We start from the raw sequence: 59,921 nt of genomic DNA on the forward strand, positions 1-59,921 counted from the left end.
TTCCAAGGGCTAAAGACAAAGAGAAAATCTGAAAAGCAACAAGAGAAAAGCAGTTACTTATCTACAAGGGAATGCCCATATAACTTTCAGCTGATTTCTCAACAGGAACTATGCAGGCCAAAAGGCGTGGCAAGAAATATTCAAAATGATGAACAGCAAGAAACTACAACCAAGATTACTCTGCCCAGCAAAGCTATCATTTAGAATGGAAGATCAGATAAAGAGCTTCACAGACAAGGAAAAGCTAAAGGAGTTCATCAACACCAAGCTAATATTATATGAAATGTTGAAGGGTATTTTTTTAAGAAGAGGAAGAAGAAGAAAAAGAAAAAGATCAAATATATAAACAATAAAATGGCAACAAATACATACCTGTCAACAATAGAAACTAAAAAACTGAATGAAATGGTGAGTAAAACAGAAACAGAACAGACTGACTATTCTCAGAAGGAAGGGGGGAGGCGGGAAGAAATTAAACAAAGATCTTACATGCATGTATGCATTACCTATGGTCACAGACAATAGTGTGGCAGGGCAGGTGGAGGGGGGGACTGTGGGGAAAAAAGAGGGACATCTGTAATAATCTCAACAATAAAGATTTAAAAAAATAACATAAATGTTAACAGTAGGGGCTAAGTAAAACAAGCTATGAACATCTGTGCATTGAGATATGATAAAGCCATTAGCATGATGTTAAAATATTTGGAGGTTTTAAAGGTAACTACAATATAGTTCTGTTTTTTGTTTTGTTTGTTTGTTTTTTAAAAACACATTTTATTGATTATTTTACAGAGAGGAAGAGAGAGGGATAGAGAGTTAGAAACATCAATAAGAGAGAATCATCGATAAGCTGCCTCCTGCACACCCCCCACTTGGGATGTATCCTCAACCAAGGGTCATATCCTTGACCAGAATCAAACCTGGGACCCTTCAGTCTGCAGGCCAACACTCTATCCACTGAGCCAAACCGGTTTCGGCATATAGTTCTAAGTTTAAAAGTGTGTTCTTTTTTTAAATATACTATCAATACAATGCAAATTTAGCTAAAAATAAATGTACATTTTCACTCAAACAAAAATATCTGGAAGGACATACACTAAATGCTATTAGTGGCTGCTCCTAAGTATTTGAATCATATATAAATTTTATATAGTTTTTATACTTTTACTCTCAAAATCAGCTATAGCGAATGTATATGAAAAATGCTTTATATTTTAACTACATGCTAAAGAAAATACACTTTTTAGGCAGTAGAAGATGAGGGGAGGTAGCTGTTCATTGAATGACAGAGAGTAATTTGGATAATACATCTTAGAAATATAGTCCAATCTTGCCACCTCAAAATAATGATAAATAACAACCACTCTTACACTGAAGCAGTGTCAGATGCTACAGTGGGAATCCAAAGTAATATTAATAGTCCCAAAGTCTTATATCAAGCAAATGCAAAAGTTCCCCAGAGAAAGATGCTGGTAGAATAAATAATCAATTCTATAAGACTGCACATCTGGTAGTTCTCTTTGTAGGTATACATAAACAGGATAAGTTTTAACTGCATTTAAGATATTAATCATTATACTAACTTTTGATGTATGCTGATAAGTATTACCACAATTATGTTCCTAGATTCATATAGCCACCACATGAAGATTGGCTAAAGAAAACACATTTGGAAAATTTTGAGCCACATAAATAACCATATCGGAAAATGTTTTGTATTAAAGTATTTATAAAATAATTATATCTGCAAGTTTATGAACACATCTACCCTTCAAATGTAACTTACTTTCTTTAATTTCTCCCTACCCCAAACTGGCATGCTCCCCAACACACACACACACACACACACACACACACACACACACACACATCCTATTGCCATGATATAAAAAATAATTAGTTGGTCTTTTGGGGTTATTTTGTTGTTGTTGTTGTTGTTGTTGTTGTTTTGCAGTTTTAGCTGATATGTTGTCTGTTTCTGGTTATCCATTTACAATAGTTATAGACAGTGTAACACTGTATCTTTGCACCACACCAGTGAGTAAGGGTTAAGTCACTGACAAATATTTCCTGAAATATGAGAGTTATCATAGAGTAGTGGTGATTACATTTTCTCAATCACTTTGAACAGGTATTCCCAAAGACTTAAATCCACATTAGAAACATAACATTTTTGTTTACAAAATACTTCTGTTGAATATAGTGAGAGGTGGTGGTACAGTAGAGTGGTCAAGACCATGCACTCGGAAGTCAAATGCTTTAGTTGGAATCCTGGTTTGGCCATGTACCAGCTATGTAGCTTGGAAAATTCACTGAAGCTGCCAGTGCCTTCATTCTCTACCCTGTAAAATGTGGATGGTGAAGTTTCCTGTCACAAAGAATTATAGTAAGGAGCAATACATAGAATACTCTTAGAACAACACTGGGCAATATTATGAATGTTAGCTATTTTAGTTGTGAGTTACCATTTCCACATAGTGCTTTGTTATCATGAATTAAAATAATTATTTGAAAGTTACAGACAGATATGGTTTAATTGCATCCAGATGTTAGTGAATACCTTGAAGAAGTTAAACTCTGTAAAATTAGAAGCAAGCAGTTCTGACCGGTATATTCAAGCTTTTTTTTTTCTAAGTGACTTACTGGTAGATAAATTTTCCATTGTACACAGACACCCATTTATAATACCCACCTGCACATGCACACATAAACAAAAATATTCAAACATACACATTGAAAAGAATGTTTCATGGAGCAGCACTCATTATGATATTCCCTACTCTCTTTTATCTATTTATTTGTTTATTAAAAAGTTGGTAGTAATCTTTGATTTCACCATCATTAATGGTTATGACCTAATGTTTGAAAATATACTACATTACTAATCCTTTCAATGAGATAATTACAGTAAGTCCTCACTTAACATTGTCCATAGGTTCTGCATCTTGAAGTGAAATGATATATAATGAACCAACGTTACTACAGGTTAGTCGATATAAAGTTTCTATGGCTTCTCATTAATGTTATAACAAAATACCTTTGAACAAAAACGGCGTTCTTAGAGGATGTACTGTATATGGGGAAAAATACGTGCTTTTCCCATTTCTGGCCACCCTTCAGTGCATTTCTGCCCTGTAGTGTCAGTGTTAAGCTCTCCTTTAGTACAAAAGGAAACAGATACCTTCTCAAAGATTCCCAGCTAGGTCATACTACCCTGATCTCTGGTCCTGAAATCAGCTACGCAGACTTCTCAGCAATTTCCTGGACATGGAGGATGTGTGGAATGAAAGCCTCTGCCTGGGAAAAGAAAGACCTCTCTCTGACCTAAAATTCTTCTGCCCATTGTGGATGTGGAGGCATGCATGAGGTTTAGCAAGAAGGGGTCATCAAACCTCCGGAGAGCTGCGAAGAGCCTCTTTCCATCCCCAGAATAGAAACTACGACCCCTGCCCTTTCATCCAATGTGTAGCTAGAGCAGCATGCAGCACAGCATCTAATTTAATTTTTGCTAATTAAACATAAAATGAGGTTATAGGGATGGAAATTTTGTAGGGACAAGGCCAGATGGAGTATATTTTTAGATAAATGGTGCTTACCTCCTACCACAAATTCACTTGAAATTACGGTCCACTTGCTTTTTCACCTTTTTCTACTCATGCCAACTAACATCACTAAATTCTACTTTTAGTGTGATTCACTTTTATTATAAAGCAGGTCTCCTTGATCTCCACACTTGCAGGTTGAATTAGAGACATGAGGATTCACCACACACACACACACACACACACACACACACACAAGAGTATTAAATGAGAGTTTTGGAGATAAAGCAAGGTGACTGTGGCTGCACAGAGATGTGAGTTGACTTAATGACACAATTTTTACACTAAAAATGATTAAGATGGGCCCTGACAGGTGTGGCTCCATTGCTTGGACATCATCCTGTGCACCAAAAGGTTACCAGTTTGATTCCAGGTCAGGGAACATGTCCAGGCTGCGGGTTCGATCCCTGGGAGAGGGCAAGGCAGTCGATCAATGTTGCACTCTCACATTGATGTTTCTCTCTCTCCCTTCCACTCTCTAAAAATCAACAAAAAATATATATATTCTTGAAATTTTTTAAATAAAAAAGTGGTAAATGTTTATGTGTATTTTATCATAAGTAAAAAATATTTAAAAGTATTAAATAGAAGTTCTTTCCAATTCATATTATACATTTAAGCCACCCTCCTACCTTACCCCCTCATCACCAAAAAAGAATAAACAAGTAAATGTTGCATGTTATGATTTGTTAGTTAGGTAAAATTTACTAAATTCTTTGAATCTAAATTTATTCATCAACACTTACTAATTTATGGCTGTGGGGAACAACCAGAGGAAACAGAAATACCCTCTTAATCTCATATTTACTCAAAAGTTTCCACACATCCAACCACCTCATTACTGAAAAAAGTTCTCCATAATAAACCTGTGTCCATAGATGAGCTAATATTGTTACTGATGGTAGAACTGACCTATTAATCGTTGTGTCAGAAACCTGTTGGCACTCAAACTGAGCTTCAAAGGTAATAAAAAATATTCAAAAAGTCATATTAATATGCTAACCCAGAAAATATGAAAAATGGATGATTTATTCAAAGTTTCTGCTTGGCTACACCTTGAAAACTAAAAGGAAAAAAAGGACATTTTATTTGTGTGCCTTCATTAAATGAAGCCTTGAAGAAAGCCAAGGGAGCGGTTCATTGAACAGGTATTTCTCACTGACCTTGTGAGGCATCGGAACAAAATCTTTAAAATAGAAGGATGCTGTGAATAAGAATCCTCTCTTAACATTGAATTTTAATGGTCCTATAAGCCACTCAAACTTCACCTTTGTGGTTAATGTATCATCAGAATCTGCTTATAGTCATCTGTGAATAGCTTTGTTATCTCTTCTCCGCCTTTTGGCTAAGATCAAGTGTTGAGAATAGCTTTGTTGTAGTTTCCAATTACCATAGTGTGTATGCTTCTTGTTCATGCTCATTACCCAAACCAAACATTCCACTAAGAACAAAGTTACTTCATGTAAGGTTCATTTTTTAAAATCTTTTAACTTTAGGCTTCCCTCGCAGTACTGGAATAATGCATTGAACATTTCAGTCTTAATTCTAGACCGGAAATCTACCTCATTCAAACATAGTAGCTTCACACCACTCTTGTGCCTCACATTATGGCTCCTGATTCCCATAACAGATGATCACTTAGGGAAAACAGTACAACTGAAGGGACCAGGAAACATGAAATTTAAGGCTGGCTATCCAAATACCTGTTTTATAATGAACAGGACTGATTGAGTAGAGCATATTTTGTGTCACTGTCCTAATCTAGAACTAAAAGAAAGTACTATTGTACATAGAAGCACTCAAAGTTGCCAATAAAAAATTTTGTATTTCTGTTCTGTTCTGTAGTATACAACCACGTACTTACTATAAGGAGTTGAAGGGAAATGTTTGAATATACCTAGAATTTCAAGGACAGACGGTACGGATAGCCCTGACTAGATCGTATTTCACACAATTACCAATGACCAAATTATATCAATAGCAAGACATAAAAAAATAAACTTGTCAACAGAGATTTTAAAATTAACATAAGGATCAGAAGATAAATATTTATATGTATGCAACTTGAATTATAATTTAGAGCTTAGAAGTCCTAAATCTATAAATAAGGAACTGTAGCTTACCAAAATGGTGGTAGCATTTTGTTTTGCATTAAACAAAGAGCTATTAAATAGCTATGGGAGGTGAAAGATCCCAAGTGCATTTCAGATATTGTCAATTCACATTATTTTTATCTTTGAAGATTCCTCTTGGAAACTTTTAGGCTCACATCCAGGAAACCTTTCCAAATGGCTCTTATATATCAAACGCTTTAGCATCACAGTCTTCTGCTCATTCTACCGCCTTCCAAAAACTGTTGTTTTTTCTACTCCCAATCCTGATGCTGATTATTACTAATACCTACCATTCAACTCAAGGAAAGAAAAAAAACAAGTAAAAGGAGGGGAATGGGATTAGAAAAGTAAAAAGAGGAAGGAAAAAGATGGGGAAACATGTGAGGAATGAATGGGATATAAAACGAGTAAAATTATTATTACAATAGGGCAAAACATCTTGTCCCATTCTTTCCCTTTTCCCTAACCATGTACTGAAAACTTTTCTAGTCATAACAGTTAATATTCACTAAGAATCTATTTTTTTAAAATATATTTTATTGATTTTACACAGAGAGGAATTGAGAGGGACAGAGAGTTAGAAACGTTGATGAGAGAGAAACACCGACCAGCTGCCTCTTGCACACCCCCCTCTGGGGATGTGCCCGCAACAAAGGTACATGCCCTTGACCGGAATCGAACCCAGGACCTTTCAGTCCACAGGTCGATGCTCTATCCACTGAGCCAAACCAGTCCCGGCACTAAGAACCTATTTTCAGCCAGGCATTGCTCTAAGCTCCTTACAAATATTATCTCATTTAATACTAACAACATTTCAATGAGGTAGGTGCTATTAATATTCCATTTTACACACAAAGAAGCTGAGGCACAGAGAATCTGAGTAACTTGACACAGGTCACACAGCTAGTGAGTAACAGACCTGGGATTCAGCCCAAGCAATCTAGTTCAGAAGGCCAGAGGGTTTGTTGCTTTTCTGCATGAAGAGGACCTGCTAACTGCATTCACCCATGGGTTCCATTATAGTACTGTGCACTCAGGGAGATGTTAGGGCTTAGGATCCATTCCTTCAATGAACATTTATAATGAACATACTGTAGCTTTAGCTATTTGAAATGAACACAAAAAAATGAATCAATTATAGCTCAAACCTTAAATAAACTCAGTCTAGTGGAGGATATATTATTACAACGCAGTAAAAAACAGTGCTTATAGAACTATGTCCAAGTTGTTGTTGGGGACATGAGGGTGAAGTGACTAGCTTCTTGGAGAATGTCAGGAAAATGTCACCAAATAAGTGATAAATAAGCTAAGCTTTTTGAAAGTCAAGTAAAAGTTTCCAGAAAATAGAGATGGTGGGAGTGAGAAGGAAAACCCCTTTTTGTAACAAACTGCTGTTTGGAATTTTCTGCTGCTTTTCTTAGATAAAATGTTGCTTTCTAGTCTGCTTTAGCCTGTTTGAAGAATGATGAAGATAAACTTATCTGTATGACCTTGTAGGCCAGAGACTAGACATGCCCATAATCTCAATGCCATGCCAGGTGCATTTTTTAATTGCATAGAACTGTATTGTTTTCAAGGCCAGCATCGAGATAACCACTAAGTGCACATAGGGCTGGCTCTTTAATAAAAAGGGAAGTTCTGCTTGTAGCCTTGCTTAGAATTTAAATTCATTTTCTCTAAGCCCTTCGCGTGATGAATAAAGTAAGTCTCTCCAAACTCTCCTCCTGCATTGTTTGATTGTTCGAGAACTCTATAACAGAAGAAGTAGGTATTCATGTTTTAGACAACAATGAAGATTCATTTGTTAATAAACAAAATTGGTGCACATATACACAAGGGTTTGTGCTAGGCCCATGAAAGACACACAAATAAATATAATACAATTAGAGGCCTGATGCACGAAATTCATTCATGGGTAGGGTCCCTAGGCCTGACTGGTGACGAGCTGCCGGCCGAGGCCTTCCTTCATCCCACACTGCCCTCTGGTGGTCAGCGTAAGCCATAGTGATGGTCACACTCCCAAGAGGGCAATTTGCATATTAGCCTTTTATTGTATAGGATTCCTTCTTTGAACAAATATATAATCTAGGGGGGAGATAGCACACAAATGAATATTACAAGTCTTCTGAAATATGCCTTTAGGTGATCTCAGAGCTTCTTAGAAATAATCCAAAGAACTCTGGGGAAATGACATGTAGTTTACATACAGCTGGATCAGGAGTCTGAGGGTAATGGATGAAGACTGCATGTACTACCACAATCATATTTGCATTATATATAATGCTGAGCTTGATGAGGTCTACCTGGACCAAATGAGGAGTATCTGCACATATCCAGACTGAATAGCATTATGCAGAACCTGTGGCATGGAAAGGGCTTGTTACACTTCTAGGAAGACTTGCAATCCGCACTCAAAACTATGGAATCCCTGGTTCGATGGGGCAGTAAGAAGCTTGCTGTACTGGAGGATCATGCTAATCTTATTTTCACTTTTCTAACTACACTTTATACTATACTCTTAACATACGTAAGATGTGATTGGTTTACTCAAAGGGTATCTATGTCTTATCTGTCAATCCAAGCCTGCGAAGAAAACTTTCCAGTGTGGCAGTGGACAAGGAGTTGAACAAATTATATAAGAGTTCAGAAAAAGAGGCTACTGTTGATTAAATAATCAAAGAGGTCTTGGAGGAAGGGGCATTGAAATGATAACTAATTAAATTTATCATCAATCAAAATTTCAGATTGATTAAGCCCCTTACTGATTGATACATTCACTCATTAGATAAGTTAATATGTTCAAAAGATTAAAGTCTAGTCACAGGCTAATGCTCTAATCCACTGAGGCAAACCGGCTAGGGCCCATACTAATTTTAACAGTGCTTTTTGAAAGGAGTTTTGGGAGTAAATTAGAAATTTTTAGGGGGAAATAAGCAGATTTAGAAAAATTTTAGAAATTAAGGGGCCCCAAGGGAAACACACAGGGCTACAGAGCTGGGAGAGGGTACATTTTCATAACACAAGGGAGACTGGGAGAAATTACATTTCCATAAGACAAGGGAGAGGCAGCAGTTATATTTCCATAAGATAGGAAACTGGGAGTAACAAAAAGGTCTATATTTACAAAATAAAGAAGGAGGAAGAAAGTCCAGAGGGGATGGCAGAACAATAAGTGAGTAGAGCCTCACTAGTCCCATATAAAGTTTGACCTTTGAGCTCAGGAGTTACTATAGTAACCAATTCAAAGGGAATAGCGATCAATCAGGGGACATCAAGGCACCATGAACTGCAGCCTTTATAAAAGGTGGAAATGAACTGTGTGGGACTGTTGCCCTCTCCCCACATGGATTCAATAAATTTCCACCTTTGCTATACCATCTTCCACCTGTGGATTCATTCTTCAACTCTGACAGACAAAGAATCCAAGGAACCATCCTGCCCAGGGAACACCGCATGCTTCAGTCCAAAAATCCTGTATCACTTTGAGCAAATGAACCAGGTAAATGGGTTTGAGAATGGGGGATGGAAGCTGCAGGGTATGTCTGTATGTTGGGGGGGAGGGGTGGTGGTGGGGGGTGGGGAACGCGCGGAGGCAGCGCATAGGTAGATCCATTGGAAATTCAGAATGAGTCTTAAAGAAAAACTGGTACAAATAGAAAGGAAAAATTTGTATGAAAAATGCTGAGAAAGAAGAATGAACGGCACTTAGCAACCAATTGGCTGTGTGGGACAGTTGGGGCAAGATAACTGTCCCAAGTCCAGGGCCTGGGTGACTGCAAGAGTGATAAGACCAGTGATAAAATCTGAAACTGGGGCAAGCCCTGTTTTAAGGTATGAGAGCTCATCTGTATACAAAGTATCTGGTAAACAAGGGTAGAAATAGCTGCCAATCATGGAGGAAAGATGTGGGATTGTTCAACAGGACTGACAGTTAACACAACTCACTTGGGCAGGCCTTCACAGACCAAGAGACAGTAGGGGAAAGATCAGTGAATCCAGATATTGACAAATGCTTAAGAGTATAAAATTGGTAGAAATGAGACAGACTAGGAAGTGCAGACAAGCGCAATGGGGAAACTGAGACAGTTAAACAGCAACTTTCAACCACCTAAAATCCAGTCTTCCCTAAACCAAGGACACTTAAGAGTAAATGGTTTACACTTCTCCTCCCCAACCAGGGAGTAAGTAGCTTAAATCACCCTATTCAGGGAGACAGATAATAAAATTGCAATTAGTGCCATTTGCCAACCACACCCAAGAACAGTTGAAATTTTAAGAGAATAAATGTCATTTTGGTACATTAGCATAAAGCTGATGATTATTCTATTGAAAACCGCCCCAAATGGCCAAGCCTTTAAAACCCCTTAAAAGAAAGGTCTATTGTATGCTCTCCTCACAGGAGCAGGCCCCTATCTTCCCTCCTCCACCCTCCACCTACCTTCTTCCCCCACAGACAAACATCTCCTAAACTCTAAGGGACCCCAGGAGCTTGCAACCAGGGCAGCAGTGGTCAGTGGCAGTTCATCCCAGGCAAACCCCCTGAGCCTCTCCCCGAAGCCCCTTTTCTCTGACCTCTTAGTGAGCCAAAGCATATGGCAATATGTAAGTTATTTGTTAATATACTAAAACAACTTTGATAATGGAGCTAATTACTATCATACCAATATAGTAATTAGCAAGAATATAATTTTTTTTATTTTTTTATTTTTAAAAAATATTTTCTATTGATTTTATACAGAGAGGAAGGGAGAGAGATAGAGAGTTAGAAACATCAATGAGAGAGAGTCATCGATCAGCTGCCTCTTGCACACCCCCTACTGGGGATATGCCCACAACCAAGGTACATGCCCTTGACCGGAATCGAACCCGGGACCCTTCAGTCCCCAAGCCGACGCTCTATCCATTGAGCCAAACCGGTCCCGGCGAGAATATAATTTTTAAAAAACTGCAATGTGTAAGGAAATACACACACATCAATGATTTCTACCGCAATAGAATCACGGTATATATTAATGCAATGTAGCACTCCTGGGCTCCATGGTTTGAAGCCAACACTCATAATTGAAGGGGGGAAAAAATCCCAAGTTTAAGTTGAATAAAAATAAGAAATTTTTGCTATGAACTTGCAATCACAGACTCCCGGTTAAGCACCTCAGATTGTCCCTTTTGTAAATAGCACAAATACAACTGATGCTCACCCACTGTGATTGTTAACTAAATAAGCACGAGCTTTTTACCTTCTGGAACTATTAAAGCTTTATTGAGTGATCAGAGAGCACAACATATAGCTATGACTACAGCTGGCAAGGGAAAGATGGAAGTCCAGGGATCCCGAGAATCTCTGATGCACTCTGAGAAATCTACTTCCCCACCAGCCTGGCTCCCAGACAGGCCCTGCAGAAGGATGAGCACAGTGAGGCACCTTCAGCCATCCTCGCCCAACATGATTTGCTCTCTGTGTCCTGAAAACCTATAATGTGCAAGTGACAATCTTAAGTGTCTGTGTCATGTTGCTAAGTATGTATCTCTCTGTAATATTTGGATTAAAATTCTACCGGAAGAAAGACTTGGTTCACCAAAATTTTAAATTAATGAAATTATGGTCATTGGAATTTTATAATAATACACATGAAATACTTAGGTAAAAAGCCAAACCACAGACATACAGATTTCTGTGGTCTGTGTTACAGACCAAGTGGTTATTTGGTGATACATGAGACAGGAAACAACCATAAAGAAGGCAATAATGAGAACTGTGTAAGGACCTTCAGAGCATTACTCAAGCCTGAATATATTATTTGCCCTCCTAAAACCAACTGTATTAGTTCCCTAGGACTTCTATACAAGATTACCACAAAACGTGTGGCTTAGAAAAACAAACATTTATTCTTTCATAGTTCTCCAGGCCAAAGTCCCAAGTGAAGAAGTTGGCAGGGTTGGTTCTCCCTGCAGGCTCTGAGGGAGAATCTGTTCCTTGCCTCTCTCCCAACTCATGGTGGCTGCCAGCAACCTTGGCATTACTTGGCTTAGGACTGCATAACCCAGTGTCTGTCTGCTCTTGGCCTTCTCTCTGTGTCTGTGTCTCAAATCTCTCTCCTTTCTCTTACAAGAACATGAGTTATTGGACAGGATGATCTCATCTCAAGATCCATAACTAATTACACCTTTCAAATACTCTGTTTACAAATAAGGTCACATTCACAGGTACTGGGGACAAATATTGGGATATATCTTTTGCGGGGAGGGTACAATTCAATCTACTGCACCAGAGAATCCTAAAATTCCACACACTCTAGTCATGGAGGCTTTTGGTAAAAGATGGTCAGAGTGATGCAAAGGCTAAAGCATTTTTTTTTTTACACTATTAGTAGATACTTCTGTGTTTTTAAAATTTGCACATTATAAATTACTAACATTTGCAGATCTGTGCAATAAACACCAGGAATATATGTAGCTATGGAATTGAAATAGAGTTGGTACAGCCTGTGTAATAGATGTAGAAAGTTATTTTAGAGACTTCACTTTGAGAAATTATAGACACAGACCAGGAATTCCCAGCCATCATTTCTGAAATAAGTTGTGCCCAGGCCAGCTCCAGAGGGTGTGGGCCATTCTGAGATGTAAAAACAGAATGAAGACATAGTCACTGCTGCCTCAGGGTGTGCCCGTGTCTTCAGTGAAATAGGCTGAGTATCCTCCAACCCATGCTGGAGCTATTACTGAAGTAAGGTACACTGTCTATATTTTTTTATGAGTTTTAAGTCATTTTATTTCAACTAGTGGTATGTAGCCAACTCTTCTAATGCTTTTATGTTTACTAGTACATGAAGTTCTGAAAGAGTGGATCAAAAAGGCTCTTCATGCAGTACAAAGACAAATGGCATTTATCTGACCTGGGCAGACCAACTGATGCTTGCGGTTCAGAAAGGGGAGACTGCCTGATGCCCAAATACGGGTATTCTTGTTTGGGTGCAACACCCTTTACATATCCTAAGATTTTGAGAGCTAGGTGCCAACTTATGGTGATGTGGCCTTTATCCACATACCTAATTCATAGTTATTTTCCATGTCTTCAAAATAGAAAGCATATTATCAAGTAAATATTATAAGTATGCATGCAAAGGTGTATCAATCTATTTATTCATTTTATTTAATGATATCATGCAGTTCTTTGTACATGTATAGTTCTTCTTTGCTAGAAGGATCCTGTCTTATTCTTCTGTAGTATCTCTCACACTGCCCAGCACAGCTCCTCATATACAGTGAATCCATGCTCAGTTGTAGCTCAATTTCCTAATGCAGTCTAGTAAATGCATTACCAAATGGTTGTTCCTTTTTGTGGAAAGTACCACCTACACATGTGCTGATATGAAAGATTCACCTTGAATTGACAATGCTCAATCATTTTCTCACTGAAGCAACAAGGAACTCTGAGTTTCGGGAGCACCTAATTGTACTGGTATACTCTGTGCAATTTGTAAAATGGGGTTACAATTGTACCTGTGTCAGGGTTGTTGTGCGGTTGAAATAAGTCAATATATGAGAAGTGTTCAGAAGATTGTCTGGCACATAAAAGTTCCATGTAAGAATGTTTATTAGTAGCATGTTGGTATTATTGTTATTCACTGGCCTTCCAGAAATATGTTTGTCTGAAGGAGTGAATATAGCAATGCATCTTTTATTCTGCACTGCTGGTGAATAACATCTTCCAAATTATTGAAGTCACTACCTTTAAATAATCAGTATTGAGCTCCTATTGAGTGCCATGCGCTGTCCTCTTGTAGTACAGTAATACAGAATTAAAACAAGACAGTCCCTGCCCTCATGAAGCTTACACTCCAATGGGAAAAGGAATATATAAACATATCAATTTATAAAAAGCTACTTTCCTATAATATGTACCATGAAGAAAACAAAATCGTGTTATATCGATATGACTTACAGTGACTGCCTGAGAGGTAGGAGAGATCATTTGCGCTAAGAAGGTCACGGGAGACTAGAGGAAAAGTTAAGCTGAAACCAGAATAATGAAGCAGCTTGGTAGATCTGAGCCAAAGCCGAAGCAGAGCCACTGCATCATGCGAACGTCCTGAAATTACCTAAACGCTGTCAGAAATGACCTGGTGGGAAGAAATACAGTAGTAACTGGGAAAAGAAAGAGGGTAGTGAAGAAGGGAAGAAGCCTTTATGAAGGCAGCATAGGGTGAGATCCAGAGTGTATCTGGAGGGAATGGCCCTTCATAGGGGCAAAGAGACTTGGCAGACGTGAGTATGAACACAGTGGCATCTTCGAACTAGTGGTGAGATCCTAACATTTGAGTGAGTAGAAAGGAGCAAGGAGAGAAAGGTTAAAGGAGTAATTTCAGAGTCATAATTGAATATGTGTGGTAGGTGCAGAAGGATGGCACTTGGTGTGGTGGTGCCTTTGCCATGTGTCGTTAAGGTTTTGGAATGATTCTAGCCAGAACAATTGTTGGATTTTTCTCCAGCAACATTTAGCTGCTTGAATGGAGGTGCAAAGTGGACAGTTAGTTGAGGGAAACCAGGGTTGAGATTTGCCAAGCAAGGAAAATGGACAGAGGTGGTCAAGCAAATCAAAAAAGTATTTACAAGAAAATGGTCATAGTATATAGGAAATCGCAGCTGGGTAGGAAGGGAAGTGAAAAGATTGGGGAAGGAAAAGCATGAATATAAAAGATTAACAACAAGGGCAGGGGACGGGAGAGCTTGATGAAATTAGGAACTAGCGAGAGAGGGATAAACCAGATAAGTGAGTTGTAAGGACAAGAGGTAATGATCTGAAATGAGATGTTTGAAATGAGAATGTGCCCTTGTCAGTTCTGAAAAGATGGACGTGGTAACCTTGTAAGTGGTGCCTAAGGAAGAAGGAAGTCAGGTCAATATCAAAAACTGACTCCAAACTTTTCGATACAATAATTTTGGATAGAAATGCCATACAATGATTTTTATAACATTTCTTGTATTATTGGAGTAAACAAAACATAATTTTTTGGGTCATAATAGGGTTATCAACATTAAAGGTAAGTTAGATGACATATATGAGAATTCCCTCAGCATTTCCTGGTTGTTTTGCCCTTGCAATAAATTATCCCAGACATTTGTGCTTGGAGTCCCTGGAGCTGCCATTTGGAGTTTTCCTGTCTATTTGTTCCTTCCAGGTCTAGTAGCCTGAAAAGTGGACTTCTTAGAATTAACTAAAGCATTCCTGCGTGAGGGTCTTAAAGGCACCCTTATAACTGAAATCAATGAACTTGACTGAATCAGTCTGGGCTTCTTAGGGGTCCTTTACTAAGTCCCTTCCCTCTGATCAAGTGAGGCTTTATCCTTTGAAAAGGAGGTGGGGGCACCAGTATTCATAGATGGCAACCCCACCTATATAAATAAGTAATTTAATTAATAAGTTTTTATTTCTAGTAAGTAAATTTTGGTGAGACCTGATTATCTTTGTTTCTCTATTTACATGTCTAGTGCTAGATTAAAACATTTACCTTGTTTATTCATTATTTTCTTGAGGAATAGCCATTAAGTTATGAATGGCCCTGGATTTCATTTCAGAGTTAAAATAGTTCTGATCTAGAGTTTTTAGTAGTTCACATTCGAATGACATCAAAAACATATTACCTACCTACTTCTCCAGTGCCCCCAAATACTCTTTCCCTGGTGGTCTTTCTCATGTATAAGATCTACCACCATTCACTGCTTTAGAAAATGCAACAAAAGCACAAATTAAAAATATTCCCAAAGAGCCACAAGCCCAACCAAATTCGATATCTAAAAGGGCCCAATAGAGTAAGCCATTTATTTTGTTTTCCTCCTCTCCCTTTTGGTAATTGTAAAAATATTTTCTATTTACACCAATTGAAAGCACATGTTCATAGCCCTTTTTCCTGCAATTATTATATAAGAATGCAGAAGACTGTTCTGAGGAATCAAATTGGTCACAGTGGCTTTCATAATGTGAATATGTAAGTCTCCACTCCCTTTATATAATGAAGGCCCATCTCCTTCCACAGCCTGTTTACAATTGCTAACTCCTGGGATTTCCTATGCAAATATCGCACTGCAGAGACAGTTCCAGGAAAGAAAAAAGAAGAAGAAAAAAAAGGCACAGGATCTCTATTATATTTTCACAAATGCTATTGCAGGCATGGGAGATATGAAGTTGAAAAAGAAGTAATTAAGTGAAAAGGTTATAGTGAAAAGGGCAGTTGAAAAAAAACAGCACCCTGGGAATAGCAAGAGATAAAGTAGCTGGAGGCATTTGGCCTTTTCTGAATAATTCTAACACAAAAATGGCCGGCAATCAGTAGAGATGGTTACTTGAACATTCCACTTGAGTTGGAGAAGCACAGGTGTAATCTCATCAATATAGTTTTTACATGGATGCTTTCAAAGATCCTAAATGTCTGAAGAATCTTTTATGGGCTTCCATCAATCCATCATGTTCTCTTCAAACCACTCACTAATTCAACAATATTTGTTGAAATATTTCAAACAGTACTTGTTTTATAACACAATGTTTTATAACTGCCCATAATAGTACTTTGAGGTTTTTCTACCAGAATGAAATGTGTTTTAGAAGAGTTACTGACTAAAGTGTGTGTTGCAGTGGGGCTGGGGGGCGGGGGGGGTGGCGGGGATAAGCAATAGCGACAGTATTTTCAAAAAACTATAAAAATTCAGTGAAGATTATACATCACTTGATGTTGCCCTAAGTTTTAAAATATTTTTAATTGTACATGAGTAGGTTTAAACGTGGGAAATAAATATGGTCATTTTATTATACCTTTTTTGAGACACTATTATATGCCAGTCACCATTCCAGATGTTATATATACAACAGATCACAAGTTACACAAAAATTATTTATCCTCATGACTCTTGCAATCCAGCAGGAAAGACAAGTCATAAACATAAAAAATAATTCCATTATAGTGTGTTATGAGAACTGAGGAAATAAAGTGGAGAAAGAAGCAAGCGAGCCAAAGCCGGTTTGGCTCAGTGGTAGAGTGTCAGTCTGCGGACTGAAGGGTCCCGGGTTCGATTCCCGTCAAGGGCATGTACCTTGGTTGCAGGCACATCCCCGGTGGGGGGTGTGCAGGAGGCAGCTGGTCGATGTTTCTCTCTCATCAACATTTCTAGCTCTCTCTCTCCCTTCCTCTCTGTAAAAAATTAATAAAATATATTTTTAAAAAAAAAAAGAAGCAAGCGAAGGGGGCTAGGCATGCATAGGTGTGATTTTAAACAGGACTTCCTTCACTGCTCTCTTCTGAATGCTCTCAAAGTTTCCTTGCTATGTGAAAAAGCAGGATACATAAGAATGTGACTAGTAGGTGGGGGGAGGCAGCTTAAATGTTTTCATATTAAATTTGTAGGTGGGGGGAGGCAGCTTAAATGTTTTCATATTAAATTTATTGGGGTGACATTGGTTAATAAAATTATAGGTTTCAAGTACACAATTTGATAATGCATCATCTGTATATTGCATTATGTGTTCACCAAAGTCAAATCTATTTTCATCATTATACATCATCACCCTTTACCCTTGACCACCTTCTACCTGTATTTTTTAAAATATATTTTATTGATTTTTTTACAGACAGGAAGGTAGAGGGGTAGAGAGTTAGAAACATTGATGAGAGAGAAACATTGATCAGCTGCTTCCTGCACATTCCCCACTGGATATGTGCCCGCAACCAAGCTACATGCCCTTGACCAGAATAGAATCTGAGACCCTTATCCACTGAGCCAAACCAGTCAGGGCATGTATTCTTTTAAAAATATTTTTATTTCCCTTACCTGGTTTGGCTTGGTGGATGGAGCATTAGCCTGAGGACTGAAGGGTCCCAGGTTTCATTCCAGTCAAGGGCACATGCCTGGGTTGTAGGCTGGATCCCCAGTGAGGGGCTTGCAGGAGGCAGCCAATCAATGCTTCTCTCTCATCATTGATGTTTCTATCTATCCCTCTTCCTTCCTCTCTGAAACCAATAAAAAATATTTTAAAATATTGGTTTCAGAAAGAAAGAGAGGGAGAGATAGAAACATCAATGATGAGAGAGAATCACTGATGAATCATTGTTCAGCTGCCTCCTGCACTCCCCTCAATGGAAACCAAGCTTGAAACACAGACATATGCCCTGACCGGGAATGGATCTGTGACCTCCTGGTTCATAGGTTGACGCTCAACCACTGAGTTACACCAAAAGGGCCTTCCACTTATATTTTTAATAATAAGTATACTTGCTTTTATATGCATAGTCCATCTATGTAAGGAGTTTAGCAAATCATTAGCATGGTTGCCTCCAGGCAGGAAAACTGTGTCTGGGGGTAAATACTTTTTAATGTACCCCCTTCATATATTGAATTTTATACTTGTGCATCAGTTTTTAAAATATTTTTATTAATTCTTTAAAATGAAGTTTTACATAACTTAAAACAATTTGTAGTAGTTAAATAAGTTATTTGACAACTGATCTGTGAATATAAAATCTTCTGTATCTGGTATTTCCCTACCAGTTACATAGAAAAAGTTTAATAATTAACTCTAAGGCAGAAAAATAACTTAGCAAGTAATTGATCGTTACAGTAAAAAATATGCAGAAAAAGAATGGCTAAATGCTTTCATTATTCTTATTCTTCTGTTTTCCTCCTATGACCTACTTTATCCTCATCTCATTTCTAATTCTGATGAAGGTGAACAGGCCAATGGATGAAGCTACATTCACTCTACATTCACTCCTCTCTCTTTTTTTTTTTTCTTCTCCTTTGTATGTGAAAATACAACTAACCACCCTTTACTGGCACACAGATTGGCAGAATGCTGGAATTGCCTTTACCAATAATACTTCCAGTACGAACAGTAACTATCACCCACAGTTGAAAGTTGAAGCAACTTACTAACATGTTTCTCCATCTCTTCAAAGTATTTTGAACTTCGTGTTCTTTGATAACAGCACAGCTAAGTGACCTCCTTTGAGGCCAGCAGGTGTGTCTGGGGCCACATCCAGGTTTCTAGTGGTTTGTCAGTTCATAGCCCCAGCCAGTACACCAGGAGAAAAAAAAAGTTTCCAAAATTAACAAAGACTATGACTCAGAGAGTCAGAGACAAGATAAAGAAGGCAGGGCTTACTTGTTCAGGTCCAATTCCCAGAAATGTTGCCTTTCACCTCTAGTCAGTGACTTTTAAAAAATTATTATTCTTTTATCTCACACACATACACACAACTCTTCCATTTGAAACTTCTCTTGAATTTCTAGTGACAGAGTTAGGTTCCTTAACACAAGCCTTGGTTTTAAATTCTTTAATGTCATTCCTGACATCATCACTTAACCCAGCCTCCAATACTGCCAGTGTCTGGTCTATTTTCCCATCAGGACTTTTTTTGGGTACAGGTGGGTGGCAAAAGGTTGTTTGGTCTTGTTTCCTGTTCTGGCTTGGCAGGAATCCTAGAAATTGGGTAAAACCAGGTTAATAGCCTGGGTTTCTTTACTATACCTTTCTCAGTTTCAAAGTTCAGCAGGGTTGTGGGGATTCTCTTGGTTCATTTTCCATAAAGTAAAAAGAAGTTATCTGGGAGAATAAATTAATTTCAAGTCTACCAGAAAGGAATTCCAACAACTTCAATAACCCTTCTCCTCCCATCTCTTTGCTCTCCTTTCTCTTGAGGTGGCTTCTTTCTCAGCTACAGGTTTGTGTTCTAGCAGCTCACCAACCCTCCCTAAGAGTGTGTTTCTTTCTGGGTTATTCCAGGAAAGATTCCTATTGGCTTAGCGTAGGCCACATGTCATCACTGAACCAATCACTGTGAACAGGCTCTGTGTTTTGATTGGTTAGGCCTAAGTCATGGGTTTATTCCTGAAATCCCAGCAGTGCTGACACTTCTACCTGAACCACTGGGACTGAGATAATGCAAGGGTGTTTCTCAAAGGAAAAGGAAGATATGATGAACAGAAAGGGAAATGGATTCTGCAAGGCTAGGACAGAGGTCAGGGAAGCTTCAAAGGGGAAATATTCAAAGAGACATTCATTTTCTGGCTCAGGTAGGATCAGTTTTGAGAGTGAGCCACTCCTCAAAGTTTGTGCCCTAGGCTCCTCACTCATCCCTAGTCCTGGCCCTGGAAGTTGGGTAAGCAAAAGACAAAATAATCACTAAACCCATATTTACAAATAGCTTCTAGAGTGCCAGAAATCTCGTCATTAAGGATTCATTTCTTTGGGCTAGGCAGGCACATCTCCACAAGTCCCTCAATATTTTTATTTTTTCCATGAACAGCTAGAGGGCAAGTCTGTGAATCGATGAGAGCTTCCGTATACATGTTAATTAGAGACTATCTAGTCCACATGTGTCAAACACAAGGCCCGCGGGCCAAATCCGTCCCGCCAGGCCTTGCAATGTGGCCCGCACCGAGCTGTCATCACTGCACTCTGCTGCGTTTCCATCACAATGACAGTTTATGACTGTTCAGTAAACCATTCGGCCTGCGATTTAGGCTGGATTTTAGATTTTGGCCCCTTCTCTGATTGAGTTCGACACCCCTAATCTAGTCAATCACCTCCATCTGGGGCCCAGCTTCAGTTGAAAGCCCCGCCCACAATAATGTATGATGCACTGTAAGAAGAGGCCTGGAGAGGAGTGGCCAAGACCTGAGACTAGAGGAAATGGGTGTCCCTGCAGGAGAAAAATGGCATAGAAAGGAGATACACGGTGTTAAAGGCACACTTTTTTTTTTTTTTTTAATATTCACCTGAGGTTATTTTTTCCATTGATTTTTAGAGTGGATGGAAGGGAGTATGGGCAGAGGCAGGGAGAGAGAGAGAAAAAAAACAAAACACAAAAACATCCATGTGAGACATATCCACTGATTGCTTCCAACATGGGCCCCAATCTGAGATTGAACTTTCAACCCAGGTACATGCCCTTGACCAGGAATCGAACCCATGACCTTTCAAAGCACCAGCTGAAACTCTAACTAACCACTTGGCAACACTGGCCAGGGCAAAAACACATTTTTAGTCAATCATTTAATAACACTTGATGAACACTGTCTCTAAGCCTACTTTATCAATTTTCCTAAATTCTGTCATGTGGAGAAATTGAGGTGGCAGGCTGGGCAAGTGAGGAGATAGTAGGAAAGACCCAGGGCACAGAAATGTGGAAATCTCTAAACAGGAATTCTTTGTTGGTATGCAACATCTGGGAAGGCTTATACAGAGTTCTGATAAGGCCTTAGGGAGAAGTATACACTCTGCCAAGGCAAATCCTTGGGTATTTTCATTGAAAGAAAAAAAAATTTCTACCCTTCATATTTCAGTAACTTACTTAATCTTCCCTTTTGGGGACTCTAGCTGCCTTTGGCAAAGAAAAGAGCTTACATAACTGAAATATACCTGCCTCTTATAATAATCAGGTTTTGAAATATTTTGTCCATCTCATAATATGAATAAGTATGTATAGCAACGATCCTGTTACTAGGTGGAGGTTACATTTGGAAATATGATTGTCCATTAAGTCAACTTATAATGGATGCAAACACAGCCCAGAAATCAGAGTGACCTGGTCCACAGACTCCACCTGTCTGCTTCTAGTGGCGCATAGATCACCATGAAGTGATGCCAGCAACTGGGGAATCTTATAACTCACTCCCCTGCTTAGGAAGCAGCCTTCTGCACAGAATGGCTTCCACAGGGTGTGCCTACAAGGAGACAATATGATGGCTAGATTGTCTGGTGCTATATTTTCATAGTAACTGTTTGTTTATATTCCACTGACAAGTAACAACTCAGCATCTTGGCTTTAAGTATCAGGTTCAAAGTGCTGAGAATCTAGTTTCTGTGCCCACAAGGCTTAGAGCCAGATGCCAGGCTGGGGGTAGTCACAAAACTGCTGACCAACGTGAGGCCTCTTAAGGCCTTATTTTCTAGTTACACACCCTTGTCTCACTTTGTCAGTCTTCAAACTGGGAAAATCGATGCTATAAAAGGCAATGAATGTATTTTAAAGTTCTTCCTTGACCAACAAACACAATCAGATGACCTTTTTGCAAACTATAATGTAATAACTGGCAGTAGATATGTCAATGAGTGCAGTAAATATTGAATATCGTGCTAGGTGTGGTGAATCCCAGGCTGAAAGAATAGGGTCTCCACCCTAAGAGCTTACAGTCCAAGAGAGGAAATACATGCTCATTTTTAAAAAATATATATATTTTTTTATTGATTTCATAGAGGAAGGGACAGGGAGAGAGGGAAACATCAATGATGAGAGAGAATCACTGATTGACTGCCTCCTACACACCCCACACTGGGGAACCAGCATGCAAGCAAATATGTGCCCTGACCGGAAATGGAACCATGACTTCCTAGTTCATAGGTCAATGCTCAATCACTGAGCCACAGCAACTGAGCCACATAACTCTTTTAAGAGGCATTCGTCCTATTGGTGTATCAGAAGCATAAACTACATTCTATGGAAAAAGAAAAGATTAAATGCAACTAATGGCTCAGAGAAGACTTGGAAGACATGGAATCTGAAGAGCTGACTCCACAAGATCCTCGGGAGACTTGGAATCCAGGCCAAGGAAGAGTTGACTCAGACGTGCTGGGAACAGGCTTCCCAGGAGGCTCAACATCATCTGGACCTTGGCAAATTTGATGTCTGGGTAAGAGACAGAATGGGAGGACCCTGAGTTCTAGACCACAGAGTTTGGGGGTGGAAGGGGGTTTTGCCTCATAGGTTATCACCCTCAGTTAAATCTTAAACCACCATACCTGTGACTTTTGAGCTCCTCCTAGAGAAGGGCATATCAATCCAATTATGAAATATATATTACTGCATATTATGGTGCAGTATTTTATAGTTGCAGATGTATGTCAACCATAAGGTAACCTCATCATCATCCCTCTCATTTGGTTTGTCTCTCCTGAATGACATAATCTACATAAATTAAAACCTCAAGGTCATCCAAGTTAATTCCCCCTCCCCCTAAGAACCCAGGGCTTCCAGGCAGAGAAAAAATTGTCACCTTTTAACAGTGAATTGAGCAAGATGGCAAGAAGAGAAGTAGCCAGAAGCCTAGATTGGGTGGAGTTTTCTCAGCTACTCCAAGAGACCCTTCCTGAAGGTGTGCTCCTCAGACTCTCTCCAGCCTCCATCTGCCTGGGATGGATGCACAGATTCCCCAGGACTCTGGGGAAAACCCTTAGGAGCACCTCTGGCCAGAGAGCAGCAGCAACATCTGCCACAAACGGCTGCAGTGGCAGAACAGGAAGTTCTGGTCCTTCCAGCCACCCGGGATTCCCAACTTGACTCTTCCAGGAAGCACTTTCTTCACCCTTTCTCTTGCGAAATCTTGGGTTCCCCCCTCCCCTCCCTCCCTACTCTGCCTTCTTATACTGCGGGCAGCAAGAAGAGAATCCCAGCTGCAGCCCTGAGCTAGAGCTCTGCACAGCAGCTCCCTCCTTGCCTGGCCAGCTGTGCACCCAGCTGCCACCACCCTTGACCATAGCAGCTTGGAAGCACCCCTCCCGCAGGTGGGTCACCTTTCTGGCTCTTTGCCTTGTACCTTTCGCCAAAGGGCCTGCCTCCTTTATCTGTTTCAGCTAACCTTGAACCCCTGCTTTCTGGACCCCACTCTCCAAGCTCGCGGGTAAAGAATGGGAGCTGGCAAACTTCCCAGCACACCCCTGCATCTCTCCCAGGGAAAGGCCAGTCTGTTAAGCAATTCAGCAAGCTTCCAGATTCCTGGCTTTTCGTCACTTATCTCTACACTAGAGAGCAGAGAAGTCTGATTTCAATTCCTCTCATAGCTCACTTCTAGATAAGAGCAACCTCGTGGTGCTCATCAGAAGGGAGCCTGCAAGAATGTGGTTTTGGCAATCTCTGCCATCTCCGATCTGAGGTCACTTCTTGAACAAGAACTGAAATTGGTCCTGAGACTTGCAACCACTTCCACCTTTGATGGTGATTTAAATATCCTTCTATAGGTTAGCCACTGCTTTTCCAGAGAAACATTATTAGAAATGTAACTTATTGTGGAGAGGAAACAAAACCTTGTTTCTGTTTGTCCAGAGGCAGCAAGGAAGGAGTCCTTTTCCTCTGGATGGTAATTCGGGGACTTTCTTTAAAAGATGACTGGTCCAGGGGAAAGGGAATTGGGTGGAGAATTGGGAAACAGGTTGGAGAATTCTGTCCCTTGTTCTAACTAGAAACTCAGTCCCTCAGCCTCAGTGTTCACATATGTAAAGTAGAAGCCTATGGGACCAGAAGCTCCACCAAACCCAGCTCTCAGGTGAAAATGCACAACTAAAGATGCTTCTGCGTTGGGAATTTTTGACCACCTTGTTAATGTTATAGGTATGGCCAAATGATTACTCTCTTCATCATAAGGCAGGTTTCTTTCTTTCTTTTTATTTAAAAAAAAAATTTTTTTTTAGCAAGGATGAATCTTTTTATATATATATATATATTTTATTGATTTTTTTTTTTACAGAGAGGAAGAGAGGGTTAGAAACATCGATGAGAGAGAAATATCGATCAGCTGCCTCCTGCACACCCCTACTGGGGATATGCCCTGCAACCAAGATTCTAAAAGGAAATGATTTTTAAATAGCAGTTGACAAAAGACTCAAATGACATCTAAAGAGAACGAGGTGGTGAGGGTCATGAAATATTGAACTGTGATATATGAAGATGACTGCAGTGCTAGCTACTGGGGATATGCCCTTGACCGGAATTGAACCTGGGACCCTTGAGTCCGCAGGTCGATGCTCTATCCACTGAGCCAAACCGGTTAGGGCAGGTTTCATTTTTAATAGGGGAAAGACCCATTTACGGAGACAGTGTCTTCCCCTACAAGTAGCTTAGACTTCTACCACATTTATCATTCAGCGCATACCCTCATCTTTCGGAACCATTCTTCACCCCACTATGTGAGAATGCCCTAGTCCCTGGAAATGGCAGGCTCATAAATGTCACTCACATGAAAGAACTTTTTTTTCCTGATACAGTAGGGGTAATTTTATAAAATGGCACATTTATTTGAAGTAGTAACTTCTTTGAGATATGGCCTTTTGCAAAGCCCAAGTTCTTCAGAATGCTGTGATTTAGCGCGGTATTATTCTGCCTGCATGGCAAACACTGCCAGCCCATAAAACAGGATGAGGCACTCCCTATGTGTCAAGCTGCGATGTTTGAAAGTAAATGGTACATGTGTAGAGAAAAATTGAGGAACGGCATTTGCTTCATTTGGCATTGGTTATGGGTCTGCTGAATGACATTCACATGGCAACTCGAGGTTCAGAAATCAGCAGAGACGAAGCCTGACCCCTGGCTTAAGGACAATCTTCAGGCTTCTGCCTTGCACAAGTTTGCTAACTGTTGTTAGAAGTAACCAAATAACATGTTTTATGAGCCTGTTAGATAATAAGCGGGAAACCCTGGGCCTTGAGCCTTGTTATGAAGAGTTTTAAGAAAAAGGGATTCATTTGTCATAGATTTCAAACTGGAAGAAACCCTGAGCAGTCACTCCATTTCCCTGCCTCCTGAAGAACCATCCCTGTAATGCTCTACCATGGTTAATGGCGGTATTAAAGGATATAGATTCTCCTTTTAAAGTATCCCCAGTAGCTAGCACTGCAGTCATCTTCATATATCACAGTTCAATATTTCATGACCCTCACCACCTTGTTCTCTTTAGATGTCATTTGAGTCTTTTGTCAACTGCTATCTAAAAATCATTTCCTTTTAGAATCTTAAGACTAATAAGCTTGTGACATGCGTGTTGTCCGCTGAGGAGGAGGTGGTTTGTTAAGTGTTTGTATCCACACTTACCTTTAATTCTGACTGTAAAACTCCAGAACAATAAGGCTTTCTGGGTGGGATTGTATTTCTTGAAGTTATAGGTAGGCCAGAGGGAGTAATAATCAAATTTACAAACTCAAGACCTCTGAAGCCACCTGCTTGAATGCTCTTTGTATATCCAATGAGAACGGGTCATTAGTTAATTACAAAGACTTCCTGAGCAGTTCCATGTGATGTGCTAAACATACTCAAAATATTCTGAGTGACATGTAGGTCATTTTCAAAATGATTTGAATTTATAGTTGTTATTTATTTTATTTTGAGAAGAAGTCAGTCCTGGAAGGAATAAAATTAAGTAAATAACTAATAAAGGATAATTAATGCTTAAAATAATGCATGATAAGAAAACATACTTGGCCTATATATATAAACAATTTGTTCTTCCAAATCATTAAGACTAAAAAGAACAAAGAATGTTTGCACCATTTGAAAATCGCATTTACAAATATAGCACTGCAGAAAGAATGCAATAGTTTACTAAAAGGAGTATTTCAACTCTAACAAGGCAGGGCACTGACATCCTAATCTCAATGCTTCCCCACAAAGTTCCAGAAGAGTTTATTCAACTCTGTGTGGAGTGGTCTTGCCATTTGTACTTTGACATTCAAGAATTTCTGAAAAGTTTGAAGAGAAATATGTGTATTTCAAATGTAGAGGGCATGCCCAGTCCTAATGACAGGAGGAAATAAAGTTCACAGGTTTGAAAAGTTAGGACTACCATTCTGATTTAATAGAACTGTATAGCACACCTCTTCGAAGGTTATTAGAACACATACTGGATAGTCTCTTCTGCCTCAGCTCCAAAGATTGTAGGGGTTCCAATCCCGAGTAGCACGGGACAGGAGAGGGCAATTAGCCATGGGCAATGATTAGGCATGTTTTATCTACACCTGCTCATTTCACAGCGGGTGGAGACAGCGTTGAGCCAAGTTAAACAGAGGCTGAAGTCGCTTTGCACAGATGTTGGTAAACTGTCTTGTTCCAGGCAGATTAGTGCCCCTTCTCTGGAATCCATGCTACACATTCCCCTGCTCGGTGCCTTGCACATTGTATTATCACAATCTGACTATGTTTCCACATCCTCCCCAAGACCGGAGCCCCTTGAGGACCAAAAGGGTCTCAGTGATCACTTCATCCCTGACACAGCACAGTGCCTGGCACAGAGAGGCAGGCTGTCCAATAAACCAGTCGATGACATGAAATCCTACTAAGATATTATTGGTAACACTGATTTTTAGGTTGGGAAGATGCTGATCCTTATGGGCGTAGTAGCTTATGAGCATGGCTGTCCCCTGTACTGGACCAGTTAATACTGTCAAGTACCCAGATTTTACTACTACCTGCCTTTTGGGAGAAGTATGGGATGGCTTTGCACTGTGCAGTACAGATAAAGTAAATAGTGGAAATTATTGTAATTTTTTTTTTTAAAAAGGAGAGTGTAGGAATCTTAGTGTTTCTTCTACTTAACCTTAATTTTATTAACCCTATTATGCTGCTATACTGGGTAAGTTTCATAATAAATTTGTAACTATAATACTTTGGAGTCTAATTCATTTTAAAGAGTAATTCATTTTCAAGAGTTACATAATACAATTAAGGCATTTAACTGAGGTCATAAAAATTAGAATATTGAATTTCTAAAGATTTTAATTAGTTTAGCTTAAGTAAAAATTTTAGCTCTTCTGCAATACCTCAAGGCATGTCATAAGCTATAAAGCCTATTGAACAGCTCAAAAGAACTAAGTAATGTCGAATCATTCTGATAAAAAAAATTATTATGCTTCTAGTTATTTCTTCTCCAATACTAAAGCATTTTAGTACCCAAATACTAAAGTGATTTTTTTTTTTTATCCAATTCAATTGCCCTGATATAAGTGGTAATGGAAGGAGGTCAAGGAGAAAGCAATTAGGAGGTTGGTAAATGGTTCATTGTGGTTTATAATGAAATTGTGCCATTAGTTGGTTGTCCTAGACTGGAATCCCAAATTGTGAAGTTTCTGTCTTCTTCTTTCCTTTTTTTTTTTTTTTTTTTTTTTTTTTTTTTTTGAGGCATCTGTGACAAATTGGAAGATGCATGTTTGGGGATGCAAAGGTCCCTGTAAGTATCTTCCTGGGGAAACCGAGAGTCCATGTATGGAGTGGAGAGGACCTGGGAACATTTGTTGGAGTAGGAGAGCCACATGAATTCTGTTTTGGTTAAAAATCTAGGATCTTCTGAGAAAGGAGTCCTCTACGGAAAGAGATTTAGGCCTGATGCACAGAATCAGGATTGGAAAAAATGAATCATCCGGTCAGTCCAATTATTTTCCCATTTCCTTGGGCACATGCCCGAGTCTTGGGAAGAAAGGGATGAGAGCTAGAGAGGGAGAGAATCTGTGGTGTGCTGGACAACAGCTCTCTAAGGATGGGGTGGGGGGTTGGGGGTGGGGTCTTGATTTGTAGCCTTTGCTGATTTCTCTGGTGTGAAAACTTGCCTCATGGTTGATTGCAAGCTTTCAACCACACCACTGAAAGAGCAGAGATACAACCCAGGAATTGAAAGTGCTTTCTTAAAAAACATTTCTCACCCAGCACAGCGCTCAGGCTTGTTTATCAGAGTATAGCACAGAACAGGGAAGAAGTTTCAAGAGCTTCTCTCTTGAGATAAATGGAGCAGCTTCAGGGCCAGGCCTCATCCCTCTGGGCAAGCTGACTTTGCAAACGTGAAAGGCACTATGGCCAATGAGTCCTGGCATCTGGAAGCCAGATTAAAAATGGAAGAAAATGATATCCAAAAGAAGATGAAGGAAACTACCTATATTATTATAGTAAAAATGTATGAGCTATCCCTGGAGATTTCTAAAAAGGGTAAAGAGATACTCTAAAGCAGCATGGGGTTCTCCCATCACCCGGGTTCAAAGGGGGGATCAGATCTGCAGCAAAACTGCTATACCCCAAACTGATTGGGCAGTTATCAAATATTGAGGTGATTTCTAGTGGCCTCAATGTAAAATAAAGGACTATTCTTAGGAAATTAATTTAAACAAAGTTAATTCACAGTTGAAATGATGTAGTCACTTTCTAAATATATCTGACTACAATAGTCCTAGAATTTACACTAAATATTAAGTGGGTTGTTGTAAACACCAGATTATCCAATAAGCCACACTCATGTGAATTGTACAAGCCAAAAGCTACTCAATCAGTGGGAGGTGTTTTTCTGAAGGTGACAACCCAGGGCCAGGGCCTGGACCTGGGGCTGAATCTTTAGGAAACCAAAGATTTGTAAGAAGTGTTCAGAAATTAGAATGTAAATGGAGTTCAAGGTACATAAACTGAGACATGACTGAATCCCTGACCTTGTTGTCATGAGCCGGGCTTTAATCAAATGAAATAAGCAGCCTAGACAGTGGATAATGAACTTACCTGCTGAAATTCTTGGCCAGGGAATCAGAAAACAACCTTCATTTAGCTTGACAGATGCAGCGGAGATCTAAATGTGAAAACATATGTTAATGAGATTTATAATTGAACTAGAATTTCATCAAAGAACTTAAATTAAAAATATTTTTTGCCGGACCGGTGTGGCTCAGAGATTGAGTGTAGACCCATGAACCAGAAGGTCACAGTTTGATTCCTGGTTAGGGCACATGCCAAGATTGCAGGCTGGATCCCCAGTAGGGGTTGTGCAGTAGGCAGCCAATCAATGATTCTTTCTCACCATTGATGTTTCCACCTCTCTGTTTAAAAAATATATATGTACACATACATATTCAAAATATTTTTTCCTAAAGTGCAAGTAAAATAGATAATATAGATATGTATTACCTTGCTCCCCTGGTAATTCATTGGGTGATAGTGAAATGTCACTAACAGAATCATTTTAGTTGCAGCACAGTCCTAGCTAGTTTCTATGATTAGCAATTCCCGTAGAAGCATATACCCCCACAGAACGTTAATGTAAAGGTTATATTTAGTTATGTCCCTTGACTTGATCAAACTGTGTAAGATATTATTTCCTTTTGTGTCATTCTAGTGGGTAGCATAAAAACTAATCAACAGCCAATTAATTTGATATGAGGCATAACATTTTCTTACAAAACATCTAAAATAATCAGTTTTTCAGCAACAAACCTGCAGTGGCTTCTTTAGTTAGATTAAGAGCTTTAAATGATATATTTCTGTTACCTAGGGCTATTATTAACAGAGCTACTTCTAACTACATATAAACTGAAGATTAAACCAACCAAAAAAGAAAGAAAAATAATTCGTAGATGGGGAGGGAGGCACAGTAATTTTTTTAATAAACTGTAATCAATGGTCTTTTTAAAAGTCTTTTGACTTTGCTTCAGTAATGTACACTATCAGTAAAACAGTATATGCTTAAATGTGAACATGTTCACTTCCCTTATGTATTTAGTGAGCCTTGATCTCACTAGATACATAAACTGCTCAATGAGTAAATTGGATGGGTTTTTGTATTGTGGGGTTGTTTTGTTTTGTTTTTTTTTGCTTTCCAGTTGTCCCTGAGATATATCAAAACAAAAGCTCTGAATAACAAGAAGGCTGGCATAGCGGCAGAACTCCCTCCTGCCCTGTGTCTCCTGATGAAAACAGTATTTGATTGATGGGCTCTTCAGCTCATCATAAATATATTGTCAAGTTATGTTAGGTTTTCAGGTTGAAATTCAAAAAGAACCATAAAACAGAAGGAAGGACTAAAAATAAACAAACAGAAAAACCTGTTTAGAGGCATCAAATTAGAATGAAAACTCCTGTCACATCGTACAGAGTTTAGAGGCGCTATTTCTCTTCTAACTTTGGAAGCTGTCCAAAGGAGATACTGTTCGAGGAATTCAAAATCTTATAGGAACAATCATTTCAGAATTCAAACCTGATTTTTTTTTAAATGGAGAAAGAGTCAGACTGTCTTTAATAAAGGTTTCATCCAAATGATAAACAAGATACTGTATGGCACTATGTGAGAGTGGTTCTTAAGAACTGATGTCCTTTTGTGGGTGGATTTAATCAAACTAACTTTGTGGCTCGTGGAAGACAATTGTTTTTTGTTTTTTTCCCCTAAATTTTTTTTTAAATATATTTTTTTTATTGATTTCAGAGAAGAAGGGAGAGGGAGAGAGAAATAGAAACATCAATAATGAGAGAGAATCATTGAGCAGCTAGCTGCCTCCTGCAGGCCCCACACTGGTATGGAGCCCACAACCCAGGCATATGCCCTGACCAGGAATCGAACTGGGACCTCCTGGTTCATAGTTCCATGCTCAACCACTGAGCCATGTTGGTTGGGCTGGAAAACAACTCTTTAAGGTTTCCTTGAGAGAGTTACAAAGCAAAGCATACCTGCAGTCTGACGTCTTACCTTGAGCCTGGCTCCCTTGACTCTCTTCTTAGGAGGTCTGCACACCATCCTTGCCTCTGGTTTTCATAAAAACAAGATTCTAGACTCTCAGATCTGGTCAACGATTACTTAGGGGAAAAACTGTAAAGCAAGTAAAATGTTTCTGCACCCCTTAATAAGCTCAACACCCTGACTTTTTTCCTCCCACCATTAAACTTCAAAACAGCTATCATTCTTTGTGTTCATTCCTGGTGGTTCTTAGCCCTGGGTGCTCCTTAGAATGGGTTGTTTGTTTCAATGTCTGAGTTCTCCTTTAGATCAGTTAACTCAAAATGCCAGCAGATGATCCCCTAGCACTTAATAGCTGCCCAGCTGATTTTAATGTGTGACCAGGGAAGAGGACCACTGAAAACTAACAGGCAATGTTTGCAGGCTTAGCTCTACAGTAAAATCATCTAGGGAAAAGTTTCAAAAAAAAATTTCTAACATTATCTATTTATTTTTCTATCACCATTTATGCATTCTTCCACCTCCCACCACCCCTTCACAATCAGTTAAAAAACAACAGCAAGAGACCATGCTCTATTCAATTAATTCTGACTCCAAAAGTCTACTCATCATATTTTGCAAAAGCTCTCACGTGATTCTAATGTGTACAGGGTTGAGAACCACTGGGTTCTGTTGTAATCCTTTGCAGAAATATTTGCACTTGTTAAGCCTTAGTGATTATCAGAAGTTGCTTTGGTGAAGAAAGGAAGGATTGGAAGGAGTGCCTGTCTGTACCACCATTTCCCTTCTCCTTAGATTCCTCTCCAAAGCAAACTCTGTAGGGGGTCTGTCTTTGTTTACTTACGATTATATTATGACCTTGGCACCCTATTTCTATTACTCCATAGTGTGTGTCTTGTGATGTGGATAGTTTTGTCTTTACAGTTGTTTTTAGGATTACCTCCAAACCCTTTTTATGTGAAACATTTTTTGCATTTTCAGTTTGTATATATATTATCTATGTAAAATTGAGTGAACTTAAAAACAAATAAGACTTCTAATAATATATGTAATTAAGATCTTTACATAAAAGAATTTACCTTGATTTGTATTTTCTGTGGATTTCTCAGAATAAAAAATGTAGGAGGAAGTCATGAAAACTAATGATTGCTCTCAGGTCTATCTGCACCAGAGAGAGGAAGGTTTTTCTTTTCTCTTCTAAATACTGCATTTATATATTTTCTTTTTCATTCAATACAAATCCTAGGGGAAACAAATGGTCCATCTCCCCACAGGGCAAGAAAGGGCCTCCTTTTAGAAGGGGCACCGGTGGGTTGTTGAACCCTGTTCTTCTTTCTAAAGGAATGGGATGTAGGTCTATTCTAGGCTGGGGAGGGGAAAGGAGCCATGTTTGTCCCTGACTGCTGATACACAGGACTTTAAAATTTTATTTTGATATATCCTCCAAATGCGGTCTATGTGTATCCATGAATACACAGCTAGGATCAAAATCATGCAACTTTAATTTTGTATCCATTTATCAGATGTTTGTACATGGCCATTATGCTTTAGTATAAATTAATTTTTTTAAATAGCCTGGGATTATCTCCTAAACAAAATGAATAGGTTACATTGCATTTTTAATACATTAAAAAGCATTATTTGTTAACTATAAGCATCATATGAGTATCCTAAAACTTATATTGAAAGGCAAAGTAGCTAGAATATTGAAAATAAATAAAAAAATAAAGTGGAAATAATTAGTTTACCCAAATTTAAGACTCACTATATAAGTGCATTCAGAGGCAAGGGGAGACTTATAGATCTATGGAACAGAATAGAGAATCCAGAAACAGACTAACACATGTGCAGACTACTGATTCTTACAAGGTGAAAAGAAATTCAATGAAATCAAGATGATCTCTTTAACAAATGATAGGGAAGTAATCAGATATTTATGTGCAAAAAAAAAAAAAAAAAAGAACCTTGGCTTAAATATCACACTTTATACAAATATTAAATCAAAATGGATACTGGATTTAAATGTAAAATACTATAAAACCTTTAGGAGAAAATGTTGAGGACCTAAAGCTCAGTGAAGAAATCGTAGACATGATATCAAAAGCACAATCCACACACACACAAAAAGTACCACTAAATTGCATTAAAAAAAAAAACAAAAAAAACTTTTGCTCTGTGAATGACCCTGTTAAGATGATTAAAAAGCAAGCTACAGATTGAGGGGAAAAAATATTTGAAATCCCTATAGCTGACGAATGACTCATTTCCAGTATACTGTACATAAAAAATTATACACACACTCAACAGTTGAAAAACAAACAATCCAATTAGAAAATGGCAGAAGACACAGAGGCTTTTTACCAAACAGAATGTGCAGGAGGCAAATGAGCGAATGAAGAGGTCCATGCCATGGACTGCTCTTCGGCAATAAACAAGGTCAGACTATCGATACAGGCACCCACGTGGATGAATCTCCGGGGCATTATGCTGTATAACATAAAGCCATTGGGGATGCTAACTAATCAAGGTCTGAGGACATAAAACAATTTAAAAGTTTATTTGGAATCTTAAAAGATTTGAATCCCTGAGACAGACTCAGGTGGCAGCCCAAGTTGCCCTCAAGGAGGGCATAATGAACCACAAGGAGGAGGTCAACCGCATGTGTGTCCACAGAGGGTTTGTTGCTCCAGGTTTGTGAGTCAGCCTGGAGCTGAATGTAGCAACAGGTTTAGCAATTTGGCAGCTCTGAGAACTGGGGCATCCTGTATGCACAGGCCCCACTTCCTTAATGCCTCCTGACTCTTATATAAAGGGAGTCTTAGTAATGCTCACTCCATTTTATTTTTGTCCATTCCTGAAGGATGCACAGGAACCTCTTGTATCACCTTTACAACTTTCTATGAGTGTGTAATTATTTCAGTTGAAAAGTTTTTTGGTTAATATCATTGATTTGTTAACTATAATATAAGCATTTAATATACTATGTAATTTCTCTAATCCTGTTTGGACATTCTGCTCCTGGAAGTAGCTTGTGATGTCTGTCTGACCCCTGGGAGGTAAGAGAAGTAAACACACCACACTGGCTCTAGCATCCTCATGGGATGCCAAGTTAAGAACATCTAAGAATGTTTCCTCAGGTTTCCAAAACCTGGGGTGGGATCTGAAAACAGGGAGATGATAGGCAAGACTCCTCATTACACGTGCACATACATGCCCGGTGCGCATTTCAGTGGCAGCTCTTACCATGCTTTCACAGTCCTCTTAGCCATTTTTGCATTTGCCACATTGGTTGCTAACCTCTAATCTCTACAAACATCCTTGTTTGATCAGATTACCTGTCTGGCCCACCTCTCAAGGAGCCTATTTCTATAGGAGATAAAACCAGTCCTGGTGATTTCCCAAACCAGGAGATATTGTTGTCGCATTTCCTGTTACCTAACAGGTTTATAAAGAGCTAAAGGAAAGAGAGGAGACCACTGTTATGTTTTAACTGTTTTTAACCCATCTTTTACTCAATAACTCTGCTGCCTCTTTGCCACCTTTCTTCTTTTCTTTATTCCATAATTCCATCCTACATCCAAGAGAAAAATAGGATTAGGAAGCTTTAAGTTTTGAAGCAAGAACCCTTACTACCTCCATAAATTCATGTTTACACCTGGGAGTTGTTTTGAGTTATAAATAGTCTGAAATGGGTGTAACTTCCTTCTTTATGTAGTATTTACTGTAAAATTATCTGTCTTGTGGTTTAGAGCATGCATACATCTCATTTTTACGTACTTCTATTGTTAGGGTATTTCCCCAAATACTTACTAACTTTTTATATGCAATTATTTCATCATCACAGTTATGGTAACCTTAGGTCAGGTCTTTTTTTTTCATAAGAAAGTAATCATAATATTGCATTTTCTTATGTTGATTAGCAAGAAGAACTGTGACAAAGGCTTGTGTGCAGATTATTAGGGAAGTGACTTCAGAAAGCAGGCATGAGGGCACAATGCAGGGAAGGTGGGAAAGACAGGAAGAAGATGTTACCTTGGCCATTGCTACAGATGAGTGATGCTCTGATCCAGTGGACTTTCTGGAGAGCCTTGTGAAATTGGTCAGAACTGTGTGCCAGAGAATGAAAAGGAAGTACTTGTCTATGGAGTCCTGGTCCGTGGGAGCCCCATGAGTTGTACATGTCTGAGTTATACCCAGGTAGAGGTGTCAGAGGGACTCGAGGACAAGAATCAAGATATATAAGATGTGGACCCCAAAGTGAGCTTCTTAGGCACTGGAAGCTGAGCAGCACTCAGTTACTGCCCAAGCACTGGAGATAGACCCCGGAAGATATGATATGGAGCTCAAGATGTAGCCAACATGATTATCAACCTAGGAGCTTCTATAACTTGATAGGAGTTAAGACCAATGGAATAACTATAGTTCCTTCTATTAAGTCAGCCAGTGATATTTTGCATCTCGTTACTGGTTTTGCACCTTCAATTTGCCCAGTGATGTCTCTGAAGGTTGAAGAGTGAAAATTAATTATAATGGTTGGAGTAACAGCCTATGTATGTTACATTGGGTTGCCAGGTTGCATTTTAAAATAGAAATATTAAAATTAAATGTGAAAGAATTATAAATGAGAGAAATTCACACTTGAGCTGTTTTTACATCAATGTTTTCATAAATCCATATGTTTTAAAGCCATTTCATGTGAGGTTTTATTTATGAAAAATAAGAGGACAGCATAAGCTTCTTAAGAATTATGGAATGCTATTTCAGATAAATTGTATGCATTTCCACTAAATACATTTATAGAAGCAAAAAATTAAACCTTAATTTACAAAATTTATATAAAGGTTATATTAATTAGATAACTACTATATTGACTCATTCAATAATTAATGGTTTATTAAGTAATTTATTAATAATAAATTTACTATTGTTGTAATGTTCTCCTGAATCTCACAAAGGATGCCTCAACCCAAAAGTCAAATTATGGAGTCATTTATTCAAAAGGTTACGAGGGGGCATAAGCACTCCAAATCTCACAACCCTGAAATGCTGGCCACATCTGGCTTATATAGGCAGAATATCACAAAGGTATCGATTACATCTTTGGGTTTGGAATGAGGAACCTGGTTTGCACAAAGCAGTTACAGAAGTGAAATTGAGCAAGTTAGTTATCTATAAAGATTAAGTATAGTTTTGGGTCTATGGATCACTGAATCAACAGAAACACATTATCTGGAACTACTGAGGCAATTTAGAATAATTGTGCTGTCCTGGTCTTGGGACCACCGAGTCAACCGGAACTCATTATCTGGAGCCACTGAGACAAGGTAGGATAATTGTGCTGTCCTGGTTTTCAGGTACAGAAGAATGTCCTTCAATAACCAATAAGATTACAATCAATGGGATATTCAAACCACCAACAATGGAATATTCAATCGATTGGGATAGCATACATAAGTTCAGAAAATCAAAGTAACTTTTTTATTGTTTTAGCAAGCAAATAAGTACAGAAGCCAAAACAGCAGTGTTAAAGTAAACTGCAGTTTCTATCTGAAATGACTGTTACAATACTTCACTTATGTCACTATATCTTAAAACGAATGCATCTGATCTTTCCAATGTCTCCAAGGTAGATAGATACATACTATCAATTTCTCATTTTAAAAATGACATTGGGACACAAAGAGTTTGAAGAATTTTCCCAACCAAGGTCTGATAAAAGGTGGAATAAAAAATATAAGACTGTGTAGTCCACATCTTCATTTTAAAAAAACTTCATTTTAAAAAAAGGTTATAATAAATGAATGTGGTTGCCAAATTATTTACAATAAAGTCCAGAATCACTCTCTCTTTGCAATGATTAAGATGATCCAAGTGAGAATATGTCAATATAGATATCATCCATCTCATTATAGAAGATAGGCAACTTGATCAAATCTGTATTTTATTTGCAAATTTTATTCCCAATATAAGAGATAGAAAATATATTAGGATAAACAAATAGAGTAGTGAGGGGACAGCCAGGCACACTACACTAGAACTTTAGGAACTCTGTTGAGTAAATATAATATCATTGCAAAACATATGCACAGTTTAAAACATCCACCAGTAAGTGTCTTGGTTTTTTTTTATTGCATCTCTTTATTCAATAGAAGTTTTTCATCAATAATTTTGTTAACAAGACATATTAGAACATACATATGATACTTAAAAAAAAAAACCACATACATATATTTTTATTGATTTGAGAGAGGAAAGGAGAGGGAAAGAGAGATAGAAACATCAATGATGCGAGAGAATCATTGATTGGCTACCTTCTGCATGCCTCACACTGGGGATTGAGCCCACAACCCGGGCACGTGCCCCGACCAGGAATCAAACCAAGACCTCCTGGTTCCTAGGTCGACACTCCATCACTGAGCCATGCTGGCTGGGCTACATGTGACAATTTTTACTCCTTCAAAATTTTGTGAGGAATTCATTAGACACTTAGAACAGCATCAGTCAACCACTGTTTCTTGGAGATAATTCTCATTAATTTTTCCATGCCCAGAGCATTCATATTTTGTTGGGTATTTGTTCTATTATCTTTCAGTCATGGAGAAAACGTCTACAGATACACTTCCTCTTACGACGATTCCCCCAGAAGAGCAAGAGACTGTGTGTATTTTTGGAACTGGAGACTTTGGAAGATCACTGGGTCTTAAAATGATCCAGTGTGGTTATTCCGTTGTCTTTGGAAGTCGAAACGCCAGGAAATCCAGCCTGCTGCCGAGTGGTGCAGAGGTCTTGGGCTATTCCGAAGCGGCCCAGAAATCTGACATCATAATCATAGCAATCCACAGGGAACATTACGATCTTCTCACGACACTGACTGAGGTTCTCCGTGGGAAAATATTGGTCGATGTCAGCAACAACCTCAAAATCCATCAGTACCCAGAATCCAATGCAGAGTACCTTGCCCAGCTGGTGCCGGGAGCCCACATAGTGAAAGCATTTAACACCATCTCAGCGTGGGCTCTCCAGTCAGGAGCACTGGACGCAAGTCGGCAGGTAAGATCAAATGGTGCATTTACTTTACACTCAATTCCTTTTTAAAAATATATATATTTCTTTATTGATTGCAGAGAGGAAGGAAAAGGGAGAGATAGAAACATCAATGATGGGAGAGAATCATTGACCGGCTGCCTCCTGCACGCCCCCTACTGGGGATAGAGCCCACAACCCAGGCATGTGCTCTTGGCCGGAATTGAACTTGGGACCCTTCAATCCGCAAGCCAACGCTCTATCTACTGAGCCAAACTGGCTAGGGCTACACTCAATTTCTTATGTGCGCTTACCTCAAAGTAAAATGCCTACTGAATGTTTCACTCTACTAATAGGTGCCATGAATTGCTTTCTTGGGATGGAGCAAGTACGGGAGTTAATCGTGATTCATTTTCCACTGACTGCAAAGCTTCTGATTTGATAGAACCCAGTAGTGTCGGTCTCTGGAGGTCTCGTGTTAGTACTAGAAAATAACACACCTAAAATGGTTGATGGATATCCTTTGCACTCCCATTACCTTGTATGAAACTACTTCCATTTATTTACTGAGATTAGCGGGAATCCATAAATGATGCGGCACCCACAAATACAGAAGAAACATCAAACTGTTCACACTGAGGAAAATAGAGGCTTGTCCTATCAGCGTGATGTGCCTAAAAAAATCACTCTCAACTTGAAACCCTGGTACTTAACTACCCGACCCACATGTGCATGTTTAAAACTTCATCTTATTAAATATGTTAATTCAGCATCCTTGTTTGAAAAGCAGTTCCCTACTATACGTCCTGTTCTAAGCAGTATTTAGATAGACTTTCCAAAATAATTATTAAAGAATACACACCAAAATAATCATTTTTCGCCAAGGTGTTCGTCTGCGGAAATGACAGCAAAGCCAAGCAAAGAGTGATGGATATAGTGCGTGCCCTTGGGCTGACTCCGTTGGACCAAGGATCTCTCTTGGCAGCCAGTGAAATTGAAGACTACCCCCTGCAGCTGTTTCCCATGTGGAAGTTCCCCTTCTACTTCTCTGCCATCCTGTGTATCTTCTTGTTTGTCTACTGTATTATCAGAGACGTAATCTACCCTTATGTGAATGAAAAGAAGGATCAGACATTTCGCATCGCTATTTCCATCCCAAACCGTGTCTTTCCCATAGCGGCCCTGACGCTGCTCGCTGTGGTTTACCTCCCCGGCGTCATTGCTGCCATTCTGCAGCTCTACCGGGGAACAAAATACCGGCGGTTCCCAAATTGGCTTGACCACTGGATGCTCTGCAGAAAGCAGCTTGGCTTGATAGCACTGGGATTTGCCTTCCTTCACGTCATCTACACACTGTTGATTCCTATCCGTTACTATGTACGATGGAGGCTGGGAAACTTTACTGCTACCCAGGTAAATCCCCACTCATTCGTGCTCTCCTATTTCTTCAATCAAAGAGGGATCTTGCTACATGATAATCCATTTTACTGTTATAGAAAATCCGTCTTCTAAGCGTATTTATTTTTTAAAGTAACTAGAATTAGACACCTCATGTCTGTTTTTCGTTTTTGTTTTTGAGTGGATCCAGTTGACATCTCATACAACCATTGAGAAGGTGAGATGGATTCCCAGGTTTCTTGGGTCTAGCTCTGTATTCCCAGGATTGACTGGGATCCTGATAAACTGACAGATTTGAGGTCTCAAAAAACCTAATGACACCTCCTTACATTCCTTTGGGGTACATTCAATAAATGTAAAGCACTTCATTTTCAAGCTTCTGTTTTTATGCATGCTACCTCTTTTAGGAAGTCAAAAACAACCATCTAATTGAGAAGGGGGCCATTTGAACTTGTGGCACAAAAATGTAAACAAATTTACAAAAGAGTGTTTATAACTGTACTAATGCTGTGACTGCCTCAACTGCTTAGTTTTCTAAGCAAATGGCAAATACTGTTTTCTACATAGCCAAAAAAAAAAAAAAAAAAAAAATTCAAAGAGAATCAGCTCAGGGAGTCTTAAAAGCAGTCCCAGAGGAAATGCTACACATCAGCTCCAGTTAGGAAGTCATTGGTTTCAACCAATCGTACCCTCATAGTTTATTAGTCAATAACTCATTTATGTTGCTTCTGTGGGTTTCTCAACATTACTTCCCTTACAAATACATGTGAGGTTCTTGGGGGAGAATCACATTAAAGTGGCCTGATTTCTCTCAATTTTCATGGGACAGACTTGATGCTAGATTACAATATAATCAACTTGAAAGAACCCAAACTTTCCGTGTATAAATGATAAGTATATAGAACAGAAAAACAGAACTTTGCTGTAATTAGGTGAGAACATCCAGTTTTGCTTGGGAAACAAGAAACTATATGATAAAAAAAAAAGGTTTAAGTAAATGTTTGCTTTGTTTTAGTATGTATAGGGTCAATTAAAACTCCCTATACTACTCCTGGAGTCAACGATTATAATTAAGTCCCAGCAGAACCAATTACTTTTTCTATCACAAATATAATGTCTAAGTGTATTTTTCTCTACAATTATTTTCAAATGACTATTAAGAAATGTCATCTAATTTGCCTTGAGCAAATAAGCCATGCAGAGTTGTTTTCAGTCCCCTTGAAAGTTTGGATAGTTTATTAAAACATGTAATTTTTAAACATTGCTTGTAATTTTTCTTAGGCAATATCCAAGAAAGAAAATCCATTTATTACCACCAGAGCCTGGCTTAGCGATTCATACCTGTCTTTGGGAGTCCTTGGATTTTTCTTCTTCGTCCTCTTGGGGATCACTTCCTTGCCCTCCGTTAGCAACATCGTCAACTGGAGAGAGTTCCGATTTGTCCAGGTAAGGACGTCCAATTTAACCTACTTTCATGGCAAAATGTGTCTGGCTTTACAAATATCCTCGTTTTTCTCTCACACCACGCACAAGTTTTCCTTTCGCTCCATCACTTCACCAGCAATCTCCTAAAAATAGTAACTGAAACAAGTTCAACTTAGAACAGGCTAAACACTGGTACCACAAAGGCAGATTCATAATGGTCTGATTCCTAGCAGGGCATCCCTTGCCCAGACTCCTGATTCCTCCAAGAGCCACAGGTGCAAGTATAGAGTGAAAGACAACCAACAACTATTATATTCTGTGCCAATGGATTTGGTGCAAGGGAAAGAGAAACCCAAAGACACCATTTCTCCTTCTGAAAATGAATCTTCGATTAGGGTCCCATTCATATATAAAGCAACATATTGAAATAAAGTGTAAAACCTTAGAAACACATCATGCTAGACTGTCATCATACCAGACTCAGTGCTGGGCTGTAACAGAAAAAAAAATCCTTGTTTTCCACATATCAACCACCAGACCCCTCATTAAAGGGGATTTTTAACTATTCTTACAAACCAGTGGTCCCCAAAGTGTGGTACCTGCACCCAGCAGCAGCAGCAGCAGTAACAGCAGGATCATCTGGAATCTTGTTAGGTACACAAATACCCAGGCCCTCCCACACCTAATGGATCAGAAACCTCTGGACGAAGGACCAGCAGTTTGTTTTAACAAGCCCTCCAGATAGTCTGGCGCATGCTCATTGTGAACCAGTGTAATGGAATAGACCATTCGTATGGACTTTAGGTTTGAATTTTATAGAACTATTCCAATTTCAAAAGTCTGATTTACTATGATAGTAACCAGGGACCAAATGCAGTCGACATGTTAACGCCTACATTCAAGACATTAAGACACACATTGAGCTTTAGTATGTAGGCCAAAACAGATCAAAGTAAAGTGTGCTATTGCTCTTTATTGTGATAGAATTGAGATAGTATGTGCATTTAGTCAGTAACATATACTGATGCAGTACTTGTTGAGGCCATACTGTGTCTTATTCATCTCTGAGCTTCAGAAATGGTGACCAAGGGAATAGGTGCCCATTGAGCAAGAAGGCAAGGCAGCTTGTTCATTCTAACTCAGAAGAGTTTGCTCCTGGGAGACTTTCCCATCCAGCCAGGTTAAGATGAACCACCTTGTCATTTGTAAGCACAATATTTTTTCATCCAGAAGAAGGATTAGTGCTTTCCTCAGAGTTTTGCACAGTGTTCTAAATATGAAAGATTTCAAATGTCTGTGGTTGTTGACAATATTCTTCATTGGCTTCCAAGATTTTGCTGTAAAACGCAAATAGTGTTAATGTACATATTTTTGTTTCTTGTTTTTATAGTCCAAACTGGGTTATTTGACCCTGATCTTGTGCACAGCTCACACCCTGATATATGGCGGAGACCGATTCCTCCGTCCTTCCAGTCTCAGGTGGTATCTTCCTTCGGCTTACATACTAGCACTCATCATTCCTTGCACCGTGCTTGTGATCAAGTTTATCCTCGTCCTGCCGTGTGTAGACAAGACCCTCACACGGATCCGCCAGGGATGGGAAAGGAACTCAAAAGTCTCTAAATCAGCACTGAATGGACAAACAGACATTTAAAGCGACGTTCCGTTCACCCAGAGTTCCGAACTGTATGTTTATAGAAAAATAATGGACTCAGTCAAGAAAGCATTTTTTTCTCCCGCTGTGGCCTGAAGTTTGTGAACAGGAAAGGAAATGTTGCCTGGCTTTAAGAAATGGAGGGATTGGAAGAGAACAACCTTTTACCTCCGGTTAGTGATGGATTCGTGTAGGTCCTGCCTGTCCCAGAGGCAGTCTGGCTGAGATCCAGATTAGCCTTGTGGCTTCACACTCATGGTTGTGGACACCATGCAGAATCTGGTTAATGTCTTGCAAACTCCAGGGGAAGTACATGCACTTTTCTGTTCAAGGGCTGAGAGGAGTGACAGAGAAGACAGGAAAACGGTGGTCACTGATAAAGGCTTTATTTGGTACGTCTGAAGAAGAGGGCCAACGAAGTAAAAGGAATTCTTTTTTTTGTCTTTCGGACATGAAGGTGATTATAAATATCGCCATAGTGAATTCTGTAGTCAAATGTACTCTTTGGTTTTGCTCTTACCAATATGATTGTGAACAGTGGGAAACTATTTCACAACACAACAAAAATACCACAATTGATTGGAAGTATGGGTCAGATATACGCAAATATAGACAGTTGTTCAAAGATCCCTCCTCTACAAGGAATAGGTATAAGAAAGATTGAGTTAAAATAGAAGAATTCTGATTAAATAAACCAGAATTCCAGATAGCAAGCTAAATAAAAATTGTAAAGTTGCACTAGATTAGGTTTGGTTTTGTTCAAGTATTGTATGCTTTGTAAACAATATATTTCAAATATTATTCAGTATTAATCATCTATGAAATCAATTTCTAATATAAAAAAGAGCTTCTATAATTTCTCATATTTTAAGCAGTGAAATTAAGTGAATAGTGAAAGTGAAAGTGACTACACAGATGAAAGAATTATGGAAAGTCTTAGGGCAGAAAGGCATGAGCAGTAGTTGTTAAATGAGACTTGGTTCTTTCTCAGATCCTCACTGCAATGAAGGATGATTCCATCGAGAGCAGTGAGAACGATGGCAGGTGTTAGACTGGTGGGTCAGACCGGACCTGGGTTCAGCAACCTCAGTACCTGAGTCTGGTTAGGAAATAATTCGGAGCCAAGAGAAAATGTATTTAGAAGGTTACAGAGATAGCAGAAGTAATTAGTAGAATAGATGGGCTTAGGAAACAAGTTACAGAGGCAAGGGAAGGACCCCTGAAGCTTAGAAGTGAAGAAGGTGAAGTTGGTGGCACCTGAGGGGCAGAAGAGAAGGAGGGGAAGACATGGGGGTGCTCTGAGGAGGGGGAGGGAGAGCCCCTCGGTCCTTGCCCAAAGGGTTGTCAGGGTGGAGATTTTAGGGGAGGCCTCTGGCTGGAGAAGATCTCAAAAAGACATTCAGCAGTTTTCCAGCTGTGTCCTTTCAGGGTCTAGGTCTCCACTGGTTGATTGGTCGCTGCTGCCAGGGCAGGGGCTCATTACCCAATGCAGCCGGTCCTGAGGCCAGCCATGGGGTTGCTAGTCTGATTTGCTGCATTTTTGTGCCTACAGCTAAAATACAGCTGAGGCCCAGTGTTATCTCCAGGCAGGAAAGGCCAGGGGGTCCAAATTGCACAATCAGTGATGTGCCAGGGCAGGAAAGGTCACCATCGGGGCTTTCCCCTCAAATGACCTCCAGGACCATCGTCCTTGCTCTGCTCATGTCTGTCTAATTGCCTACAATTCTGTTTTCTGTGCTGACACTTCCACTTCCAAGATGACCTTCACCAGGATTACCTTCCTGGCTCATACATGAACCTAGAAAGAGCCTCAGGCACGATCATCCCACATACTGAAATAACCAAAAGGCTTTGGTTGGACATTTTTCACCTGCTCTATCATAACCATTTATTTTTCTCATTTCACTTGTTGTTGTTTTTTTAATCCTCACTCAACGACATGCTTACAGAGAGGAGAGAGAAAGGGGGAGAGAAAGAAACATTGATCTGTTGCCTTCTGCGCCTGCCCCCAAGGGGGATTGAAACCCAGGCATGTGCCCTGACCAGGAATCGAACTGGCAACTTTTGATGCACAGAATGGCGCTCACCCAACTGAGCTATTCTGGACAGACTCTTTTTTTAACTTTCATTATCATATACTCTACATGATAATATACAAAATAATTAAAATGTATTAAAATATCACCCATAATCCAGGATTTTTTTTTCTATAAAACTTTTTTTAAATAGTTCTACTTATACTGAATACTCAACTTTACATCCTTTTTCACTTAATGTATTAGTGGCTTTGTTCTCTTAGTTACATGGTACATGTATTTTAATTTATAGCTGCATACTATTATATCAAGTCGGCATTTATTAACCACTGCTCCAATTAAGAATGCAAGGTTATATTCATTCTTTACTAAAACAAATGACATTTCAGAGACTATCTTAGCACTTACAACTTTTTTCCATATTTCAAATTACTTCTTCAGAATACTCGCCAAGAATTGGGATTACAAAACTTTAAGAACTTTTAGTAACATTTGATATATATTGCCAAATTGTTTCTGAAGTGACCTTGTCAGCATCATTGGTATTGGCAAGGGGTGTTGGTTTCATCATTCCTTTATGGGTTTTGCATTTTATCTCAATTTGTGTTCACTGAGAAGATACACAAAGCATATGACCATTGATTTATCCTTGATCCGCCCAGGATACAAGAAGCCAGAAGACTGAGAGCAGAGCTGTGTGTGAGGTGCCCACCCGAGAGAATCAGTGGGAAAATGTCCCTACTCATCCCCTCTGTTTTATGCCAAACAACCGAGTGTTGGAGGGTTGTAGCCTGCCCTTTGGCTACAGAATTGGTGGAGGACTATCTAGCTGATACCATGCTCCTTTTTAGTAACAGAGTAATATGTTTTTACGGGTCACAATCATCACTAAAAATAGGAAATACTATTCCTAGGTAACAAAACTCGCCTGGAGTAAAATAGACTCTACTTTTATAACCTAGTAGAAATGCTCTATTCAGGTACAAATAAAAGCTTTCTATGAAATGGGAGGGGTGGGGGGGCGGTAGTAATGGAAACATATGTAACACTTTCAACAGTAAAGAATTTAAAATATTTTTTAAAAGCTTTCCATGAAGCTAGAGGTTAAAGAGCGCCCCCTAGTGGTTTTGACAACTAGGTTGCCAGGTCTCAACCACACAGATTCCAAATCACACCAGCTGTCCAGAAAAGCCAATTTCTTTTTCTTTTCTCCCAAATCCCTCCCTCCCCAAACCATCAAAGCAATTTGACCATGTTAACACAGCCAACTAAATGAGTTTGCAATAGATGGAAATAGTGAACTATACTTCTTTTAACAGATCCAAACTGCTCTACGGGTAAAAGTTAGACTACATTTCTTCACTACTGGTGTATTCTAGAAACATTTTTCTTAAGCTCATAGACCTTTAATTTTTGTATGCTTCCCTGACTGCATTTGTAAATGTGTGCTCATTAAACATTTTAAAAATATTTTTCAGCTTTGTTTAATTTTGGTTTTGACTTATTAGCGATACAGAGAAAGTGATGAAAATATTTTGAAACACAGAAGTTTCAGCATCAGGAACTAAAAATACCTCCCATCGGAAATAAGGAAAAAGAGAGGCTATTACATGGGTTTTAAAGCACATTCGCGGGTTTGCAGCCTCGTGAAATGTATGCTTGAGCTCAGTGAGGAGATGCATTCTGATATTCCACATGTTTCAGTTTCACCTTCAGAGAGGGAGAGCATCCACTGGCCTAACTGATGGTATGAATACTCCACCCACACTGGACTTTCCTTCTCCTGGATGGATGCCTCCAGATAGGGCTGATAACTTGATGGGGGTTCGGGGGGGGGGGGGGGGAGATTGACATCAGCTTGGGTTGCAGTCTGTGGGACCAGACATTAAACTCCCTGCAGAACTGGACAGCTGCAACCTTGTTGGGTTGTTACCATTTTTTCAAAAGCAAAATAAAAATTGATAAAGAAAGAGCTGTTAACTAGCTAGCTTAAGACAGGAAGGGAGAGGTCTAAAGAAGATAGAGGCATCTTGGCCTGAACAGTTAGAATAGACATAAACCAAGGACAGAGGTATCTCTTGCTGAGCCACAGGGATAATAAATCTCTGGCCAAGAGAGAGAGGAAAAAAAAAAGAGGCCACTTTACCTTTTTTGAGCAAAGAAGCCAGTGGTTTCAATCTCAACACTTGGCAGGAAAAGGTTGCTAGGTACCATAAGATCTATCAAAAGTAACTCCAACTTGAACAGATAAGATCGATATGTGAAGGAAAAAGGAAAGACAGAATTTCTGGAAAAGAAATACGTTTTCACAGAGTTTAGAGGAATGTTGCAAAATAAGGGCAAAGAAAAAGGAGGACCTGGGCTTTGGCCTTTGCAGAGTGACCAATGAGGAAAACACAGGAATCTAATTAGAAAGGGTCATGAAGAGACAAAGAACTACAGCCTTTATAATGCCCCAAGACAAAGAGCTGTGGCCACCCTCTTTAGGAGAGACAGATCTTAGAATTAGAAACTTATAATTGGGAGTTTCAGAGTAGTATGTGCTTGTAATAAAGTTTCTGTACTTCTCACCTACCACCTTTGTCTGTGGCTTCATTCTTTTGAGTTCATCTGGACAAGAACTTGGGAAAAAATTACCCTTATACCCTGATCAACAAAAACAAACACAAACAAACAACCAAATCACTGTCAACCTAAAGTAAGCTAGAAGCAAATAGAGAAGCCCCTACTCAAAAGCTACTGCAATTAGAAATTGCAAGTGTTTATTGTTCAGGGATCACAGAAGAGCCATCATCCTGATGAATGTATGTCATGAATTTTGCCTCCAGGAGCTCAGAAGATTCTGAACCTCCTCCCCAAATCGAGGTGCTGCACACACAGCTCACAATCATTGCTCATACCACCATCTAATACACACACACCAAACCTATCCTACTGTGATCTGCTCTGATTTTGTACAATGAGTTAGGGTTACAATACAGAAAATGCCTCTGCTTCTTACCTTTCCTGAAGCTCAAGACAAAGACCTGCACAGTCAGATAAGAGGAAATCAGAAAAAGGCCCACCTGAGGGAAGAGAAGGTTCCAGGGTGAAGGGGAGAGGAGTGGGGAGTTTAGACAAAAGGGAAGCTTGGATGAGCAGGACAGTGCACCCCTCCCTAGCTCAGTGAGGACAAAGGCACCCAGTTCTACATGCTTTCTACCTCAATGGGAAATTTTCAGTGATGTTTATTGTATAATACTACAAGCAAAACCTGAGCTAAGAACTTGATATACATTATCTTATTTAATTTTCATTAATAATTCTCTAAAGTGTTGTTAAATAAAAACTTTTTAAGGCTAAAAGCTTTTCTAAGAGAAAGGGTTTATTGAGCCACATGCTAGCCAGAAACAGTATCAGGTCCTGGGATGTGGAGTTTACACTACCAGCAGCAGGGCTATCTGGGAAAGACAAACACATCCTCAGCCCTGGAGTTGATGGACCTTTTCTACATCGAGTTTGGAGAAGAAAGATGTGAGTTCTTTTGAAAGAATTTCTGTCGGCTACAGATAAAGCCAGTGGGAGGAGGTAAAGTGGGGCTAGCTCTGGGATTGGTTCATAGTTCATAAGGAAGAAGTGTTACTACCCATTTCAATTGGTTGTGGGCAGCAGTCCAGAAAGTTCATGTGTAGGCAAGATGCAGAGGCACCTGTTGGTCGGCTACATGGCTATTTGCTTTAGATAATCTGTGAAATAGCCTGCAAATTAATGCAAAGTGTCAACATACACTCCGGAGTGTAACAGTCTTCCTTTGATTTTGCCCTGTAGTTGTTAATGGGTTAACCTCTCTTGTTTTTTCCTCCTGCCTTCCAGCCTTTAATTAAAGACATCTCAGGATTTTTTTTTCTTGTCAGTATGTATCTTATCATCACCATTTCTCAAAAGAAGCTGAGCCTTGGAAAACACTGAGTGCCTTTGCTTGTAAGAGGCAGAGCTGGAATTTGAATCCAGGCTAAGTGACCCCTGAGCATTCCCTTTCAATCGCACAATATAATGAACGACACGCGTGCTGCCCTCCCAAGCATCCCTCTGAATCCATACGTTAGGCTGGATGGATTGAACCACTAGAAACTTTTGGAAAAAAAATGTTTAAAGGAAGTTCATTAGCACTTTAAGTATTCCTGATTATGCTGTCTTAACACTCCTATTTGCCTGTTGTTAATTTGAATACACCCTGTCATGTGGTAGAGACATGAGATCATAGTTTCAGCATGGAGGTCAATTCTGCTGTAACTGCCATTTTAATCTTCTCACTCCAGTCTGCCACAAGTTTTCCTAAGCATCAGCCAGAGCTTTGTTGGCTCAGGGGGGAACCCCTAAGTGGGGGCTCAAAGTGAGAGCCAAGGAAAGTGCAGATCTCCAGGAGCTGAAAGCAACGCTTTCTTTCTCTGGTTTCTCCTGGGTGCTTCGTGTACTGAGTAAACAGATTTGTTCTTGAGATTCGGTGACTCACCCAGGAAATGTCATAACACCTTTCATTTAGCAGTGTAATACTAATTGAGAAAATGTATTGTTAAAAAAAAAAAAAAAAAGATTTAGTTCCATTACTTCTGGTTGTCAGTTTCCAAGTTTTGTAAATATTGAAGGGCTTTGGAATGGAACTCTAAGTACATCCAACACTATCATAGCAGGATCGATTAGAATTAAACCTTCCCCAATGATGGCATAGAGTCCACTGGATTTTTAAGGAATACACCCTGTAAATTACACTTGACCCTTCAACAACATGGGTTTGAACTGTGTCGCTCCACTGACATGATACATACAACGCACAAAATTTGTGTTACTCAAGTGAAGATGTTATTGGTAAGGCTTCTGCTCAATAGTTCGCTATGAGTGAAGTTCTGCAGGGAGTCAAAAGATAAACATGATTTTCAAGTGCATGGGGGTGGCACCCCTCACCACCATGATGTTCAAGGGTCAACTGTAGGTTCATTGCTACTAATCCTTTCGATCAAAGAATGAGAAGCACCTAGAGAAAGCAAATAAAATGGAACACTTGGGGAAAGAGGAAAGACTACTTTAAAAGTTGTTTGTTTTTAATATATTTCTTTATTGATTTCAGGGAGGAATGGAGAGAGAGACAGAGAGATAGAAACATCAGTGATGAGAGAGAATCATCGATCGGTCGCCTTCTTCATGTCCCCTACTGGGGATTGAGCCCACAATCCGGGCATGTGCCCCTGACCAGAATCAAACCTAGGACCCTTCAGTCCGCAGGCCGACACTCTATCCAGTAAGCCAAAGTGGCTAGTGCAAAAAGTTGTGGGTTTTTTTTTAAGGAATAGAAGAAAGACAGAGTTAGTCACCATGGCTGTAGGCCCTGCTGATGAAACCTACTGTACTTATCTTTCCCTTCCACTGACAGGCAAAACACAAGGAAGAAGGTTAGAATAACAAAAACCAACCAAGCTGGCCTGGACTGCATTATAACACGTTAGCCTGCTGACTAGCACACCCTCTGGCGCCACCACAGATCCCACTGGGACCCTATAAAGGAAGAAAAGGGGTGGGGCCCCAATTCTGGGAAGAGACCCTCCCATTCCTGAAAACTAAAGCACATGCCTCCCCTCACTATGTTGCCCCCATAATAATCTCTGGAGACTTCAAGGTTGAAAAGATGATTCGTGGGTTTAACTCCCGATTCTCCATTCTCTGGCCAGTGAATAAAGCTGTGCTGTTTACTGAATGCTCAGCTTTCTTTGTGTGTATGTGTGTGTGTGTGTGTGTGTGTGTGCTTTTGACCCCGCTGCAACGAACAGAGAAAGAACTTTTGGAAGGGCAGAGGGTCGGTCTGGACAACCTAAATTGGTTAGTCATCCGTGTTCCAATTTCATTAAGGCGGGGCAGTAAAATATGTGAAAACCAATGGGCTAGTTTTGTTTTTTTTCAATTCATCACAGACCACTGTGTGTGTGTGTGTGTGTGTAAAACACAAAACCACACACTTAAATGTTATGGCAACATAAAATTGCTACCAACGTTTCTAAATTTCCCCGTTCAATTTCTGAATTTATCAGATGGGTGAACAGGGGTCCCACCAGCACCATCTGCACTCCACACTGTGAGCAGCACTCAGGCAGGCCTACCGACCTGGCTCGTCTTGGGTTCCTCCAGAGGCCCACCCGAGGCAAAGATTCCCAGGAAAAGTTCAGTATAGGGAATGGAATAGGAACGTAAACAGGCAGGGGAGGGATAAAATGTGCATTTTCAAGCCAGTGACCCCTGTAAGCCTTGCTTCACTGGAACCTCTGAAACGCGGGGTCAGATCTATTAGGTATAGTAATAATTAATGTCGTTTTCTAATACTTTTTAAAATCGAATTTATTTAAACAATACAACAAAATGTAATCAACAATATAATTGCCGTTGTTTTCTACTACTTGTGCCCAACGCTCAGGAAGCATTTTAATCCCTCTGTTGTAAAATTCTTGTGATTTTGATGCAAAAAATTCGGTCAATGCATTTTTGAGGCATTCTTCATTATTAAATTTTTTTCCAAGAAGAAAGTTTTGCAAAGAACGAAACAAATGGTAATCGGAAGGGGCAATATCAGGAGAATATGCAGGTTGAGGGAGAACTTCCCATTGCAACTGGCGCAGTTTTTCAGCAGTGATTCTTGCAGTATGCAGTCGTGCGTTATCGTGGTGAAGAATTACGCCCTTCCGATTAATCAGCGCGGGTTCTTTTTCTCTTAAAGCTTGGGCTAACCTTTCCAATTGGGCACTATACACTGCACTTGTAATGGTTTGGTTAGATGGTAAAAATTCATAATGAAGAATTCCTTTAAAATTCCACCAAACACACAACATCACTTTTTTCGCATGCAAGTCAGGTTTTGGCATGGGCTGCGGAGCCTCATTTTTGTCCAACCATTGAGGCCGCCTTTTCAAATTAACATACAGCACCCATTTTTCATCTCTGGTAACAATTTGCTCTAAAAACGGCAAACGGTTTTGACGAGAGAGGAGCGAACTGCAAATTGTGACTCTTTGATTACGGTTGTTGTCGGTCAACTCATGAGGAACCCATTTTCCAAACTTTTGGACTTTTCCAAGTGCACGCAATTGATTGGAAATTGTTTTTTGTGAACAATTTAAAGTTGTCGCAAGCTCTTGTTGGGTAATTTGAGGATTTTACACCAAAAGAGCTTGAAGAGCTTCTTGATCAAAATTGGACACACGGCCTCAACCACTCTTGTCATCTAACGAAAAATTTCCCTCGCGAAATTTCTCAAACCAACGCTGGCATTTTCTGGCGCTAACTGCATCTTGACCAAGAGCACTACAGATGTTTTTTGCAGCCTCACTTGCTTTTCTTCCTAATTGGAACTCGTAAAGCATGCAGTGCCGAATATGCTCTTCATCCGCCATCTTCTTAGCCCTAGTTTTGCAACAAAAACCGTACCAAATACAAACTTTTTCAAGCAAAACTTGTTAATTGCACTTCACACGTTCTGTAGATACCACTGTTTGAAGGTTATGTCAATACAAGTCAACACCAAGCAAGATTTTAAACGAATGTTTAAAAACGACATTAATTATTACTAGACCAGCTACCTCAGAGCTCCCCCCAACAAGGGGAAGAGATAAATGTTTGAACCATCCTTTGTCATTGGATGAGAGAAGCTTCCAGGGCATTACATTCAGGGGCTTCTGACTGTGCCTATATGCCTGTGGTCTCAGCTGATGTAGCCACGAAAAAGGCCTACAGGCAGAATATTCCAGGCGTCCAACAAGCAGCTTTCTGTCTGCAGAGGTGACTATCAACAGGATGTGGTGTGGCACTGGCAATTGAGCACGATCCAATAGAAAACCATGCAGGGAGCCCTAATTGGTTTGGCTTAGTGGATAGAGCGTTGGCCTGTGGACTGAAGGGTCTCAGGTTCAATTCTGGTCAGGGGCATGTACCTTGGTTGCGAGCGCATTCCCGGTGGGGAATGTGAAGGAGCTGATCAATGATTCTCTCATTATTAATGTTTCAATCCTTCTCTGCCTCTTCCTTCCTCTTTGAAATCAGTAAAAATATATATTGTATATTTTAAAAATAAAATTTTGCAGAGAATATGAACAAAGAGTTCATGGGGGAATGGCAATATATTCTACTTCATTCCTGGAGAGAGGCACGAACACTGAAACTACACTGAGATGCCATTTCTCACCTAACAGATGGGCAAACACCCAAGAGTCTGAGCACACAAGGTGGGTGAGGCCATGGGAACATGTGTTCTCATACCTTGCTCCTGGCCGGGCCAACTGCAACCACCCTCATGGAGAACAATGAAACAACATCTTCCAAAATTAAAAATGAGTAGTTATGTTTTGACCCAGGCCCCTGATCCTGAGGATTTATCCTATAGATATGCCTGCAGGCATTCGAGATGAAATGCACTGCTATTCATTTTTCTTGTGTTTTGTGAGAGACAACATCATAAAAAAAGGATATGGGCAAGAACTCAAGCATTCGTCTTTGGGACTGCTTAAGTAAACTATGATGCTTTCTCAGGATAGAATTCTATGCTGCTATTTCAGATAAATGAGGTACCTTCTCTATTCCTATATGAAAAAAATCTCCAAAATATATCATAAAGTAAAAAAAGAAAATGAAGGTGCAAAAATAACATACATAGTTTGATTCCTTTTGTATGCGAGTATTTGCTTATAATTGCCTAAAGAAACACTAGAAGAGTTAAAAATAAACCTATAAAAATCATACCTGAACAGGAGAAGGGGAATGGAAGAGTAGAAACAGGAGTGGAAGCACTGTGGCTCTTTTATAACCTTTTGATAATTTTTTTTATTAAATAAATACTGTACCTAATTTTTAAAATAATTTTAAAGAAGTAATTGGTTGCATATCCCTGTAGAGTCTTCTCTTGTTCACACTAACACTATCCGGCTTATTCATTGTTTCCTTTTATATTATAACTAGAGGCCTGATGCATGAAATCTGTGCAAGGGGCTCAGCCCTTGAAGCCAAAGCAGCTGCCTCGGCCCTCATAGCCCCAGCTTCGTCCAGAAGGACGTTCAGAAGAACATCTGGAGGGTTGTTCGGCTGTCTGGTCTAATTGGCATATTATGCTTTTATTATTATAGATTTCCAAATCTTTCATCACCCTTCTCTCTGCTCCTTAGATCTCCTACAAACATTTCAAGGTTCCTTTTAAGACATAGTGCCCTGAACTAAAAATAGAATTCCAGGGAGCTCAATTGATTGGAGTGTCATCCTAATGTGCCAGCGTTTTGGGTTAGGTCCCAGCCAGGTCAGGGCATGTGCAAGAAGCAACCAATGGGTGCATACGTAAGTAGAATAAGGGATCTCTATCTATCTATCTATCTATCCACCTATCTATTTTATTTCTATCTCTATCTCAAGTCAATAGTAGAGAAAAATAATTTATTTTAAAAATAATAATTAAAATAAATCCAAATCAGGTGTTGCCAGGTTAGAGTACAATGTGATTGTTGCTTCCCGTATTCTGTCTGGATCATTCATGTCTATTAGTGTAGTTAAGCTTTTTTATCATTTTCTTAGAGTTATGTAATATCAGGATCGCATCCCATAATATGCCTGAGTTGTTTTCACATAAAATGTTAAGTCCAGTCTCTCCACCATCTATGCCACTAGCCCCATCCCTGCCCCCTTCCACCACCGATACCACCCACCCAACACTGATCGCCACACATTTTTAAAGTTAAGCATGAAGCAAAAACAAGTAATCACTGTGCTATCTTCACAACAACTTTGTATATCTAAAACTATTCTAATAAAAGAAGTATTATTAAAAATAAAAAGGAAAAAACAACCTTTGTTAAAGTTTATCTTATAGGAAGTAACCTCTCCTTCCAGCATGGAAAATTGTTTTAACTATTAATTGCATTTGCTAGCAATGTTCTGTCCACTCATTTCCTAAATATAACTTCCGTGTTTTTACTTGAGTTTTTTATAGCTAATATGGAAACATTTACCCATAACCTTTAACTATAATATTTCGGAGACAAGATAAAGCCTGGAGATTATCTAATCTAATAAACTTATTTCACAGATAGGGAAACTACAGCCCAAGGGGGTAAGCAAATTTCCACAAGCTCACACAGCCACGATGCAACAAGACAGAATTAGAACACAGATGACCTGAGTCCCAGGAGAGGACCTTTCCGGTCCTTTTGGAAGCAAGTGATTGGGAAGGAGACAGTAAAGAAAAGAGGCTTGAGCAACAAAAGTATAAAATGGCTGAAAATTTGAGAAAGGTGTGGATTTAACCCCTCCTCCACATGGAGGCTGATGCAGACAAAGGAAGGAGGGTTGTGCGATGAAGCATCCCAATTGTTGAAAGATGTCTTGCTGAGTTTTACTTGGACACAAGCTTGTGGTAAGAATGCTCAGTGAACGTAGTGAAGTGCTCTAAGAAGCACCTCTCAGGCCACCTGAAGCAAGTGGAACACAAACAGCAGTATTATGCAGCCATGGGAGCCAGAATAAAGATGTCAACCACTATGGCCACAGAACCAACCCCTCCCTCACCTTCTTGCCACAAACAATTACTGGATTCTGCTTTGATAAAAGGATAGTAAGCCAAAGAGTTATTGAAACTGAACCTGCTATTGGCTGGTTGAGTGATATCTCCACAGTTATTCTGACTTAGAGAATTAAAGAATTATAGCATTTCTTATACCTGGAGTTGTGCAGCAAAAAATTATGAAAGGATAGATAGAAAAGGAGAAATTTCAGATGTTAAGAATGAATTGGGGGGGTGGGGGGGAGGGGGAAGCAAAAGTGAGAAATGAGGACTAAATTAAAAGGAACACACAAATAGATGTCATGAATACATTGTTGTTGTTGTTGCATCTCATCTATTGTGCATGGAATGATTTTTACTTTTTAATTTTGAAGCCAATATATAAATATCAGATTATACACGTATGTAGATCTGTACATGCATTCAATGTATTGTGTTGACCTTATATCTAGGAACCATGCAAGGTCCTATTAAGTTTATTTTTTTTAATCTATTGTTGAAAGTATTACATATGTCTCCTTAACCCCCATTAACTCTTGCCAGCACACACCTGCCCCTGCCCCAAGCTTTCACCATTGAATTGCCAGGGTTCATGAGATATGCATATAAACATGCAAAATCTTTGGTTGATTATCTCTCATCCACCATTATTAACTTCAGATTCTTTTGAATTTCTACATAAACAATCATATAATCTGTGAATCTATTTAATCCTTATGCATACATTTCTCTTTCTGGTCTTACTGCACTGGCTAATACATTTAATGCAATGTAAAATAAAATGACAGTAGCAGGAATTGTTTCATGGTTCTTAGTTTTAGAATAAAACAACTTCTAAAGTATCCTATCTAATAAAGAGGGGATATGCTAACTGACCCTCACACCATCGCAAAGATGGCAGCTCCCACAGCCAATAAGAATATGCTAATTGATTGTCCCATCCTCAAAGATGGCAGTGCCCACAGTCACAAGATAGTGGCGCCCAGTCCCCTCAGCCCTGGTGGGGCAGCAGGCACATGGCCGTTCCGCATGCCTGCCTTCAGAGACCCCCAGTAGCCTCAGCCCCCTGGCCACCCAGGGCTGGCCCGAGGTGCAGGCAAGCCTTCAACGGCAGCTGCCCAGCTACCCAGGGACAGCCCGAGGCTCAGGTAACCAGAGCTGGGCGAGGCTTGGGCTGGTGGCAGTGGTATCAGCAGAGGTGTGATCAGGCATCACCTTCCTTTGATCACTAGGTCACCTTCCATGCCTGAGGGCTCCCAGACTGTGAGAAGGGGGCAGGCTGGGCTGAGGGACACCTCACTCCAGGGCATGAATTTTCATGCACTGGGCCTCTAACATTAAATAAATATATATTTCAGTTTATTATTTTGCATTTCACTTTTTTTAGATGTCCTTCATAAGTAAAGAAGTTACCTTCTCTATGTAGTTTTAGAACTTATATTAAAGTTAATTAAATTAGATTGATCATACCATTTTCTCCTTTAATCTACTACTGAATGAGTTACATTAATAACATTGCATTCCTGTAATACTCCAGCTTGGTTAAATTATATTATTGTATTTCTGCTATACTTTGCTGAATTTGATTTGCTAATATTTTATGTAGGATTATTGTATTGACACCTGCATGAAATTCATCTAATGTTCCTTTTGCAAATTATCTTTATCCAGTTTTGTTTTTAAAGTTATACCAGCTTCATCAAATAAGGTGAGGAAAATTTCCTTTTCATATTCTGTAGTGGTTGTAGGATGAGAATTTTGTCCCTGATATGTCTGCAGAATTTTCCATTGAAACTCAGAGGGTGTTTATGTGTGAAATCAGTTTTGATTATTGATTTGATTTTTTAATTCCTTAGCCACATCCTACAAGTTTTTAGATGTAATGTTTTTATTTTCCAGAGTTAAGTATTTTCTCATTTATCCTTGGACCAAATGATTTTGGTCCAAGGATAAATGATTTCTCCTTTGACCAAAAGTTGGTTTTAATGCTTTTAACTTCTAAACATACATTTAGTTGCCTTAAAAAAAACTCAAACTGACTTCTAATTCAATTACATTGGCCAACAAAAATGGTCTCCATGATACTAGCTCTTTGAAATGTGTAGACACTTGCTTTATAGACTGACACATTTTCAGCTTTCATAAAAGTTCAACGTGTGACTTTCTCATCCACTGATTCCCTATTGTGTGGTTACTAAAGAAACAAAAAGGAGGTGAGAGGTAAGAGGTGAGTGGAGAGAGCATTCCTTTCCGTTTTCCAGTTTTGGTCAGCACTGCTCATCAAAAATTCTGTTGGTCTAGCCCTCGGCTTCTTTCAGAACTCACAACACCAGCCTTAGCAATCTCCCTCAGAGCAACTGGCAACTCTCAGGGGCATTCCCTCTGAGAAGTCCAATTGCAGCTTACTACAAAATGTAGGAGTGAAAATGCAAGGCAGATTCAAAAATAAATATAATGTTATAGTGCCACCTTGTGGATTCAGGAGTATAGCACTGACTCATACTTCAGTGAAATCCTTTATAATAAATGGCTAATATGCAAATAGACCAAACTGCTGAGAAACAGGAACAACCAAACAACTGCTCACTATGTCGTGCGCTGACCACCAGGGGGTGTGCGCGGAACATGGCAGGCATCGGGCCATGGTGGGATGGGGGAGCAGGTGAGTGGGGATGCCAGACGAAGGCAGGGCACCATTCCCTGTCATCGGGGTAAGCATCTGGTGGTTACTGAAAATTCTTTGCTCCCTTGTGCTATGGTCCTGCCCAGTGCTCCCACCTGCTGCTGGCACTGGAGCTGATGCTCACACTCACTGCCAGCGCCAGTCCTGCTTGCACCCACTGCCGGTGCCCAGCTCCAGTACAGGTTGCTCAACACCATCAATGGGTGCTAGCAGCAGCTGCTGGCCCTGATCACCCTGAGGGCTTCTCTACCTCACCCTACTCCTGAGGGAGGATTGGGGCAGGAGCCGCAGCTCACACCCACAGCTAGCACCAGCCCAATCGCTCTGCACCTCTGCGCTGTTAACAGTATTAGCAGGCGTGAGTGGGGCTGGTGCTGTCAGCACATGGGAGGGTGGCAGCAGGAGTGGGGCTGCCAGCAGACAGGGTACTGGGGGCCGTGGTGGGAGGGGCTGGGCAGAGGCATGGAGGAAGGGCGGAGGACAGCCCCTGGGTATACCACAGCCTCAAGGCTCACAGTTCCTTTCAAGGTGCACAAATTCATGCACTGGGTCCCTAGTGTTAGACATAAAAACACCAAAGATAGGATAGCACAATGGTCAGCAAATTGCGGCTCTCGAGCCACATGCCACTTTTTGGCCCCTTGAGTGTGGCTTTTCCACAAAATACCACAGTCTGGGCAAGTCTATTTTGAAGAAGTGGCGTTTAGAAGTTTAAGTTTAAAATTTTTGACTCTCAAAAGAAATTTCAATCTTTTTTCAACAGTTGTACTGTTGATATTTAGCTCTGTTGACTAATGAGTTTGTGGGACCACTGAGATAGTAGGTATATTGGAACAAGAAAGAAAGAAAGAAAGAAAGAAAGAAAGAAAGAAAGAGGGAGAGAGAGAGAGAGAGAGAGAGAGAGAGAGAGAGAGAGAGAGAGAAAGAGAGAGAGAGAGAGAGAGAGAGAGAGAGAGAGAGAGAGAGAGAGAGAAAGAGAGAAAGAGAGAAAGAGAGAGAGAGAGAGAGAGAAAGAGGGAGGGAGGGAGGGAGGGGGGAGAAGAGAGGGGGGGAGGGAGGAAGGGAGGGAGGAAAAAAGGTCAATTAAACTAGAAAAAATAAAAAATAAACACGGGATAATGACAATATAAGCATTAATCAGTGAAATTACTTTTCTACTGCTTATGCTACACAGCACTAGATCTCTTCTTTAAAATGACTGGCATTTTAAATTTCCCAAGTTCAAAGACCTCATTTATTCCTTCAAATAAATCAATGATTCTCACTCTTTTCTCAGAATTAAAGTTTTTCCTATTCATTAAATATTTTTTAAGTTGTGTTGTGTACTTTTCTACCTTTTTCATTAAAATTCTCAACTTGTCAAAAAGAAAAAGTGAAACTTTATCCACCTATCTTAGTAAACTGTGCTTTCATGTAAGATGATAAAAACCATAATTCATCCACAGATTTTTCTAATTTTTCCTTTTTTAAATAACTGTCTGGCTTTTAATAACCTTCTGTTGCTATTTCTAAATTGTGTGCCAGTTATTAGTGCCACAGAATTTAATCACTTTCATGTTTTAAAATTAAATTGATATGGGAGAAAATTAGTAGACCATACACTTCTTAGGAACAGTTCCTAGGAGCCTTTGGTCCTGGATAAACATAGCAGAATCAACTTCTTTTTGCTTCATAACAGCCACACAGGGGAAGCTCCTGGGTTTCAAATGTGTGAGCCAAAAGGGCACTTGTATCTCCCTTATGTCTAGGGCAGTGGTTCTTCCCTGGAGCATTTCCCCCAGGGACACTGAGCAACATCTGGACACACGTTTGATTGTGACCACTGGGGTGGAGGGTTTATTAGCATTTGGTGGGGAGAGGCCCTGGGTGTTACAAACACCTTACAATGCACAGGATGTCCTCTATAACAAAGAATTATCCAGCCCCAAATCTACTAGTTTATACTTCTGAGAAAACTTGTGAGGAGACTAACCATCCTGGTTTGGCCAGGACTGAAAAGTGTGTCGGAACTGAGGACTCTCAGCTCAAAACCTAGGAATATACTCGTTTATAACAAATAAAAATAATAGGCAAAAAATATTATGTCTAACTGTGGCCCAGCTGGTGTGGCTCGGTGGTTGAGCATTGACCTATGAACCAGGAGGTCGCTGTTCGATTCCAGGTCAGGACACCTGTCCAGGTTGCAGTCTCGATCCCCAGTA

The 59,921-nt window shown here is 39.6% G+C and overlaps 1 protein-coding gene and 1 long non-coding RNA gene across 2 annotated transcripts; one reads left to right on the top strand and one right to left on the bottom strand.

The window, feature by feature from the left end:
* Positions 1–23,124: 23,124 nt before the first annotated feature.
* Positions 23,125–44,244, top strand: STEAP4 (STEAP4 metalloreductase). Its single transcript, XM_036429507.2, has 5 exons — positions 23,125–23,267; positions 37,536–37,993; positions 38,852–39,379; positions 40,646–40,810; positions 42,180–44,244. Exons 2-5 carry the CDS (start codon positions 37,538–37,540, stop codon positions 42,441–42,443), a joined length of 1,413 nt encoding a protein of 470 aa, XP_036285400.1. The 5' UTR covers positions 23,125–23,267; positions 37,536–37,537; the 3' UTR covers positions 42,444–44,244.
* Positions 43,987–44,538, bottom strand: LOC118714331. Its single transcript, XR_004986548.2, has 2 exons — positions 44,380–44,538; positions 43,987–44,348 (listed from the first exon to the last, which is right to left on the bottom strand). It is a non-coding gene; the product is annotated as an uncharacterized LOC118714331 (long non-coding RNA).
* Between the last annotated feature and the right edge of the window lie 15,383 nt (positions 44,539–59,921).

The sequence above is a fragment of the Pipistrellus kuhlii genome, unplaced genomic scaffold, assembly GCF_014108245.1.
Source record: "Pipistrellus kuhlii isolate mPipKuh1 unplaced genomic scaffold, mPipKuh1.p scaffold_m20_p_10, whole genome shotgun sequence".
Taxonomy (NCBI): Eukaryota; Metazoa; Chordata; class Mammalia; order Chiroptera; family Vespertilionidae; genus Pipistrellus; species Pipistrellus kuhlii.

Bases quoted from the DNA above. Each gene is read 5' to 3' on its own strand.
- STEAP4 (XM_036429507.2), top strand. From the start codon at position 37,538: ATGGAGAAAACGTCTACAGATACACTTCCTCTTACGACGATTCCCCCA. The intron at 39,380-40,645 runs GTAAATCCCCAC...AATTTTTCTTAG, and splicing joins GAAACTTTACTGCTACCCAG to GCAATATCCAAGAAAGAAAA. The intron at 40,811-42,179 runs GTAAGGACGTCC...TTGTTTTTATAG, and splicing joins GAGAGTTCCGATTTGTCCAG to TCCAAACTGGGTTATTTGAC.